Raw genomic sequence first — 71,546 nt, 5'->3', positions numbered from 1 at the left:
GGTGGGGGTCTTACTTGCAAGACTGAGCATCGAGATGATTCGTGTAAAGTGTGAGCACGAGCTCCGTGGGCACCGTGAGACCCACGCGCCAGCTCCTCGTCACTAAGGGAACCTGTTCTTCAGCCATAGCTGTTTTTACCCAAAGGTCTGAGCCCTGAGTCAACTCGTGAATGTTGTAGACCCGTGGGCCCCGCAGGCGGCCACTGGCCTGCTTGGCGGGGGAGCTCTCCACAGGAGCTTTGTCCACATGGCTCAGCTAGAGGTTTAGAAACACAACAAAGTAGGCGGGTGAGGAGGCAGCGGCCTGTGAGCCCCGTACTCAGGAGGCTGAGACAGGAGGATCGCTCGTTCAAGGCCAACCTCGGCAACTTAGTAAAATGCTGCTTCGAAATGAAAAATAAGGCCCGGCGTGGTGGCGCACGTTTGTAATCCCTGCACTTGGGAGGTGGAGACAGGAGGATCGCGGGTTCAAGACTGGTGTCAGCAACTTAGAGAGAACCTGTTTCAAATAAAATAAAAAGGGCTGGGGGTGTATCTCGGAGGTAGAATGCCCCTGGACTCGATCCCCATTACCAAAATAATAACAATAATATGATCCGTTTATAAGTGACGGGTTCCCCCGTGAAAGCCCAGTAACCTGTGGTCCTCGGTCGGAGGGCTGGGGCCCAGGGGTGGTCGGCAAGAGAACCCTGGGTGTCTCTGGAGTCCAGGTTGGCTGCTGGGTGGGCAGGCGGGTGCAGGGGTGCCCCTTCTCTGACCTCCAGTATGTTCCAGGTGCCCCATCTGAGAAGCTTCATCTTCCATGTTTTAATCCTGGTTACCTGTTTCCAGCCTGGGCCGGGAGCGTCCTGAGGCGGACAGCCTGCCTAGTCTGCCCCAGGCCCCGTGCTGCCCACGGAACCAGCTCCCGAGCCCATGACCGTCCCCGGAACGGATGAAGGTAGGTATCTGCACACCCACCACACGGACCACTTTCTTTCTGCAGAGCTGGGGTGGTTAGGTGTGGAAGGGCAGTCGGGTTACTCCGTGACCAAGAGATGGGTGAATGGACACCAGGGTGGTTAAGTGCGTGGATGGTCAGGTGTGTGGATGGTAGGTGCGTGGATAGCTAAGCACGTGGATGGTAGGTGTGTGGGTGGTCAGGGGCGTGGATGGTCAGGTGCGTGGATGGTCAGGGGCGTGGATGGTCAGGGGCGTGGATGGTCAGATGTGTGGATGGTTAAGCGTGTGGATAGTTAAGTGCGTGGATGGTCAGGTGCGTGGATGGTAGGTACGTGGATAGCTAAGCGCGTGGATGGTAGCTGTGTGGATGGTAGGTGTGTGGATTGTCAGGGGCGTGGATGGTCAGGTGCGTGGATGGTCAGGCGCGTGGATGGTTAGGTGCGTGGATGCCAAGGGGGTATAGGGAAGAGAAAGCTCCTGTCATGGGCTCTCTGGAGCTCGCTGAAGTATACTCTGACACACTCTGGCATGCGGGTGCAGTCCACCCCATCACCATCCTTGCTTTTGGTGACCGCACTGTACAATCCGCACTGTTTTCCGGGCTCTCGGACCCGCAGGGACCTCTCTGGGCCTCACGAGCACCTTCGTGCTCACAGCTTTGTGCCCCCAGGCCTCCCAGGCCCTGGGGGTCCTGGGCCTCTGTCAGAACGCCTCAAGGGCGCTGCGACCCGGGCCGAGGGGCTCCAGGGGAGAGCCCTGGGGCCGAGTGGGGTGTGGGTTTAGGCCAGGTGGCATTGGTTTGGTCTGGTTTCCAGCCTCGCAGGTGCGCAGGGCCAGGTGGGGCCTGGGGAGTGCGCAGGGGCGTGCAGGCACCGCCCAGCCCGCGGGAGGCGGGGCCGAGGCAGCAGATGTGCTCAGGTTCTGTTTTCAGTTCCCCAAAGGTCGCTCCTCGGCCCAGCCGGTGTGACTGTTGCCATGGCAACGGCTATCTTGGTCCCTGGGACTCTCCCTCCCAAGGTAGCATTCCTTTTTTTTTTTAGATCTTCTCAGTTCAGTCACCATGAAACTCAGTCATAATCAGCCTGGGTGGGGATGGTTGGGTCCTGGGCACTGCAGAGGCCCGTATACCAAGAAGAACTTTCGGCCAACGAATTACTGTTCCAAACTAGATCAGCACTCTTCCTTGCTGTCTCGGGTTCAGCTGACTCTCCAGGTTTGGAGAGGCTCATGGATTGCTCCCACAAGATGCCTATAATTATCCCTTTATTGCAATTAGTCAAAACATAACAGATAGAAAGCCTACTGGCTTCGAGTCTCATCTGTCTCTTGGTGACCAGGACATATCATTCAGCTTCTGATTTTGAGTTGTGTGTGTGTGTGTGTGTGTGTGTGCGTGTGTGTGTGTGTGTGTGTGTGTGTGTGTGTGTTGTAACATGTAACAGATGAGTGTATATATATATTTATATATTTACTAGGGATGGAACCCAGGGGCATTCCACCTCCAAGCTACACCCCCAGCCCTACTTTTTATTCTTTATTTTGAAACCAGGTCTCATTAAGTTGCAGATGGCCTCAACTAAGTAGCTGAGGCTGGCCGAAAACCTGCAACTCTCCTGTCTCAGCTTCCTAAGTACTGGGATTATAAGCGTGCGCCACCGCACCCGGCTCAAGGGCATCCTACCTCTGAGCTACATCTCCAGCCCTTGGTTATTTTATTTTTTATTTTGAAGCAGGGTCTTGCTAAGTTGCCGAGGGACTCCTCAAGGTGCTGAGGCTGGCCTTGAACCTGCGACCCTCTAGTCTCAGCCGCCCACGTACTGGGACCATAGACTGCACAACTACCCCCCGGCCTTCCCTGACACGTGGCCTTGGACTTGGCCTCGATGAACAGGAGTCACCAAGGGCTTTGTGCTGTGTTTTAGAGCCAGGGCTCCTGACCGGGCTGAGTCTGAACCCTGGCTTGGAGACTGACTGTGTGACCTTGGGCATGCTATTTATTTTAAATCTTAGCTTTTTTCTGTGAAAAGAGGGTGATAGGACCTTCTCAAAGGGCTTCTGAAGGTTCTGTGTATCCATTACCGTTACTGTAGCGTAAGAACCCGTGACGGGCTGGCCTGTGCGGAGACGCCAGCTGCATCGCAGGAGGGCTCCTCTCTGCGGCTTCTGTCTCCTACTTTATCAGTGTTTAATTACCATGCCGTAGTTTGGGGAGCTTTCTTATCTGCTATTCAACCCACGGTGAAATAAAAGCTTGTGTATTTTCTCTAGATGGACTCACAGAGAACAAAACCCCACACTCGCCATCCAGCCAGATCTTATTAGTGTTTTTTGTTTTGGATACGACCTCTGAGCGACACCTCCAGCCTTGGTTTCTCTGTCTGTCTCTTTCTTTATTTCACACTGGGGATTAAACCCAGACGCATTCTACCTCTGAGCTATACACCCAGCCCCGTTTTACTATTATTTGGAAACAGAGTATTGCTAGGTTGGTGAGAGTCTCACTATGTGCTGAGGCTGGCCTTGAACCTGCGATCCTCCTGTCTCAGCCTCCCAGGTACTGGGATTGCAGGTGTGCGCCACCTCGCCCGGCTTCCTGATATAATATAATGTGAGCCACAAATAAAATTAGAACTTTTCTAGTAGCCACATGATAAAAACCAAAATAAACCTGCGAAATTAGGGCCCAAAATAGATTTAATACAATGTAACCAAAGTATCACCATCCCAACCTGTGATCAAAATGTAATATTGATGAGAATATATATATACATATACATATATATATACATATACATATTTTGTTGTACCATCTTCAAAGGTGTGTGTGTGTGTGTGTGTGTGTGTATGTATTGCTACTAGGGATTGAACCCAGGGACATTCTACCTTGGAGCTACACAGTTAGCTCTTTTTTTTGTCCTCCTCCTCCTCCTCCTCCTCCTCCTCCTCCTCCTCCTCCTCCTCCTCCTCCTCCTCTCCTTTTCTCACCCCAGGAACATACTGTCTCTGAGTAGCATGCTACTCTGGCCCAATTTTCTCTTTCTTTCTTTCTTTCTTTCTTTCTTTCTTTCTTTCTTTATTTTTCTTTTTTTGTGGTACTGGGGTTCCTGGAAACCCTTCTACCTCTGGGCTACACTCCCAGACCTATTTTATATTTTTATTTGGAAACAGGGTCTCTTAAGCCAGAGCGGCTGGCTGCCAACCCGCATGATCCTCCTGTCTCCGCCTCCCAAGCGAGGGGATTACAAGCTTGGCCACCACGGCCGACCAGAAATTCAGATTTGGAGAAAAGATTTCTTCTTCTCGAGAAACAAACACAAAACAAAACAAAATCACGCATTTAAGGCAGACATTACCATGAACACCAGAGAAGAATTCCTACGTTGAACAAGGGTGACTCTGTCACCCAGGGATTCATATATTACCCAATCCACGTCATTATTTAGTGTAGAAATTTCCAGAACGTTTGACCTATGTCACTTGTTAAAAATGAAGCTCTAATAAAAAGAACGTTCTTACGCCGGGCGTGGGGTGCACGCTTGTCATCCAGCATTCGGGAGGCTGAGACAGGAGGATCGCGGTTCGCGGCCAGCCTCAGCTACTCAGCGAGGCCTCTGCAGCTCAGTGAGGCTCTGTTTCAAGATAAAGAGTAAAAAAATGGGGCTGGGCTGTATCTTGGAGGTGGAATGCGCCTGGGTTCCACCCCAGTACTGCACACAGAAAGGAATGTTCTCGAAGCTCACTCATAAATCTATTGCCCTAACACACTTATTATCTTAATTCCTCACATTGTGCGTGTGTGTGTGTGTGTGTGTGTGTGTGTGTGTATGTGTGTGCTAGAGATAGGACCCAGGTTCCAAAAGCATGCTAGGTGTGCACACTCCACCACTGGGCTCATGCCTAAACCCAGCCGTTTGTTTGTTTGTACTGGGATTGAAAGCAAGGGTCTCCTACCTCTGATTCACCCCTCCCCAACCTTTTATTTTGTGTGTGTGTGTGTGTGTGTGTGTGTGTGTGTGTGTGTGTGTGTGTGGTACCAGGGATGGTACCCAGGAGCGTTCTACCTCCAAGCTATACCCCCAGCCCTATTTTTTACTCTTTATTTGGAAACAGGGTCTCAGTTGCAAAGGGCCTCACTAAGTAGCTGAGGCTGTCTGCCAGCCACGATCCTCCTGTCTCAGCCTCCCGAATGTGGGGATTACAGTCGTGTGCACCACCACGCTTGGCTTTTTTTTTTTTTTTCCATTTTGAAACAGGGTCTCACTACGTTGCTAAGCCTGCAATCCTCCTGCCTCTGCCTCTCACATACAGAATCTTTTATTCTTAAGCCAAAAAAAAAAAAAGAATAGTTGTCAAGGAAATAGCCCTCCAGGATAGCAAAAGCATCCATCCGTCTGCGTTTCTCTGGGCTCTTACGCACACAGGGCAGGACTCAGGAAGACGGGGTGCTTTAACATCAAGAGTAGTTTAGTCGTTGGCCCCAGATACCCGGGCCAGGATAACATTGTCGGGATATGGAAACAAGACTAAGGTGAATTCCAAAACCTGAGCCCTGATCAGAAACACAGGCCCAGGCTATCGAAGCCAGGAGGGCCCTGGAGGCCACCAAGAGCAGCCCTGCGGTTACAGCTGGAGCGGGGCAGTGCCGAGCAAGATGCCAGGGAAGTCAGGACAGTGCCACCCCGAGAGGACACAGCCGCATCACCCATCACCCCACCGGAGGTCAAGGACGGGGGCTTTCCGCAGCGCCGGGTCGCACGGAACACAGGGGCTATTTTGAGAGCCCAGCCCTGCACCTGCTCAGCCCAGATGTGCTCCGCAAAAGAAGAAATGAAAACGGGCTTTTCTCACCACGGGGCCAGCAGGAGGGTCCGGGCCACGAGTTACCTCGGTGACGAGGAGGGAGCAAGTGTTGCTGGATGTTCGTCTTCCTAAGACCCCCACCCAAAGGGAGGCTGGAAGGACACACTCAAGTGGCTGTTGTCTACAGATACAAAGTTATCAGTGCCCATCCCAGTACTAAATTCCCACTGCCATGTCTTGTTCTTGTATGGAGAGAGGAGGGCGGGGGAGGGGTGCGGGGAAGCTGACCAAGTGCCGTGTGTGATGGCCATGCCCCAATAAAGTTAGGTTAAAGGGAAAAATGGATTCCTGGGCCCGGCGTGCTGGCGCACGCTTGTCATCCAGCATTCGGGAGGCTGAGACAGGAGGATCGCGGTTCGCAGACAGCCTCAGCTACTTAGCGAGGCCCTCTGCAACTCAGTGAGACCCTGTTTCAAAATAAAGAATAAAAAATAGGGTTGGGGGTATAGCTTGGAGGTAGAATGCCCCTGGGTACCATCACCAGTACCACCAAAAAAAAAAAAGGAAAAAGAGAAGAAAAATGAATTTCCTACTCAAGTATTCCAGAACCTGTCCCTACAACACCAAGAGGTAAACAAAGGCGATGTCAGCCGGGTGTGGTGGCGCAGGCCTGTGTTCCCAGTATGGAGAGGCTGAGACAGCAGGGTCACAGGTTTGAGGCCAGTCTCAGCCAGTAGCCAGATTCTCAGAAACCTAGTGAAACCCTCTTTCAAAATAAAATAATAATAATAATAATAATAATAATAATAATAATAATCTGAGTGTGATGGCACACACTTGTAATCCTAGTACTTGGGAGGCTGAGACAGAAAGACCACAGGTTCAAGGCCAGCCTCCATAACTTAGTGAGACCCTGTTTCATAATAAAAAATAAAATAGGGCTGGGGGTTTAGCTTGGAGGTAGAAGGCCCCTGGGTTCAATCCCCAGTGTTGAGAAAAAAAAAAAAAACAGAAAGAAAAGAAAGGTGACATCAGAGGAAGGGGCTGTGTACTACCCTGGCCCGTGTGTGGCCCCACTGTGCGCTGCTTAGGCAGGCAGAATGGGAAGCAGGAGAAGGCACAGGCAGCACAGGTTAAAGGCATGGGGAGGGAGGAGTCCTTGCTCAGGGCCCAGTAGGTCCAGAAAAAGAAAATAGGCTAGATCTTAGAAGAAACTGTCAAGGAAGGCAGGAAAATATTTTAACCTTTTTTTTTTTTTTTTTTTTTTTTTAGTGTTATAACACGAGCACAGGGGCACGATTATTAACCAGCTGCAGAGCCAGGAGGGTCAGGCTCAAACCCAACTCGGCCACAACTGCTGCCACACCTTAAGCAGGTCTCTGCACCGTGTAAACCTGTTTCCTTGTTGATAAATGTGGTGGGAGGGAGTACGCGGGGTTAAACCCAGGGGCGCTCTATCTCCGAGATATACTCCCAGCCCCTTTTGTTTTTGGCGTTTTTTGTTGTTGGTGGTGGTGGTGGTGGTGGTGGGTTTTTTGTGTGTGTATGATACTGGGGGTAGAACCCAGGGACTTTTCTACCTCTGGGTTATACTCCCAGACCTATTTTATATTTTATTTGGAAACAGGGTCTCACTAAGTTGCTGAGAGCCTCACTAAGTAGCTGAGGCTGGCTTCGAACCTGTGCGATCCTCCTGTCTCAGCCTCCCAAGCGCTGGGATTACAAGCATGCGCCACCATGCCCGGCTCTGTTTTTTGGTTTTTGTTTCCGTACAGGAGATTAAACTCAGGGGCATTCTACTTCTGAGCCACACACCCCTCAGCCCTATTTTTTGTTCTTTATTTTGAAACAGGGTCTTACTAAGTTGAAAGGGCCTCCCTAAGTAGCTGAGGCTGGCTATAAATCTGCGATCCTCCTGTCTCAGCCTCCCAAGTACTGGGATTACAAGTGTGCACCACCACACCTGAATTATTTATTATTTTGAAACAGGGTTTTGCTAAGTTGCTGAGGCTGGACTCGGACCTGCAGATCCTCCTGTCTCAGCCACCCCCAGGACTGGGACTGGGACTACAGCCGTGTGCCACCATGCCTAGCTTCAACTGTAGTTTTTTTGGTTTTGTTTTTGTTTTGGTGGTTTTGTTTAGGGTTGGGGGTATAGCTTGGAGGTAGAATGCCCCTGGGTACCATCACCAGTACCACCAAAAAAAAAAAAAAGAACAAAATAAAGAACAAAAATAAAGAACAAAATAAAGAACAAAAAATAGGGCTGGAGGGTGTGTGGCTCAGAAGTAGAATGCCTCCGGGCTACACTCCCAGACCTATGTTTTTATACTTTTTTATTTGGAAACAGGGTCTCTTAAGCCAGTGCAGCTGGCTTCGAACCTGCACCATCCTCCTGTCTCCGCCTCCCAAGCGTGGGGATTACAAGTGTGCACCACCACGCCTGGCCTCAATTGTAAGACAACACACCCTTGAAGGTGGTTTTAAGGACAGTGGCAACAGGACCACTGCCCTGGAGCAGGACCTACGTTAAGACACCTGTTCTATTTTTTGTTTTTGTGTTTTGATGCTTGGGGTTGAACCCAGGGGCATTCTACCTCCAAGCTACACCTCTAGCCCTATTTTTACTTTTTATTTTGAAACAGGGTCGCACTAAGTTGCAGAGGACCTCACTAAGCAGCTGAGGCTGGCTGCAAACCTGTGATCCTCTGGTCTCAGATTACAAGGGTGCGCCCGCACGCCCGGCTAAGGCACATGTTCTGGTTACTGTCATCAACCTGCGTGAGAATACTGCTCAAAAATTTCCAAAGCTCAGATGAGAGGCTTCCCATTCAGGGCCCCTCTCCTCCTGCCGAGACCCTCCACTCAGAGTCAAAGGAGTTTGTAAACTTTAAGTCCTGTCACTGGATCTTCTTGCCCTATCAAAACTTGATGGTTTATATAGCCAGGCATGGTGGCGCAGGCTTGTCATCCCAGCATTTGGGAGATGGGACAGGAGGATCACGGTTTGCGGCCAGCCTCAGCTACTTGGTGAGGCCCACCACAACTCAGTGAGATCCTGTTTCAAGATAAAGAATTTAAAAAATAGGGCTGGGGGTACAGCTGGGAGGTAAAGTTCCCTGGGTTCAATCCCCAGTACCGCAAAAAAATAAAAATAAAAAAAAAATAAATAAAAAATAAAAGATAAAAAATGTGTGTGTGTGTGTGTGTGTGTGTGTGTGTGTGTGTGTGTGTGTGTTGCATGTAGCCGGTCATGGTGGTGCACACTTGTAATCCCAGTACCTGGGAGGGTGAGACAGGAGGATCACAGGTTCAAGGACAGCCTCAGCGAGTCGTGAGATTCTCATCAACCTAGTGAGACCCTGTTTCTAAATAAAAATAAAGTAGGGCTGGGGGTGTATCTCAGATGTAGAATGCCCCTGAACTGAATCCCCAATGCCCCCCAAAACATCTGCTGTGTGCTGTTACCAGAATCCATAAACCCATTTCTTCAGCAAAAGATTAAACTTCACGAATGCATGCAGAGTTAAGAAAATTGCCAAATTTTCTTTTCTTTTTTTTTTTTTGTGATATTGAGGATTGAACCCAGGGACATTCTATCCCCAAACTACACCCCTAGCCCTATTTTATTTTTAACACGGAAACAGGGTCTTGCTAAATTGCAGAGAGCCTTGCTAAGTTGCCGAGGCTGGTCTTGAACCTGTGATCCTCCTTTCTCAGCTTCCCAGGTACTGGGATTACAGGCATGTCCCACCATACCCGGCTGAAATTGACAAATTTTGCTAAGTAACCTCAGAAAAAATCAGAGGAATTGCTAAGTAAGTACTCCAAAATTAGATGCCTTTCTTAAGGAATAAATATATTAAAATAAACTGAATAAAGCCAGGTATGATGATACATACCTGTAATCCCCATATTTGGGAGGCTGAGACAGGAGGATCACAGGTCCAAGGCCAGCACCAGTGACTAATGAGACCCTCTGCAACTTAGCAAGACCCTGCTTCAAAGTAAAAAGTAAGCTGGGTGTGGTGGTACACACTTGTAATCCCAGTATGTGGGAGGCTGAGACAGGAGGATTGCAGCCTCAGCAACTTAGTGAGGCCCTGTTTCAAAATGAAGAATAAAAATAGGGCTGGGGATGTAGCTCAGAGGTAGACTGCCCCTGGGCTCAACCTCTAGTGCCAACAGAGAAGGAAATTAGCTGCTTCACTTAAGGAATGGATTGTTTTTGTTAAAATAAATTGAATAGGTTAACAATCTATCAGCTCAGATCATAACTAAACTAAAAATAAAACCTGTAGATGTGGCTTCCTTTCTGTAATTATTTTCTTCCTTAGATAATTCAGTTATCTCTTCAGAAGATACTGTAGTACTATGAAGGGGAAAGATGTTGATGAATTACGACTCTAGTTCGGCGAGGCATGGTAGCCACGTTTGTAATCCCCGCGCTTGGGAGGCTGAGACCGGAGGATCACACAGGTTCGAAGCCAGCCTCAGCTACTGAGAGAGGCTCTCAGCAACTTAGTGAGACCCTGTTTCCAAATAAAGTATAAAATAGGACTGGGAGTAAAGCCTGGAGGTAGAAAAGCCATTGGGTTCCACCCCCAGTACCACCAAAAAAAAAGACTCTAGTTCATAAAATGTCAAATACACCTTGTACATATCCATACTTTATGTGTGTTAAAAATTTATGAACTACTGAGCCAGGCCTGGTGGCGCACACCTGTAATCTCAGTACTTGGGAGGCTGAGACAGAAGGATCACAGGTTCAAGGACAGCCTCATCAAGTAGTGAGACTCTCATCAACCTAGCGAGACCCTATTTCCAAAAAAATTTTAAAATAGGGCAGGGAGTATAGCTTGGAGGTAGAATGTCCCTGGGTTCAATCCCCAGCACCTAAAAAAAAAAAAAAAAAAAAAAAAAAAAAAACAGAAAGAATTTATGAACGATGCAAGGCTCCCCTGGGCCAGGACTCCTGTGGTGTGATTACACGTTCCTCTGTTTCTGAACTAGAGTGATTTTTCTTTTGTTCCCCATTTGTAGAATAAGAGCAAACCTCAGCCTCTCACGCTGTGGCCATAGAGCGCCCTGGACTTGGCCTCACCACCGCCTCGTCATCCGTCTTGAGCCGCTCACTGGGCCTCAGTTTCCCTGTCTGTAACACGAGCGGGGTGTTAAAATGCCATGACTCAGCCAGCTGTGGTGACACACATCTGTAATCCCAGAGCTTAAAAGGGTAAGTCAGGAGGGTCTCAGGTTTGAGGCCAGCCTCAGCAACTTAGCGAGACTGTTTCTAAATTAAAAAAAAAAAAAAAGCCAGGTGTGGTGGTGCACGCTTGTAATCCCGGTACCTGGGAGGCTGAGACAGGAGGATTGCAGGTTCACGGCCAGCCTCGGCTACTTAGTGAGGCCCTCTGAAACATAATGAGACCCTGTCTCAAAATAAAGAATAAAATAGGGCTGAGAATGAAGCTCGGAGGTAGAGGACCCCTGGGTTCAATCCCCAGTACCGAAGAAACAAATTATTGTTCCTCAGGTGGCGTGTTTTCAGCTAATTAATGGCCTAAAATGGAAATAGAATTTCCAACAGTCACACTGGATTTGAAAACAAACTTGCACCTCATTATGATTCTTCCCTGAGCGATGCCGGCCGAGTGATCTACCTCATCTAAAATAGGTCTCAGGACAAGACTGAGACAAACACACCTGCCTACATTTCACACCACACTGAGTCCGGCTCACAAAAACAACACTCAAAACAACTCTTTGCAAGGGGGCCTTTGCTCACTAGTAATCCTCTACTGGAGAGGCTGAGGCGGGAGGCTCACGGGTTTGAGGCCAGTGTCAGTAACCTAGCAAGACCCTACTTCAAAATAATAAAAAAAAATTAAAGGCAGAGGAGTGGAGCTTGAAAGTAGACTGACCCTAGGCTTCCATCCCCAGTACCCATCCAACAAGAAAAAATTTTAGTTTTTGCATTCTAATTGTGCACAGCCTGCTAATGGAAGCTCCGGGATGGAAGTGGAGTTCACCTTCTGAGTCAACATGGCAGACTCCCTCCCTGCCCGGCCAACAAGGCGGAGTGAAGCGGCTTTCTCTATAACAGGCCCCACGCCCACTGTCCTTACGGACTCCATGTTGGACGCGTGTTCAGCTGGACCTACCTGGTTAGACCAGCCGGAACAAGATCAGCGCCTCTTCTGGGTAAACACCTGCGGTCATAGGAACAAGAAGCCCAAGTTTCCGCTTTACTACTCAAGTTTCGTAACAGCAACCCTGCAGAATCGGGCTTTCAGACAGGAAGCGACTCCACACCTGAGGCCTGGCACTGCCGGCTTATTTTTGTGTTTCTGGGTGCGAACATCTGTAGGGTTCAGTACCTGCAGCTCAGGCGTTCACAGTAAACATGTTCGACCTCACGGATGGAGACGTGTGAGAATAAACCGCACAATAACCCTCGCGTAGTTGAAAACAACCCGCCGGAGATATTGACTGGGTATTGTAAATGGCTGCGATTATTTAAAAAGGAATTCAGCCCCCCCCCCCCGCATAAGAGCAACTAAAATCCCATTCCCTCTAACGCCCTAATGTCAAGGAATCTAAAACATTAAAAGGCTGAGGGCGCAGTTCAGCGGTAGAGCACTTGCCCCGCATGTTCCAGGCCCTGGGTTCCAGCCCCAGTACCACACACACACAATCAAACATTAGAAAAATATCCTAAGTTACTAATAATAGGAGAAATGGCCGAGGAAATGATAGTGAACCGACTCGGTCCAAGCGAGAGGCGACTTGAGGTGTAGGCGACGCAGACAGCGTCAAAGAGCGAAGCGTCTGTGAATTGTGGAATTCTATTTGCTTTGCAATCAGCTCTATGGAACAATAGATATGTTTATAAGTGAAGATTAGAAGCAGGCGTGATGGCACCGCCTGTCATCCCAGTACCGGGGAGGCTGAGACGGGAGGATCACAGGTTCGAGGACCGCCTCAGCAACTTATGAGGCCCTTAGCAACTTAGTGAGACCCTGTTTCAAAATAAAAATAAAATAGGGCTGGGAACATAGCTCAGAGGTAGAAGGCCCTTGATTTCAATTCCCAGTACCTCGCACACACAAAAAAAGTGGAAGCCTGTGAATTTTCTGCCTTCAAAATGCTTGTTGTTAGACTATCATTCTTACCAAAACAATATTCAGGAACTGGTAAGGAGGGACAACTTGCCAACAGTTAGAAGTCAGCCATCTACCTCTGTCTCGTTTTGAGATGGAGAGGGAGGCCATCAGGTCCCAGGCAGGCCTGCCCCACATCCGGAGTGGAATTCTATTATTCAACAGACCAAAAGAGAGCTCATGGCTTCCTGACATCTTGAATTCAATGATCCAAAAGGTAAATTTCATTACTTACAGAAAATACTTCTCAAAAATCACAAATCACCCTTTTTTCTCTCTCTCCCTCCCTCCCTCCCTCCCTTTCTTTCTTTCTTTCTTTCTTTCTTTCTTTCTTTCTTTCTTTCTGTTGTTGTTTTTTGTGACTGGGAATGAGCCAGGAGGATTCTACCTCCAAGCGACATCCCCAGACCTTTTTCTTTTTATTTTGAAACAGGGTCTCACTAAGATGCTGAGGGTTTCAACAAGTTGCTGCGGCTCGCCTAGAACCTGTGATCCTCCTGTCTCAGCCTCCCTAGTACTGGGATTACAGGGATATACCACCACTTACAACCTAATCTCTCATTGCGAAGTGAAATGTAAATCATAAAAATAAGTTTGGCCATTCTGTTGGGAGTGGTGGCTGTTTGTTGTAACACAATGGATCGCTGAGAGGTAGCAGGAGTCCTTCATACATCCAGGGTTTGTTATTTAAGGACAATGAATGGAGCCAGGCGTGGTGGCGCACACCTGTAATCCCAGTACTTGGGAGGCTGAGACAGGAGGATTGCAGGTTCGTGGCCAGCCTCAGCTACTTAGTGAGGCCATCGGCAACTTAGTGAGACCCTGCTTCAGAATAAAAAATTAAAAATAGGGCTGGAGCTATAGCTCAGAGGTAGAATGCCCCTGGGTTCAATTACCAGTACCACAAAAATAAAAATAAAATAAAGACAATGGCTGTCTCAGAAAGACCATTCTGAATGAGAACTGAAAATATGTTACATTTAGACAACTATCTAAAATAAATTCACAAGGGTATGATGGGGGACGCATGTAGCTATAATTACTTACATCTAATTACTTAAATTGCTTCTCTTTAATTCCTCATATACACTTGTCTCCTTTGATTCTTGAGAGTATTCAAAAAGGAAGAAATATGTTAAAGGAAAAAACTAAAAAGAATCAAAGGTTTGCAAGGTGTGGTGGCGCATGCCCGCAACCCCAGGACGGAGGCTGAGACAGGATTGTAGGTTGAAGGCCAGCAGGTGGTCACTCAGCAAGACCTGGTTTCAAAATAAAAAATAAAAGGTCCTGAAAGTGTAGCTCAGAGGTAGAAATCCCCGAGGCTTGATCCCCAGTCACACACACACACACACACACACACACACACACACACACACACCAATAAAATAAAATAGGGTTGAGTGTGTAGCTCAGCGATTGAATGATCCTGGGTTCTGTCCCCAGTACCACCACACACACAAAAAAAAAAAAAAAGAAAGAGAGAAAGAAAGAAAGAAAGAAAGAAAGAAAGAAAGAAAGAAAGAAAGAAATTAATTTGACTAACTTGCTTTATTTGGAAAAATAATATGTGCATTTGGTAAAACATTCCAAGAATATAAAAGAGTAACAATGGTGAGTCTCTCTACCAGGCTAAGAAATTTTTAATAAAATATTTTCGCTCTAAAGTAGGGTTTTAAAAATAGCAGATTGAAAACAAACACTTGAAAGTTATTAAAGATGTAACAAGAATTGAGTTCTAGAGGTACAAGTTTCATTGTTCTCCTTATAGAGCAAATAATTCTTGAGCTACTTCTCAAGAGTTCTGGAATTCATTTAGAATTATCTTTTTTTTGTGGGTCTGGGGATGGAACCCAGGGTCACGCGACCTCCAAGCTACACCCCCAGCCCTAGTTTTTATTCTTTATTTTAAAACAGGGTTTCACTGAGTTGCAGAGGCCTCACTAAGTAGCTGAGGCTGTCCGCGAACCACGATCCTCCTGTCTCAGCCTCCCAGATGTTGGGATGACAAGCGTGCGCCACCACACCTGGCTAGAATTATCTTTACCTATGTAATTATAAAAGTATTACTTTTAATTTCAGGAAAATATTCAGAGTTCTAGAATGTAATCTGATATTTAAATATTTGGGGTCATTATTCATCGCTCTTATTTATGCTCAGACAAAAATTCAGGATTAGAAATGATCTTATGGCCCGGCGTGGTGGCACACGCTTGTAATCCCCGCGCTTGGGAGGCGGAGCCAGGAGGATTGTGAAGACTCAAAGCCAGCTGCACACGCTGGCTTAGGAGACCCTGTTTCCAAATAAAAAAGCATAAAATAGGTCTGGGAGTGTAGCCTGGAAGTAGAAGGGCTTCCAGGGACCCCAGTACCACCAAAAAAAAAAAAAAAAAGATCTTATGGAGTGGGGAGTGGTGTGCACACCTGCAATCCCAGGACTGGGAGGCTGAAAAGGAGGCTCGCAGGTGCAAGGCCAGTATCGGCAAGTAGTGAGACTCTCATCAACCTTGCAGGACCCCGTTTCAAAATAAAAATAAAATTAGAGTGGGAGCTGGGTGTGGTGGCCCATGCTTGTAATCCCAGCATTCGGGAGGCTGAGACCGGAGGATCGTGGTTTGCAGACAGCCTCAGCTACTTAGTGAGGCCCTCTGCAACTCAGTGAGATCCGGTTTCAAAATAAAGAATAAAAAATAGGGCACAGAGTGTAGCTCGGAGGTCAAATGCCTCTGGGTTCCATCCCCAGACCCGCAAAAAAAAATATAAAAAATTAGGGTGGGGTATAGCCCAAAGGTAGACTGCCCCTGGGTTCAATCCCCAGTGACACACACACACATACACACACACACACACATCTTATGGGGTTCCTATAAAAAAGGGAACAGAAAATATATTTGCAACATAAATGGTATTTATAATTAATTAGTATTATAAATGGTATTTATAATTAATAGCATGCACCTATTAAAAACAAAATCTAAGCCAGGTGTGGTGGCACATGTTTGTAATCCCAGTACTTGGGAGGTTGAGACAGGAAGATTGCAAGTTCATGGCCAGCCTCAGCTACTTAGGCCCTCCACAACTTGTTTCAAAATAAAGAATAAAAAAATAGGGCTGGGGCCAGGTGTGGTGGCGCACGCTTGTAATCCCAGCATTTGGGAGGCTGAGACAGGAGGATCGTGGTTCTTGGACAGCCTCAGCTACTACTTAGTGAGGCCCTCTGCAACTCAGTAAGACCCTATTTTAAAATACAAAATAAAAAATAGGGTTGGGGGTAGCTTGGAAGTAGAATGCCCCTGGGTTCCAATTCCAGTATAAATAAATAAATAAATAAATAAATAAATAAATAAATAGGGCTGGGGATGTAGCTCAGAGGTAGAATGCCCCTGAGTTCAATCCCCAATATCACACGCGCGCGCGCACACACACACACACACACACACACACACACACGCACACACACACAATTACAAGGTTACTTAAAGAGGGATTTGTCTTTTCTTCTCAAAACTTTTAAACAGAAACATACAATTCCATATGCACACAAATAATTCAGCAATCTATTTTAGAAATAACATATTATCGTGAATTTTATTATATTAAATTATATCTTGCTGGGAATGGTGACACACACCTGTAATCTCAGTACTTAGGACGCTGATATTGCAGGTTCAGGGCCAGTCTGAGTATCTTAACAGGGCCCCAGTACCACAAAAATATTAGTTAATATAAATATACATAAATAAATAAAAGGCTGGGGGGTAGCATAAAGGTAGAACGCCCCTGGGTTCAATCCTCAGCAGCACCCCCAAAGAGAAAAGAACCCAGAGAATCCAACTCTCAGCGCCTCAAAGTACAAGAACTCCCAAGCCCAACGTTTGTAAGCGTTATCAGCCAGGATAAAGCTTATTCAGATGAATTTTCACACCTGAAATACTTTGATGAAACAGTGCTTATCACAATTAAAACTGCATTCGTGGTCCTCTTTACCTTAAAACTCATATTTTGTTGGTACCAACTGAACATTGTAAAAATCATATTTTTGCTTACAAAATATATTTATTTATATTTCACCAAAGCAATCTTTCCCTTTGTGTGGTTTTTTGTTGTTGTTTTGGTTTGGTTTTGGTTTTGTGTGTGTGTGTGGTGCTGAGGATTAAACCCAGAGGTAGTCTACCTCTGAGCTACACCTCCAGCCCTATTTATTTCTTATTTTGAAACAGGGTCTCACTAAGTTGCTGAGGCTGGCTCAAGCCTGTGACATCCTCCTGTCTGGGTCTCCCAAGTACTGGGATTAGAGGCTGGCACCACCACACCCCGCTCTTGGCGTGGTTTTCATTTATTTTCCAAAACAGGAAAGCATAAAGTTGCGCAGTACTCTATATTCTGTGTATATGTGCATCTGAGGGTTGAACCTAGGGACATTCTACCACCAAACTACATCCCTAACCCTTTTTATTTATTTCAAAACAGAGTCTCACTAAGTTGCTGAGGGACTAAGTTTTTATTTTTATTTATTTATTTATCTGAACTACTGGGGATGAACCCCAGGGGCATTCTGCCTCCAAGCTATACCCCCAGCCCTATTTTTTTTATTTTTATTATTTTGAAAGTGAGTCTCACTGAGTTGCACAGGGCCTCACTAAGTAGCTGAGGCTGGCTGCAAACCTGCGATCTTCCTGTCCCAAGTACTAAGATTACAGGTGTGCACCACCATGCCTCACTTAAGTATTTTGCTTTTGAAAGAGGGTCTTGCTAGGTTAAGAGTCTCACTAAGTTGCTGAGGCTGTGCTCAAACCTGCGATCCTCCTTTCCCAGCCTCCCAAATACCGGGATTACAGGTGTGCATCATGCCTGGCACACTCTACTTATCAAGGCAGGAAAAGCCATGGAAATAAAAGTAGACTCTGAGCTGAGAAAGACAGGCAGGGAAGGAGGCTTGGAAAACTCAAACTGTGAAGGACTGCATGAAAGGATTCTAGCATCTCTGGACCGCCCTCGGATTTTCCCACAATGCCCCACTGTGCATGCACACTGCCCCACAGTGAGGGGCAGGCTGCCTGGGTGGCCACCGGGACGCAGTGCTTACCCAGTTTCTGCACAAGCAGCCAGTTGGCAGTGCTCACTGTGGAGGCTAGTGGCAACCCGGGTGGCTCCCCACAGGGCGGCAGCTGCCTTCAAGATCTGAGCCTGGCTGCTTTTGTGGCACGCACATGCTCTGGACTCGGACCCATCCTCCCCAGGAGCGCCTCCTCGCTCCCCAGAACAACCTTCTCTGACCCCCACCCCCAGGACCTGCGCGTAGGCGTCCAGGGGAAATGTCTGCCTGAAAGGGCCGCCAAGGAGCTTCAGGTCCCCTGACCGCAGCCTAGCCAGCATCTTCAGTCAGGGGAGGCTTTCCCATCCCAAGACAGCTGAGACACCAGACGCTCGAGATACCACACTTCACTGCAAAGAAATGTCCTCTGGCCACGTCCTTCCGTCCATCATTCATTCACTGGTACGAGATTGAACCCAGGGGCATTCTGCCTCCGAGCTACACCCCCAGCTCTATTTTTATTTGGAAACAGAGTCTCACTAAGTTGCAGAAGGCCTCACTAAGTAGCTGAGGCTGGCCATGAACCTGCGATCCTCCTGTCTCAGCCTCCCAAGTCCTGGGATTACAAGCGTGTGTCATTTCATAATGCAGGTCTCACTGAGCCTGCTGCGTGCTGGTTAAGCAGCCCAAGCTGGTCTCCCAGAGCCGGTCATTTGGGATGAGCTGGCTCTAAGAAACAGCTGCCAGACACAGTGGCACACACCTGTAATCGCAGTGGAGACTGGGACAAGAGGATCACAAATTCAAGGCCAACCTCAGCTATTTAGCAAGATCCTGTCTCAAAATAAAAACTAACGCCAGGCATGTTGGCACACGCTTGTAATCCCAGTACTTGGGAGGCTGAGACAGGAGGGCCGCATGTTCAAAGCCAGCCTTGATAACTTAGTGAGGCTGTCAGCAACTTAGCAAGACCCTGTTTCTAAAAAAAAAAAAAAAAAAAAAAAAAAAAAAAAAAAAAAGAGCTGGGGATTTAGCTCGGAGGTAGAAGGCCCCTGGGTTCAATCCTCAACACCGCAAAAAAGAAAAAATAAAATGAAGGTGTAGCTCAGTGGTAGAGGGTCCCTGGATTCCATTCCCAGTATCACCAAAAAAAATAAATAACAGACCCTTATCCACAGCAATCTGGAGTAATTGGGGAAGCCATGGAGTTCATAGGCCACTTGCTGTTACATGTCAGCTGGGCTGAGAGCTCTAAGCACGTCGCCCACCGGCGTCCCCAAGTCCCTTTGGGGCACGTGCAATCAGGACCAACGGACCCCACTGCACATGCGCGCCAAACACCCCACACAGGAAAGCCGCTGCAGTTCCCGTAGTGTTGAGCTTGGCTTTCTCGTTAATCCTGCCCAAAATGGAAGGAAGGCACAGCTCCGAGGTGCAGGCGCAGAGACCAGCCTCAAGCAGCCCGTGGCGAGGCCTTGATGCGCGGGGCTGGAGCGCCCCCTGCTGGCCGCCTCCGGCACAGCACAGCCCGAGCCTGGTCCACGCTTGGTCCTCCACCCACATCACCGCATAATTATGATTTTTTAATTTATTTTGGGGGAGGGACCTGAGGATTGAACCCAAGGGGGTTCTACTTCTAAACTACACCTTCATCCCTTTTTTATATTTTATTTTATTTTTTTATCTTTGAGATTTCGCTAAATTGACAAAGCTAGTCTTGAACCTGCCATCCTTCCGTCTCAGCCTCCCAAGTTCTGGGATTGCAGGCATGGTCCACTACAACTGGCATGTATGATTATGTTCTATTTTTTATTTTTGAGGAACTGGGGATGGCGCCCAGGGGCATTCTACCTCCAAGTGACACCCCCAGCCTTGTTTTTTATTATTCTTTATTTTGAAACAAGGTCTGATTTGCCGAGGGCTGAGTAGCTGAGACTGTCCTCGAACCTCCTGTCTCAGCCTCCAAATGCTGGGATTTCAAGGGTGCGCCGCCACGCCGGGCTCGACTGTTCTTTACAATGCCATTTGGCTCTTACACACACACACACACACACACACACACACACACACACACACACTTGCCATTTTTCATTTTAATAATACTGCTCAGGTTCCTTAGAGAAGACAGGAAAACATGAAAATAAGAGCCACCTATGACCCAGCCGCAGACAGCTCTGTTGACGCCATCGACTAGGCCACACTGTGTGTGACCGGGCTGCGCTGCCAGGCCTCCTCCACCCACTCAGGCTCCCTTTCCTGTGCCGGCCCCACTGGCAACTGGCTGGGACTAGATCTGGCCAGCAGTGGCCAGCAAGAGACTGGAGCGTGGATAGGCCCGGGTATTGACTCCTCTCTACGTCTACTCCAGCGGCGGCAACGGCTGCCCCATCATTCTAGCTCCCACCAAGCGCCCAGGCTCAGGGCTGTTACCAGGGCGGCTTCCTGCTCTCGCTCAGCTCTGGGTCACTACAACCTCATGACGGGGTCTCTGCCCTTCACACCTGCAAAGTGGGTCCCATAATAAATTCCTCTTGTTTGAAGCGCCAAAAGTGGTCTATTTTCCTAACTGAATCACGACTGATCTATGGCATATGTATAATTTTTGAGTTAACTTGTGACTCAATAATTTATCATCATTATTATTCTGGACAGGATGTCCTATATCTTTAGTTCTTTACAGACTTTTCTTAATATCTTATAACATCACATCTTAATTAACTCATATCATTTGAGTTTCCAGTTTTTGCTAAAATATAACATTAGAGCCAAATGTGATGGCACACGGCTATGATCCCAGTACTTGGGAGGCAGAGACAGGAGGATCGTGCAGGTTCAAAGCCAGCCACGCTGGCTTAAGAGACCCTGTTTCCAAATTAAAAAAAAAAAAAAAAAAAAAAAATATATATATATATATATATATATATATATATATATATATATACACACACCTGGGAGTGTAGCCCCGAGGTAGAAGGGTTTCCAGGAACCCAGTACCACCAAAAAAAAAGACATCATGCAAGTCCAAAATGAATGACCTTAGCTCCAGAAAAAACACCGTTTCTCATTCAGCTTCTGAGTTAAATGACTATTTTAGTTGAGAGACTTTATTTCTGGCAGCGGTAGTATGCGTGATGAAGACCTTGGGTTAAGAGAGAGCGTGGAAATGTGCAGAATGTTTTGCTGGAAGTATGGTGGGGGCTGGGGAGGGAGTTGAAGGGAGGCTGTGAGCCGCGTCTCGGCAGGTGGACGTGGCGCCCACCACACTCTACTTCTGTATGATAGCTTTATTAAAATGCCTTGCCAGCCGGGCGCAGTGGCACACACTTGTAATCCCAGCACTCGGGAGGCTGAGGCAGGAGGATCGCAGTTCTGGCCAGCCTCAGCTAAGTAGTGAAGCCTTCTGCAACTCAGTGAGACCTTGTTTCAAAATAAAGAGTTAAAAAATAGGGCTGGGGACTGGGCATGGTGGCACAGGCTTCTAATCCCAGCATTTGGGAGGCTGAAACCAGAGGCCCTTTGCAATTCAGTGAGACCCTGATTAAAAAAAAAAAAAAAAAAAGATTAAAAAGTAGGGCTGGCGGTATAGCTTGGAGGTAGAATACCCCTGGGTTCCATCCCCAGTACCACAAAAAATAAATAAATAATAATAAAAAATAAAAAATAGAGCGCCGGGCGTGGTGGCGCACGCTTGTAATCCCCGCACTTGGGAGGCGGAGACAGGAGGATCGCGCTGGTTCGGAGTCAGCCACACAGGCTTAAGAGACCCTGTTTCCAAATAAAAAAGTTAAAAAATAGATCTGGGAGTGTAGCCCGTGGGAGTGTAGTCCGGAGGTAAAAGGGCTTCCAGGAACCCCAGTACCACCAAAAAAAAATAAATAAATAAAAAATAAATAAATAAAAAAAAATAAAAAATAGGACTAGGGGTATGGCTCAGAGGTAGAATGCCCTTGGGTTCTATCCCCAGTACTGCAAAAATAATTAATTAATTAATTAATTAAAAAATTGGGCTGGGGGTGTGGCTTAGAGGTAGAATGCCCCCTGGGTTCTATCCCCAGTACCACAAATAATAATAATAATAATAATAATTATTATTTTTTTTTTAAATAGGGCTGGGGTTGTGGCTCAGAGGTAGAATGCCCCTGGGTTCCATCCCCAGCACCATTAAAAAAAAAAAAAGCCTTGCCAACTTTGTTCTAGAATTTTCCAAAAGAAAAGCTACACAGTTTCGCATCACTGAGCTAGGCTGCAGGGTGCCAGCCCCCTGTGGCTCTGCCCATGGACTGGCCTCCAGCCGGCGGGATCCAGTGCAGGATCACAGGCACACTCTCTTACTTGAAGCTCAGGCTGGGCACACTGGGCTCACAAGTCAACCTCAGTCAGGCTTCTAGGAGGCAGAGAAAGACTGCGCTTTCTGGGGAGGTCAGAGATGACCGTGGAGTGTGCAAGTTGTCAATGTCTCCTCAGAACGTAGCTATCACTGAGTGGACATTCACAGAGAGGGGTGTGTGGGGAGCCATTAAGGTTTTCACCTTATCTTTACTAAAAGTAAAGTACTTCTTTACTCTTAGTACTTTTAGTACTTCTGACTGTCCTTTGCCCAGAGTCAACAAGGTTTGGGGTCACGGAGGGTTCAAAGTAATTAAGGTCTGAGAGATTAGGTTCGTGTTGTTTGTGATGGCCCGAGGGTACTGACTGACCTGCCCGTGATGTGTGTACTTCGGATTTGTCATTACTGTATTCCGGGGTAAGAAACTGTATAAATACCACAAGAGAAATAAACCCAGGATCGGCCAGTAGAGATATCGACCCAGGAGTAGACTGGCGATCCCCCATGCTTGAACTGAATTCTGTGAATTGAATTCTTTAATCCTCAGTCCTCTCTTCGGAACCCGTCCTTTCGCCGGCTGGCTCTGGCAGGGGTGTGTATGGTGTGTGTGTGTGTGTGTGTGTGTGTGTGTGTGTGTGTGTGTGTGTGTGCGCGCGCGCGCGTGCGCACTACGGATAGAACTCAGGGTGTTCTACTGGTGAGCTACACCTCCAGCCCTATCTATCTATCATCTATTGTGGTGCTTCGGATTGAATCCAGAGGCCTTCCACCTCCAAGCTATACCCTACTTCTTTTCATTTCTTATTTTGAAACAGCATCCTACTAAGTTGCTGAGGCTGCCCTTGAACCTGCGATCCTCCTGTCACAGCCTCCCAAGTACTGGGATCACAGGCATGTGCCGCCACACCTGGCTCCTTTTCATTTTTTATTTTGAAACAGGATCTTCCTACGTTGCTGAGGGTGTTGCTAAGCTGTTGAGGCCGGCCTCAAACCACCCAAGTACTGGGATTACAAGTGTGTACCACCATGGCCGGCTCACTCATGGGTCTTACTGCCACCGAGTGGGCCCTGAGGAGGGATGCCATGGCCCCGTGCCCTGCAGCACCTGCTTCCTCTCCCGCCCTGCTGCCAAGCACAGCATTACAGGACTTCAACACTGAAATCACTTGACTCATCAGTCCAGAGTGCACTGTCTGCTGAACAGGCAGCCCCTACCCCACACCCACGCTCACCAGCACTATCCCTGCCCGCAGCACAGGACACACACCTGCCAGGGCCCACTTGAGCTATTCTGGACTGTTTTGCTCCTCTGCAAAACAACCCAGTTACTAAAGAAGCCACAGCACTGAGCCCATGTCAAAACATCGCCTGATGCCTGGGTTGGCAGAGGCTGATGCAATCCTAAATCAGCCCATCAGCTGGACCTGGGCCAAGTGGACAGGAAGAGCACCCAGGCACCCAGGCCTTAAAGAGATCACCAGACACTGTCCAGATACAAGGAAGAATGAGGGCCGGGCCACATCACAGGGTGTCCAGGGACAAACACGCCCACCGTGTCCAGTGTACAGGAAGCGCATGGTACCAGTTAAGGGCACAGAGAGCCGGGCACCATGGTGGTCCAGGCCTCTGACTGGGTACCTGGGAGGCTGAGGCAGGAGGCTCACAGGTTCCAGGCCGCCCTCAGCAACTTAGTGAGATCCTGCATCACAATAAAAAGGGCTGTGGTGGTGGCACACGCTTGTAATCCCCGCGCTTGGGAGGCTGAAACAGGAGAATCACAGTTCACAGACAGCCTCAGCTACTTAATGAGGCCCTCTGCAACTCAGTGAGACCCGGTTTAAAAATAAAGAATAAAAATTAGGGCTGGGGGTGTAGCTCAGAGGTAGAATGCCCCTGGGTTCTATCCCCAGTACCAAAATAATAATAATAATAATAATAATAATAATAATAATAATAATAATAATAATAATGGCTGGGGATGCAGCTCAGAGGTAGGATGCCCTGAGGTTCAATCCTTAGTGCCAAAATAAATAAATAAATAAATAAAAAGTATCAGTTACAACACAGCACCCCTGCTTCTTTTGGATCCCCATTTCTTCACATGGGCCAGAAGGAACCCCAACTTCCCACCCTTGGTCCATCACACAAGAGGCAGCCTCAACCCTGTTATAAAATAAATAACTTTGGGCATGGTGGAGCATACTTGTCATCCCAGTACTCAGAAAGCTGAGACATGAGGATCACAGGTTTGCAGTCAGACTCAGCTACTTAGTGAGGCACTTGGCAACTTAGAACATTTCAAAATAAAAAATAAAAAATAGGGCCGAGGGTAAAGCTTTTAAGTAGAATACTCCAGGGTTCAATCCCCAGTACCACAAAAAAACCTAATAATAATAAAAAATAAAACAGGGCTGGGGATGTAGGTTGGAGGTAGTTCAACCCCCAGTACCAAATAATAGTCTTATGGAAGAATCTTTAATCAAAATGTACCTCCGGGTTTAGGAAGATGGCGGCGGCCGCAGTCGCAGTGGCGATCGCAGCCGCCAAGCAGGACAAGCGTTCCTCGGGGAGCCCTGGACACCAGATTTTGTTTAATGTCGGATCAGGACAACCGAAGGAGACGCTTCCAGCCACGACTTCCCACTAGAATACAGGAGAGAGAGTGGGTAACGGCGGAATTAGAAGCAAGATGACAAGGAGGCGCACGTGGCACAAGAAAAGTGATTTTTGGAAGAGCATCCCAGAAGGGATTAGAGAAAAGACCACTTCGGCTGCGCATGCTGGGGACTCTCAACAACACACCTTGTAAGAAAAATGACCCGGGCGTGGTGGAGGGAGCCGTGCAGTGCCGGGCGGGGAGGTGAGCCATGCGTCCTGGGAACTCAGCACGCCTGACCATCACACTCCGCCATGGTATACCAGGGACCACATTGCATCCGAAACACCAGACCTGGCTCTAGGTGGTGAGGCTGTGGGGCTTCAGCTCTGGGAAGGGAGATAAAATTCATTGCTGCTGAGTGCTCGGCCTCACAACCCCTTCAGAACACACATACTGTCTTCTATTATTAAAAATAAAAAATATATTGGAGAAGGGCCAAGATGGCGACAGCAGCAGCTAGGACTCAGGAGATGCAGACAAACTCTATCTAATTCACTTGGAACTTTTGGGAAAAAAACCCACGAAGGGGAACTGCCCCTGCGGCACATGCTTAAGTACGCTGGACATCATATCATGTAAGGAAGGAGCTCAGCAGAGAACCAGGAGGAAGGCGGCGCCAGTGGAGCAGCGGGGGCAGAGGAGAGGGGCAGCGCCGAGGCGTGGGCGCTAGTGCCGGCGGCAGAGGTGGAGGCTATTATTTTGGAGAGGCAGAGACCTGATTCAACCCACCTTGATCTTCTGAAGAAATTGACCCAAAGGTAGAAATTGGAGGGGCAGACAGATCCCGTCCAGTCCACCTTGAGCTTTTGAAGAAATCTCCCCAAAAGTAGACTGACTGCCCCTGCCACACATGCTCGAGAAGTCTGGACAACATGCTAAGTGGCAAAAGGGTTTGGGGGGTTTCAGAGGGAGCCCACATAGCCAGGATGGGCCTACATGTTGCGTGTCCTGGGAGTCATCAGCCCCCATGGCCACCGCGCTCCTCTGCGCAGTGGGAGGCCAGGGTGCACGTGGAGCAGCAGAACCTGCTTTCTGAAGAGAAGCTGTGGACCTCTGCCTTTGGAGGGAAGACAAAACTTATTGCCACTAGGTATTTGGGGTCCCAGCTTTTGCAAAGGACATGTACTGCTTTCTCATATTAAAAAAATAATAATAAAAAAGGAAGAACACTGGGCATGGTAGCGCACGCTTGTAATCCCCGTGCTTGGGAGGCGAAGACAGGAGGATCGTGCTGGTTTGAGGCCAGACGCGCTGGCTTAAGAGACCCTTTTTCCAAATTTAAAAAAAAAAAATATATATATATATATATATATATATGAAAGAGAGAGATAGGTCTCCAGGAGTGTATCCTGGAGATAGAGGGGTTTCTAGGAACCTCAGTACCACCAAAAAAATAAAAAAAATAGTAATAGAAAGAAAAAAGGGAACATCTGTAGACAACCTGCATGACAGACCAGAGCCCGATGCATAGCAAGGCCGGTGCCGGGGACTCTTGAGGCCAGGACAGGAGCCTGCCAGGCGACTAGGCCAGCACCAGGGCCAGGGAGGCTAGGACTGGAGCCTGCCGTGAGGCAAGGCTGGTGCTGGGGCCTCCGTCCGAGGCTGGGATTGGAGCCTGCTGAGGGATGAGGCCAATGTCTGGGCCAGTGAGGCCAGGATTGGAGCCTGCTGTGAGCAAAGGCTAGAGCCGGGGCCAGCGTGGGTGGTACTGGAGCCTACCATGAAGCAAGGCCGGTGCTGGGGCCTTCGAGGCCGGGATCAGAGTCAGCCGGGTGGCCAGGCCGGCACCAGGGCCTTCAGGAGTGGGATCAGAACTTGTAACGCGGCATACACAGAGAAATATCACAGAAAAAAAAAAAATTAGATGCTTTCCCTAATATGCAAAAACTAGGAAGAAATGGGTAATAGGAGATCTAGTTGAAGAAACGGCCCTATGGAGGAGCAATTAAGATGACCAATCAGAGGGGATGGGATGGGGAAGATGGAATCTCTTTAAAACGCATGATGTACATAAACAAATATATCAAAGTTAATCATCAAATCAAGCATGGGATTGAGGGAGGGGGAGAGAATGGGATGGGGATCGGATAAAGGCTAATTGGATGATGTGTGCTTGTATATCCTCACACGTCTTGTATTCCATTGTGATGTTTGACTACAATGCACCAATAAAAATATGAGTATTGATTTACCATTGAAAAAAAAAGAGTATTTCCAAGATGGGCATGGTGGCACACACTTATAATCCCAGTACTTGGTAAGCTGAGACAGGAGGATCTGGGTTCCCAGCCAGCCTCATCTACTTAGTGACGCCCTCTGCAATTCAGTGGGACCCTGTTTCAAAATAAAGAATAAAAAATAGGGCTGGGGGTGTAGCTCAGAGGTAGAATGCCCTGGGTTCCATCCCCAGTACCGCAAAAAAAAAAAAAAAAAAAATGTATCCCCACAGCAAAGCAGTGTATGTGTAGTTTCCAAACTCATGATTTGGAGGCATGGCAGGTACTGCTTTCTTCAATACAAACCTCACATTAACATTCACAGACCTGCAGGTCACAGATGCCTGTGGGATCCACAGGAAACTTAGATGTGCTGTGAAGCATACAGGTGTTTTTCAGAACCCCAATTTAGCGTCGCGTCTCTCTACTCCACTAAATCTGAGCCACAAAAATCTTTGCATTGTTTCGAAATTCTTGTCTGTCCAGTTTTCTCAGCTAAAATCTACTGCCCACATTGTGTACAAAAGGTCGTCATCCAGGCCAAAACAGTCTTGCTGAGAACTAATGCACCCCTAAAAGCCTTTCCTAACAAGGTGTTTTTGTTTGTGTGGTGCTGGGGGTGGAAACCAGGAGCCCTCTACCTAAGAGGTACACCCCTAGTCCTAGTTTTTATTTATTTATTTATTTAGGTACTGAGGGTGGAACCCAGGGGCCTTTCTACCTACGGGCTATATTTCTAGACCTATTTTTTTTTTTTTTTGGTACTTTATTTGGAAACAGGGTCTCACTAAGTTGCTGAGAGCCTCACTCAGTAGCTGAGGCTGGCTTCGAACCTGTGCGATCCTCCAGTCTCAGCTTCCCAAGTGCTGGATTACAAGTGTGCGCCACCACATCCGGCTTCTATTTTATTTTTTATTTGGAAACATGGTCTTGCTAAGTTGCTAAGAGCCTCACTAACTTGCTGAGGCTGGCCTTGAACCTTCGATCCTCCTGTTTCAGCCTCTCAAGTACTGAGATTACAAGTGTGTACCACTACACCAAGCTTAATGTGTATTTTTAAAGAAAAGCTTGTGGAGAAAATAAATCAGTACAGATAAAAAAAAAAGACTTTCTTGCTGGATGTGGTAGCGCACGCTTGTAATCCCAGCACTGAGGTGGTTAAGAGAGAACTGCGGGTTCAGGGCAGGCTCAGCACCTCATGAGGCTGTCCGCAGCTCAGTGAAAGCCTGTGTCAAAATTCAAACAGGGCTCAGGGTGTAGCTTGGAGGTAGAAGGACCCGGGTTGTTTTTAGCACCACAAACAAAACACCGTGTTAGGAGCGTGTGTGTGTGGTGTGTGTGTGTGTGTGTGTGTGTGTGTGTGTGTGTGTGTGTGTGTGTGTGTGTTGCTGGGGCTGGAACTCAGGAGCATTCTACCTCCAAGCCACACCCCAGCCCTTTTTTAGTATGAAACAGGGTCTCGCTAGGTCGCCGAGGCTGGCCAAAAACCTGCGATCGTCCTCTCGGCCTCTGAGATTACGAGTGCGCTAGCACGCCAGCTGCAAAAGAGCCTCTTTAGCGTTCAGTCCCGATTAACTTTATGCTGCACCCTCACTTGGCAGGAATGTAAATACCAACGTTTGACAGCCAGCTGAAGCTTCAAAACAGAGGGCAAGTGAGGAAGCAACTGCTGGGCTGCCAGCAGTCGGCAGGGAATCACGCTGAGGCGCCGCGCCCTCCAGGCGCTCACCGCCCACCCGCGGCCCGTGAAGGCCACAGAGCAGGAAAACCAAAACTCACATCGCCTCATACTGCTCGCCGGCCTCCACCACTGAAGGTGCTAATAGAACTCTGTCCAGCTGCCCCTCACTGAAACAGAGGAGGAGCACCCGCCAACAGAAGCCTGTGGACAGGCATTCCCTTGGTAACCGATGCCAAGCCCTGCGGAAAGAAGTGCTCACCTGGTCGTAGGCTGCTACTTGGGCGAATCCCACGGACACCCACTTCTCTGCCGACGCCGTAGTAAACAGAGTCAAGGTGGCAACACACTTTTATTTCAATCTTCAAACACGAACAGGACGCCAACCCGTGCAAGTAATAATAAAAGAACAGAAAAAATGCCAACGAAAGAAAACGTTTAATAACACGAGCACTTCACAGTTCATAGCAGCGCGCTGGCGTGCTGCCGGGTCCTCTGGCCAACGAATCCCAACAACAGGGACCTGAACAAACCCCGATGGGCACCGCAGCGGCCCCGCTCACAGCTGTAAACCTGACCCTGAAACGTAGCCAGGTATTGTGCGTGATCACAACAGAAACTAACTAAGACAAGAAACAGCAACAGAAAAGTAAACGAGGCCCCCATAAGGCATCGGGGGCACTGCTGGCGGCCTTCATCCCAGCAGCCAGAGCGCGAGTCGTGTTTATGGCAAACCCACACCGTTCAGGCGCTCGGCCAGCAGGCCTGAGTCAGAGGCGTCAAGGACAGTCTCGTCCCCCACAGTCTTTTTTTTTTTTTTGGTAAATGTTTCATATAAAACATGAAATCAAGTTCTACTTTATTAAAAAAACAATATCTTAATAGTAAAAATATATATGTTTAAATTTCTCTTTTAAAAACATGTGACGCAATACTTGAAGAGGCCTGGCTCTGACTGCCCGCCGGCACGGTACTTAAGGCAAAGGCTCAGGAGAGGAACACTGGCCCCGCTGGAGGTCGAGTCGAGGGCGGCGGCGCCGCGGGCCGTCAGCGGAAGGGCTTCTCCCGCACGTTCACCGAGCCGTCCGCCATCCCGAAGTAGACCCTCTCCGCCATGTTGATGAAGAGGCCCGTGTCCACCACGCCTGCAGCACAGAGGAGGGAGATGGGTCAAGTGTCAGCTTCCTAAGGCAGAAAGAGTCAAGAGCCACGGGGGCTGGAGCAGACATCCCAAGCCTTCCATTCATCATTCTAAATGAGGACTCTAGCGCCTTCCTCGCCGCCACTGCGATGGGGTCGTTTCTCTATTTCTTCCCGTCACCACCCCCCCAGCTTTCTTATTTTCTGTGCCCCAATGTGCCCAGCCGGCCGCCCTGGAGCCTCTGCCGTGCCGCAAGGGACGCTCTCCTCCAGACTCCATACACCGCTGACGAGTCCCCCCTCCCAGCCAGACCCCCGGCCGGCGCCCACCCCAGGGCGGCCAGGCCTCCTCGGACTTTTCCAGGACGCACACGGACGAAGGAGCCGCAGCAAGGCACGCCCAGCTCCTCGGTCACCGAGAAGGCGCCCGGAGGGGCAGGAAGAGGCCACCTGGGCCTCCAGGTCTCCAGAAGGCGGCAGAGGCTCCACACAGGTGCCAAATACATTCGTCCAAGGGCACACCCGGCCACTCGCAGGATGCGGAGGCAGCGCCCCCGGCGTCACGGAGGAGAAACTGCAGGACCGCTCGGAAAACGTTTGTCACTGGTCCGCCAACGCGGAACAGTCCTGTCTAGACCCCCGGCGGGTCTACTCCCAGACACGCGACCTGAGGCCCACATGCGGGCGTCACAAGACACGGGTACGGCGTTCACAGAAGCACAAACTGAGGATACCCAGTGCATAAAGGCAGGACCAGCGTGGAGATTTCACAATGAAATCCACCATTTTATGTAATTAAGATGTAATAATTACAATCTTTTTTTTTTTTTTCAGTACTGGGGATGAAACCCAGGTGCATTCTATCTCTGAGCTACACATCTAGTCCTATTCTTTTATTCTTTATTTTGAAACAGGGTCTCACTGAGTTGCAAAGGGCCTAAGTAGCTGAGGCTGGCTGTGAACCACGATCCTCTAGTCTCAGCCTCCCAAATGCTGGGATTACAGGCGTGCGCCACCATGCCCAGCTAATAATTACAATTTTTAAAGAGCAGGATGGGTAAATATTTTTTCCACACACAATGAAAAACTACTGAGCCCTGAGAATTAACTACTACTACACGTAGGCATCCCCCAGACATATTTACATACATGCACAGGCCGCAATGAGATGGCGTTGAGCAAGCATCAAAGACTTGAGGAACCTGGTGCAGGGCAGGTAGTCAGTACAGTCTGCTCCGCAAAATCACAGACCTGCTCATCCCAGACCCTTCTAGCAGAGGCTGGAAACAAACGCCCATGAGGGGTGGAGGTAAGCGAATTATGTTATAGGCCATAAAATGAAATACCAGTTATTTTTAAAGTATGGGAAAGAAAAGCCCACAAAAAACAAGGGTGATGTTAATACGAACCAATATGAATACCCTCCAAGATGGGAGCCATCAGGAAACGAAACGCGTACACAGCACGCTCGCTGGGCTGGGCCTCCACCCCGGTGTTTGTGAAAGGCCATATAACCTAGAGCACACAATTCTGTGGCGCGCCGGCTGCCCAGGCAGGTGGGTGAGCGGCCGCGTGGGAAGGGGATCTGAACGTGCCCCGTCAGCTTTCCTCTAGCTGTGATCAAAATGCCTGGCAGCACAAGTCAGAGGAGGGTGTGTTTGGTTCACACTCCTAAGTTTACCCACAGCTGGGCAGCTCCACGAGAGACAGGGCTACAGCAGGAATGGGGGGCCCCGGCAGAGGGGAGCCTGGGGACATCTCCCTGCCCCAGAGCCACCCGGGGCCGCCACCTCTCCCAGCCATGCCGCCTCTGGGCTTCCTGGCGCTGGGACCATGCCTTAGACATTAGTTTTTTGGAGGACATCCTAAACCCAACCATAATAGAACTAGGTAATTTCAAAAGCACAAATGAAATTATAACTTCCAAAGATAGCCCTCAATAAACAAATAAGTGCACAGTGAGTCACTGAAGGACATAAAGGTCCCTGGTACCAAACTGCCTGTACAACTAGAGGTTCATGAAGGCAGGGAAGTGGCGCCAAGAGCTTCCTCTTCAAAGACTCCGCCACACAGGGGCCTTCACATGGAGCTGACTTCAGGACAGGCCTCGAGCGCGGAGCCACGGCAGCGGAGATCTGAGCACAACTGCTGAATTCCGCGATGTGAAGGCGACTGGCCCCTGACGCCAGACAAAACACCGGGAGGGCAGAGGATGTGAGAGCGGTGGCTTTGCCCTTCAACAGAGGCTCTGTGTGCCCGAGGGACGCCCGCCCGCGGGCACAGGGCAGGGGGACAGCAGAGTCACTGCTTCTCCTGCTCCCGCCCAGCAGTGCACCAATGGGGGAAACTGGGCGGATGGACGGGAGGCGCACTGGGTCCCTGACCACACCGCGTCTGCTGCAGAGCAGCCTCTTCACGCTCTGCACCGCGAGGTCTGATAAACCCGGAGCTTCTCTAGGATCCGGCTTCCACACATTCACCAGGAGAGCAGAGATGGGAACCTCTTCACAGAGGAAGCCAGGGACAGCCCGAGCGCAAGCCAGAGCGCCTCTAGTGGCCGCCGCAGGAAGCCCACCCAGAGGGACAGGTCCCTGGGTCTGTGCGGAACTACCAGGGGCAAGTCCTCAAGTCTTACTACGCCATCTCTGTGCCATCCCTCCTCCTGCCTCCATGGCACTTTAATTTTGCCATTACAGAGATAACACTAAGCAAGGGAATGAGTAAAACTTATCTTTTTTAAGTAAAAATTCCAGTCAAGCTGGGTGTGTTGGCACCCACCTAAAATCCCAGTACTTAGGATGGATACAGGAGAGTCACAGGTTCAAGGCCAGCCTCAGCAACTTAGCAAGGCCCTCAACAACTTAGCCTCCATTTCAAAATAAAATATAAAACAGGGCTGGAGGTGTAGCTCAGAGGGGGAATGTTCCTGGGTTCAATCCCCAGTGCCACACACACAAAAAGTCCACCCAACACACTGGGCACAGGGGAGCACGCCTGTAATCCCAGAGGCTGAAACAGGAGGATCACAGGTTTGAGGCCAATGTGTGGTAACTCAATGAGACACCATTTCAAAAAATGAAAATAAAAGCCGGGCGTGGTGGTGTACACTTGTAATCCCTGCACTTGGGAGGCTGAGACAGGAGGATCGCATGGGTTCGAAGCCAGCCTCAGCTACTTAGTGAGGCTCTCAGCAACTTAGTGAGACCCCGTTTCCAAATAAAATATTAAAAAAAAGGTCTGGGAGTATAGCCCGGAGGTAGAAAGTCTCTGGGTTCCACCCCCAGTACCACCAAAAAAAAAAAAAAAAAAAAGAAAAAGAAAAAAAGAAAATAAAAACTACAAAGGACTGGGAATGTAGCTCAGAGTTAGAATGCCTGTGGGTTAAATCCCCAATACCAAAAAAAAAAAAAAAAATCCAGTCAACAAAAGACTAAAATAAACTAAAGCAGAATTAGAAAAATTAGCAAATTCCCTTCTTTATTACACAAAATATCTTAACACCATTTTTGTCCCCAAGTAACACGGTAACTTAGCATCTGGTATGCTTAAGTCATGGTGAAGACAGATCCTTTCTCCGCAGTGATCTCTTCCTTTGACAAACACTTGTGGGCCGGGCACTGTTCTAACTCATTTACCCTCCCAACAACCCTTTGAGATAGCAACTAGTTAGCCTCTTACAGAGGGAGAAACTGAGGCACGATGCAGCTGGCGGCCCAAGTCCACGTTGCCGCAGCATGGCTGGCGCAGGACCTTGGCTCTGGACTCCACCCACACCGCGCCTCGTCTCTTCTCCACGGACCCGTCTGCCTCCTGGCCAGTTCTACCCAAAAATACTCCATGACACGGACGCTCCCCTTAGACTCGAGAGGCAGTCTCGATCTCCTGAGAGCCAGCAGCTCAACCCTGCGTCCTCCTAACCTCCCCAGAAGGCCCGCGGCGCTCCCTCTGCCTGGCCAGGAGCTCCGGCCTCTGCTCAGCCCTCCCGAGGGCCTGCCCGGCTCCTACGCCGTCACTCCCCGCGCACAGCCTCCCCTCAGCCCCGGGCTCAGGCGGGCGGATGAAGCTCAGGGTGGACAGGCAGAAGGGCCAGGGCTCTCACCGTGGTGGGTGTGAGCAACTTGGCGCTTCTAGTCCACTTCCCCCTCTGCGGCTACCTCTCCCAAGAGACCTTTTCCAACACTTAGCACCCCACGTACATTGCACCTGGACGATGATGCTGAACAGGGGCAGGTCAAAAGCCGCCCTCCCATGGACCTTGCCAACGAACGCGCACGTGCCGCCCAGCACGCCCGGCGGCCCTCCAGAGCCAGCCCTCGGCCCACCACGTGCGTCCACACAGCTTCCCGCGTGCACCCGCTCCCCCGGAGGGCAAATCCCTCAGGCACATGTGCCTCGGCCTCTGCCCGGGGAAGGCGCCCACGGAGCGTGTAAACCCAGCCACTCCTGCAGCAGAGGGACTGTCAGAGTCGAGGCTGCAGTCCCCAGAGGAAAGGAAAGCTTCTGCCAGGGACAGCAGCTGAATGTCGGCAGCCCCGACCCTGCAGCTCCCGGCACCCCAACTCAAACAGGCTGTGAAACACACAGCCCAAAGCTGCTGGGTACGCAAGTCACCCCTGGGGAAAGGCAAAGGAGGCCGAGCTGCGTCAAGGAAGCCCAGCCTCCCCGCCACGTCCACGTAGCCTGGCGCCGCACTTCTGTGGCCACGGGCCCCGTACCTGGGATCATTTTGATGGCTGTGTTTACTTCACTCCACTTGTGCACCCGGTCAAACTTCCAGTCCAGGATAAAGTTCCCGTTGTCCGTCACCACAGGACCCTGGAAGAAAACGCTCCACGTTGGCCAAGGATGGGGGCGCAGGCAGGCAGAGGGCAGGGAAGGGCGCGCTCTGGAAGGCGGTGCCCCGGAACAGCAGTGAGCTCGGAGTCCGAGCGCCCTGGGCTCCAGCCTGATGCCACGGAGGGGCAGAGGCCACTGACCCGCGAGCCACGGCCTCCTGGCTGCACTGCAGGACGATGAAGCACACGTCACAGGCAGGAGTGCACACCCCCCGGAAAAGGACGGACAAGCCGTAGCAAGGATCCCAGTGAGAACCACAGCGACGGCCAGCGCCTGCATGATTCTCAAAGCCTCGCACAAGTCCCAGCAACAACGAGACAAGACAGTGCTGTTCCGCCCATCACCACGCCCCCAGTCAGCAGGCCCCCACAAAAGCCAGGGAGCAGAGCCAGGGCCAGGGATCGAATGTGAGGGGTGGTTTAGTATCTAATTAATCCAGAAGCCTTCCAGTGTGGACACTAGAAAGCAGACTGAGTGTTTAAGAACTCAGACAGCGACGGCAACACCAGGGTCACGGGTAAGGAGACAAGGACTCCCCTGAGGCTGGGAGGGGGGGCGCCTCAGCTAAGAACCAGGCAGGTGGGCGCGGGGCTCCCGCCTGGACTAACCCAGCCAAGAGAAAGGGCCTCCACACCCCTGCGGGCGCCCCAGCTCCCAGTGAGCTGCGCGCGACATCACAGCCCTGCTCAACCAGGGACTAAGCCCGACTTTTACAAAGGCCAAAAACTCCCTCCAGGAGGAAAACACATCAAAATAAAAAAGTACCAATATGGTTGCAGATGGTTTCGTTTCTGTATTCCAAACTTATTACACAGTTATACATAAAACCATAGTTACGTTTTGGACTATCACTTGTGTTTATTAATAAGAGGAAACAGAAGCTGAAGAGGGCCCTGGTCGAGGGTCTGGAGTGCACACCTGAGCAGTGGTCACGCCCCCAAAGGTCTACAAGGGAACAGAGGAGGAGAAAACGACAGCCGGAACCTGACAGCTCTCTGCCTGGCGGTGGCCGCAGCCCTTCAGCAGGGTGGTCCAGACCTCAGGGACAAGGGTAAGACCACCCGAGGAACATCAGATCCGGGGAGAGAGAACCGCCCCCTTTACTGCAGAGCCACACCACCACCTGTGGTCTTAATCCACACAAGACCCATCACAGGCGTCAATGAGGCAGGGGAACCGATCTGACACAAGTGAGCCAGGCTGGCGGCCGGGCTGGAGCTGAGCTGGTGCGCCTGCGGGCCCGGCCACTCACCGCCTTGCTGACGGCCATCCGGAGCTCGGCCTCGCCCCCGAACCTCCTGGTCACGGCGCGGCTCACTGGGACGTAGGCCATCGGGATGACCTCGATAGGGATCCCCTTGTGCCACTGCTCCCCAAGGTTCTTCGAATCTTTCCTGGGAAGAAAGAGTCCAAAAGACACAAAGTAAATAACCTCAAAGTAACAAACACCAAGCTCAGTACTGGGGCTGTTTAGATGGTGGGAGGGAAAGGGAGCAGGAGCAACAGGCTGGGTGCCGGCCAAGCCTGTAATCCCAGGACTGGGAGGCTGGCACACTACTTAGCAAGACTTTCAAAATAAAAACAGTGCTGGGAGTGTAGCTCACAGGTAGAATGCATCTGCGTTCAATCCCCAGTACAAAAAGAAAAGGGGGGTTAGGGACAGGATACATGAGGCTTTAAAAGTATTAGCTATCTTATTTTGGGAAATATTTGAAGCTGGTGCAGTGGTACACACCTGTAATCCCAGGACTTGAGGGGCTAGAACAGGAGGACCAGAGGTTCAAGTCCAGCCTCAGCAACTTAGTGAGATCCTGTTTCAAAATAAGTGATAAAAAGGGATAGATCTGTAGCTCAGAGGTAGAACATCCCTGGGGTCAATTGCCAATAAAAAAGAGATTCGAAACAAATGTGACAAAACATTTAAAATTTGATATGGCTGGCCTTATTTATTACAAATTTATTATTTGTGCTCTTCCTACAGCTCTATTTCATAAGTAAACACACACATATTTAGTTGATGTGCTCAGCACAAGAACCTCCTCCCAGACTCCTTCAAGGCAAACTCAGGGCCTGGTCAGACTGTCCAGAAGGGTCAGGAGAGGGTCACGGGTCACATGCTTGGAGCCTGACAGGAGGCACAGCCTGCTGAGTCACTGCCTGGGGCAGGTCTTCCTGCTTCCTGAGGCTCCTGGAGGAGTTAATGAGTGATACAGGAGGAGGAGCTCACAGCACCGGCTTCCTCTCCCACCCCAGGAACACACGAAATGGCACTGGGTCCCAGGCAGGAGTCTCAGAAAGCCAGGGGCGCCCTCTGTCCCTGCAGACTCCCCCACTACCAACAGGGAGGAGTTGAGAACACAGGACTACCTGAAGTCTGCGATAACGATGAAGCGGCTGGCATACCCCGCCACGATCTTCTCCTGGGTCAGGCAGCCCCTGCGGGGGAAGAGGCCGGTGAACAGGCGGCACGCCCCAGCGGCAGCCTCAGCTCAGACCCAGCCCAGACCCGCCGGCCTGCACTATTTTGTCTGCAGTACCGGACGAAAGCTGGGAACGCTCTACCCTCAGCTGCACCCCTGGCCCTTCTTTGCATTTTGACCCAGGGTCTGGCTCAGTGGCCCCGGCTGGCCTAGAACTTCCAATTCTCCTGCCTTGGCCTCCAAAGCAGCTGGGGTGACAGGCGTGTGCCTCCACACCTAGCTCAACATTTCATTTTAGAAGAGCCACCCTCAATCCCCTCACTGCCACCAGGAAGTGAACTAGAGAAACACGAGCCTGTGTCAGGGAGAAACCAAAAAGTGGACATGCTCCCATTCGGCCCCACGCCCCACTGCGAGCATCTGAGAGGAAGAGGGCGTTGGGGAGCCGTCCTGGCGACGCGGCTGAGGAAGACAACTTAAACACCTGCCCTGTGGGCTTCTGACAGCCAGGGTAGTGGCGTGGAGACCCCAGCCTGCACCTGCAGACCCGGGCCAGCCTGTCTCTACTGCTCACCAGCTCAACCGCCTGCTGTCTGAACCAGGATCACAGACACAGGAAGATCGCAGACAAGATTGCAGACAAGAGCGCAGCTTCAGGCCCCGTGCCATTCACCCAGCTGCTTGTGGTTCAGGTCCAGGAGAACCTCACTTCCTCCACTCACGCTCCCCGTCCCAGGTTAACCTCAGGAAACACCCCTTAAGTTCACAATAACAGCCCTAGCTGCTCACAGACATAAGAGCGCCTGTAAAGCAAAGGCCACACACCGGTGCCCGCAGACCTAACACTCCAGATGAACAGTACGCTAGCTCAGCCTGCGCCGTTGTCAAGTTTTGAGTCAGCAGAACGAAGATACACAGAGAACCCATTAGGAGGCACAATCTCACTGAAGAGGCCCAGGTTCCTGGCCCAGCCCAACACTAATGACCAGAAACCAGGCCGGCTCCAAGGTCACGTGGTTATCAGTGTCCTGGGAGAAAGACCCACTCGCATATATCACAGGGACAATTTGTTTACTCTGCGCCCCATTTTGCTAAAGATTAACCGGCAGACAGTCCTTGGCAATGAAGCCCCACGGCACTCACCCGCCGCCCTTGATGAGGTTGAGATCCGCATCGACTTCATCAGCACCGTCGATGGCCAGGTCGATCTGTATTGGGGAAGGGAAGGTGCAAAACCATCAGAACTCTTTTTTGGTTTTGGTACTGGGGATGGAACCCAGGAGCATTTTAACTACAAGCAACACCTCCAGCCCTACTTTACTTTTATTTTGAATGAGAGCCATGCTAGCTAGGTTGATGAGAGTCTCACTACTTGCTGAGGCTGTTCTAGAACCTGTGATTCTCCCATCTCAGCCTCCCAATGCTGGGATTACGGAGGCTGGGCTAGGCTTGATCGTGCAATAACACCTCATTAGGTCCTCAGCAGCCCATCAGCTACTGCAGGATTCCCTCCTAACCATCAATCAACTGGGACTCCGAGAGGTCAAAGCCCTGCACAAGGCCCTCTGGGCTTAGTGAAATCTGTTTCAAAGTAAAGAATAAAAAATTAGGCTGGGGGCACAGCTCAGAGGTAGAATGTCCTGGGTTCAATCCCCAGCACCACAAACTGAGAGAGAGAGAGAGATCTACACAGATGTGAACAAACATTCAATTATGTTCCTGGACACTAAAATCCCACTGAGACCCCTCCCACACCCCGGCTGCCCACTCCCTTTCTCAGGAGGCCCCACCAGAGCCCACCTGCACACGGCTCCTCCCACCCGAGAAGGGCCTATCCCACCACGCCAGGGCATGGTCCCCGCTCTACTCACACTCCCTCTCCCAAGCCTGCCACTCGCAGCAGTGTACCCTCTCTGTGCCTTTCCACACCCATAAACTGGGAAGTTATGATATGCACGTTCAGTACGGCCAGAGGCCAACGCACTCAGAATCAGCACCAATGCCTCGTGCTTGGCAATGGCTCAGAAAATGCTGGCGGGCCAGGACGGTGCCACCGCGCACCGCGTCGGCTCCGGTCTCCTCTGGACGACCCACGTCTGGCAGTCCTCTCAGCTTGCACAAGTCCACAGCTGCCTCAGAGGAAGGCTGCCACTTCCGTGGAAGCGTCACAGGCCGGCCAAGGACTCCAGGGAGCCTGGACCCAGCCCGGAGCTCGGCCGGCTCTGCTCCCTCCAGGGCTATGTATCAAAGCGAGCACTATCAACTCTCCACTCGAGTCCTCGGCCAGGGCTGCTGTTCAGGGTCCCAGGAGAAAAGCTGGCATGACTAACCGGCCTTTTCCCTCAACCTGGCATGACAGCTGGCACCCGTGAACACGTGACAGCCACAAGACAGGAACATGGGAGTCTGTGCACTTACCTCTGGGTGTCGATCCAGGTCGCTGAGGGTCAGGCCATGCTGCAGGATGAGCTGCCGGGCCTGGGGAGGACGGGAGAGAGCGCCTTGGACTCCAACTCTTAGGGCTCCTTGTTAGGATTAAAGGTATGTGCCAACAATTCAAGCAGGATTCTCAGAATTCTTTTGGAGTTAAGTGTCGAACTCTGAGGCCTATCCGGGCATGGTGGCATACACCTGTGATCCCAGTACTTGGGAGGCTGAGACAGAAGGATCACAGGTTCAAGGCCAACCTTAACAACTCACCAAGACCTGTTCCAAAATAAAACAGGACTGGGGCTGGGCATGGTGGCACAAGCTTGTAATCCCAGTACCTGGAAGGCTGAGACAGGAGGATCTCGGTTTGCGGCCGGCCTCACCTACTTAATGAGGCCCTCTGCAACTTAGTGAGACCATTTCAAAATAAAGAATAAAAATAGTGCTGGGGTGTAGCTCGGAGGTAGAGTGCCCCTGGGTTCCATCCCCAGTACCACAAAAAATAAGTAAAAATAAAATATGACTGGGGTATAGCTCAGAAGTAGAATGCCCTTGGGTGGTTCAATCCCCAGTACTATACACACACAAAACCCCTGAGGCCTGACCCAGGCTCCCTCTCAAATCCTGACCTGGCTCGCCAAGCCAACACTGCCGATTAACCGTGGGAGCTGAGGAAGGCAAAGGGCGCACAGCGCAGGCCGGTCCCCACACTGAGCTGGGGTGCCTCGTCCTTGGCACCACGCCTTGGCCCCAACGCTCCTGCAACGCTGAGTACAGATTCCTACTGCAAGGACCCAAGAGGGCACCTTTCCCGGGGAGCCAGGCCCCGCAGGGTGGCGCTAAGGTGAAGGACAGCAGCTGGCGTCACCGCCCAGCAGCGACAGTGCCGAGGGGCCTCTATACCACTGCTCGCCTGGCAACACGCGGAGACAGCAACTGGGAACTCTCCTCGAAGGCATCAGTTCAATGTTCTCTAAGAGTGCAAAGCGCCCGACAGGCGCAGAGAAGGGGCTCACGGCACCGCTGGAGGAGTGTGAGCTAGTGCGGCCACTGGGGGACGGCTTCCCCCAAAGACCAGAAGAACTCACAGGTGACCCAGCCATCCACGACGGGTACCCACCACCAATGTCCATGGGCTGAACACACGCCGCACCCCCGCGCTTCCCGCAGCACTCGACAACAGCCAAGACAAAGAAGGAACCCAGGAGTCCCGATGGACGGGTGGAGCGGGCCGTGACACCTGCAATCCTGGTCCTTGGGAGGAAGACTTGAGCATCTGCTCCCTACTACACAAATAAATACGAGTAAATTCAGACTGCTGCCAAGGAGCTCAGAGGGGGCAGTGTAAAGCTGCTTCCTGCAGGGTGTGCGTAAAGCTTAGGGGCAGGAGGTCTGCTGGGAAAAGTGATTTCCGCCTGGTCTGCTGAAGCCTAGAGGAGGTCAGTCCAAACAGTGGCCTCCTGGAATTGTTCCTTAAGACGGCTGAAGCCTGGGCTCCAGGACACCACCTCAGGACCCCAGGGACTAGGACTTTAGGCCAGCCCTATCAGCAGGCCCCTTCGATGGATTCCTCCAGAAGCCCTCTGAATGACGCCGCAGCTGCACAAGATCTTAAGCCATGACCACAAATGGCCTGAGCCTCATCCTCCCTCCTACAGGCCAAACTGTCTCCTCCACACAAGTCTGTTCAAGTCCTTGCTGTGGTGGCGACCAAGGAGAGCCAGGGAGCCCCGAAAACGAGTGCTCTGCCCAGGCCCAACGAGCCCACCTGCCGTGTGGCCAGCTCGGACATGTCCCCATCCCAGCCCCAGCTGGTTACAATCCAAGTAAGAGTCCGGCCGATCCTTTCAGGCCCCATCAGGAGCCAGGAGACGACCAAACCCCCAACCACCTTGTGAGGCATGACTGGTGTCCTCAGCCCCCCTCCACCCCTCACCAAAGTCTGGGGAGCTCCAAACCTCCAAGGCACTCTCACCCCCAGGCCCACGTGCTCCCCTGAGAGCACTTCCTGATTCCAAACATACCCACTGCACCTTTGCTCTTTTCCTGGCAATTCTTTTCCAACTGCAGTGGCCCCCAGCACCTCGGAATGTGACAGGCGGGCTGCTGAGGTTATGGAGGAGATAAAATGAGGTCCCTAGAGTGAGTCCCAGACTGGCGTCCTTCTATAAAGGGAGGCTTTGGCGGAGACGAGCACTGGGAGGCGAGCACCCAAGCCCGAGGAGAGAGGAGGTGACGGGCCCAGGCCAACTAATGCAAGCTGGATGCAAGAGGCTCAGGACAGGAAAGGCCGCCACAGCCCCCCCAGGGAGCCGCCCCCCAACCTGGGCCTTGGACTTCAGCTCCAGAATGAGCAGACAGGTGCTTCTGACCTTTTGAGCGTGGGGAGAACCAAAGACTGAACCCAGGGCATTCTACATCCCAGTCACACACCCAACCTTTCTTATTTTGAAACAAGGTCTCAAAATTGCTGAGGCTGGCCTTGAACCTGCAATCTTCCTGTCTCTGCCTCCCAAGTACTAGAATTACAGGCATGTGCCACCACAGGAAAACTTTCTGATTTGTAAGCTACATCTACCAAATTCAACATGCCGGTCTTACTACAGGAGTATTAACCCATCATGGCTGGGTCAACACAAGCTGAGGCCTCCTCAAGGTGGAGCAGAGCCTGCCTCCTCATCCAGCAGGGGCCCTTGGGAATGGCCAGAAAGCCAGTGCTCAGCGTGTGCTTCTGAAGACCAGCAGGAAGCAATGCTTCTCTGCAACCTCTGTGCGCCCACAGCTCTGCTCAGGGGCGGAGGCGTGCGCAGGCCAGCGGTCCTTCTGCCTTTCACAAACTCTACACTACAACCTGAAAACTCCCCACTCCCCCACTACTTAATCCAAGTGCGGGGGGGGGGGGTCTTGCCTTACGTCAGACCTGGCTTGCAAATGGGTCACTTCCCTCTTCTAAAAGCCTGTAACTTTAAAGGGAAATCTACCGAAATCATTTACAGCCCTTTAGGTTTGTTTTAAACATAGGGCACAAAATAGCTTGATTTCCTTTCAATAATCTCAGGAGATTGCATTGGGCTAAATAAACTTAACACAGAGTGAGTCTGGACTTGGGCAGCGGGAGGGTAACTGAACAACAGAGTCTGCAGAGCCCTGTGAACTCTGAGTGACTCTTCTACTTATTTAACTGGGCTGGCCAGCAGATTCCAGATGGGACAGACCATTACCATTATCACAAAACACAGGTGGGTTAAGCTGATGCTATGCTAAAAACACAGGCATGACTTTCAAATATTGCATTTTTTTTCTTTCCTTTTTTTTTGGGGGGGTGGTACTGGGGATGGAACCCTTCTACTGCTGGGCTACACTCCCAGACCTATTTTATATTTTTATTTTTATTTGGAAATGGTCTCTTAAGCCAGCGCGGCTGGCTTCGAACCTGCGCAATCCTTCTGTCTCCACCTCCCAAGCACGGGGATGACAAGCGTGCGCCACCACGCCTGGCAGCTTTTTTTTTTTCCTTGATGGTACTAGAGGCCTCTACTTCTGAGCTACATCCCAGCCTCACTAAGTTGCTACATATGGCTTCGAACCTAAGATCCTCTAGACTCCTGACGTGTGTCCACCACGCCCGGCCCGAAGACAGCAATGTAAGCATCCGTATTAGCTTTAAAACTTGGCTTTAAATCCCAAAATCTTTAAAACTACAATAAAGAATTTTTTTTTTTCTTTTTGGTACAGGGGATAAATCCAGGGCCATTCTACCTCTTAGCTACACCCTCAGTGTGTCACCATGCCCAGCTAAGGAATTTTTCTTAAAGGCATAAACCTCACAGAAGAAGCAAACATACAAAAAAAATAAAAACTCAGCCGGGCACAGTGGCGCACGCTTGTAATCCCTGCGCTTGGGAGGCTGAGACAGGAGGATCGCACGGGTTCAAAGCCAGCCTCAGCTACTTAGGCTTTCAGCAACTTAGTGAAACCCTGTTTCCAAATAAAATATTTAAAAAAAAAAAAGGTCTGGGAGTATAGCCCGGAGGTAGAAAGCCTCTGGGTTCCACCCCCAGTGCCACAAAAAAATAAATAAAAACTCAGCAGGTCAGTCAAAGGATGGTTAAAATTGACTGTCAATGTGACTAGTTGAGGGATGAGAGGAAAAGTGTAAAACCCTTCTGGGTGTGTCTAGGAGTGTTTCCAGAGACAAATGTCATGTGTGGGTCAGCGCACAGCATACAAGACTCACCCTGCCCCGAATGCATGGGCACCACCCATGGCTTGTGCCAAGGCGCCAGCGCCTGTGGACACCTGTGGATACCTGACCCAGGCTCTCCGGCCTTTGAATGTGAACTTGCACCAGCGACTCCAGGGGCGTCCAGGCCCTCGGTCCACCCAACCCCAGTAGGGGCGGCATCACTGGCTGAGGCCGCCTGCCTGCTACGCTGGGCAGCCCGGCTTCCTGGCCTGCAGATGCCACGGCAAGATGAGCTGGCCTCAGGCTGTCCATCAATCACCTCAAGATGTCATATACTTAAGCTACTTATAAGCATACATCAATATGTATAACTTTATACATACTATAATTAATTCTACCAGCTCTGTTTCCCTATAGAAACCCACTAGCTTTGACTGATGGGGAATGGTGGGTGGTAGAAATAAGTACGGCGAGTACTGGAGAAGGCTGAGGAGCGCCAGAAGAACACCAAAGACTCCACCAGAGATCCCAGAAACAGCGCTACCCAGACTCCATACAACAGGTCCAATGGGAGAAGCTGAACAGGGAAGCCGGGCGTGGTGGTACACGCTTGCAATACCAGTACTTGGGAGGCTGAGACAGGAGGATCGCAGGTTCAAGGCCAGTCTCAGCAATTTTGCAAACCTCTCAGTAGCTTAGTGAGACTGTTTCAAAATAAAAAGTAAAACAGGGCTCAGAGGTAGAACACCCCTAGGTTCAATTCACAGTACTACCAAAAAATAAATTAAAAACCAGGGACATCTGGCTGAAAGGCTACTTAGAACCTGCTGTATCTATACACCCTCTTTTTCTATCCCAAAGCAGCATGCCGACTCTTGGGGAAAGAAAACACAGCTGGGCTTGGGCGAGCTGCAGGCCCAGTGAGATCAGGGCTCTGCACAGCAGCTCCGAGGCCCAGGGGCTTAAGGACGAGCATCTGGGATTCACCCTCTTCTCACTGAGGCTGGCGAGCGGGAGGTGACCCCACCCCACCCCAGGAGCTGCTCTCCCAGGCCTCTCACCCCCAGGAGTCCAGCCTGGCTGGCTCTCGGGCGGCAGAACAGCTCTGATAGCAAGAGCGGCCAAGCCCTGGCGCAGACGCACTTCTCAAGCCTCTGCTGGCATCTCCCGGCCACGTCCTATTAGCAAACTAGTCACAAGGTCACACTCAGAATCAAGGAGACCCTGCAAAATGTTAGACTTTCCCCCAGACCACAGGCACTAGACTAAAACAAGAGCAGGCTGCACCCAAGCACTGAAGATGCCCTCAGCTCAGTGCTCCTCACCACCCGGCGCCCAGGACACAGGCAGCTCCTCAGGGAAGCCGACCAACCGGGGGAAAGAGGAAGGCTCCAGGGACGGCTGGACGGGCAGGCCCAGCCCAGGCCCAGCGTCGCCAGCCCGGGCCGCCCTCTCCAAAACGGACAGGGTTCAGAAACCCCAGGAGAGCTTAAAAGGCCCAGCAGTCCAACAATATTCTGACTGTACTGGTTGTTAAAAAGATTGTTTGGTCAAACTCATTATACTTACACTATAAAGAGTAATTTTATATACTTTATAAACTTTATGCACCTTATAAACTCTATGTACTTTATAAACTTTATGTACCTTATAAACTTTATAAACTTACACTACAAAGGGTGATTTTTACTATATGTTTTACCTCCAGTAAACTGGAAAAAGCAACTAAGGAAACATATACAAGAAGAAATCTTTTTTTTTTTTTTTTTTACAGTACTGGGGATTTAACCTGGAGGAGTCCTACCTCCAAGCTACACTCCAGCCCTTTTTTTTTTTTTGCGGTACTGAGGATGGAACCCAGGAGCATTCTACCTCCGAGCTACACCCTCAGCCTTATTTTTTATCCTTTATTTTGAAACAGGGTCTCACTGAGTTGCAAAGGGCCTCACTAAATAGTAGCTGAGGCTGTCCTCGAACCACAATCCTCCTGTCTCAGTCTCCCAAGTGCTGAGATTTTAAGTGTGTGCCACTACGCCCAGCTCCTAGCCCTATTTTTTTATTCATCGTTTCGAAACAGGGTTTCACTAAGCTGTGAAGGGCCTCACTAAGTAGCTGATCTCCTATCTCAGCCTCCCAAGGACTGGGATTACAAATGTGTGCTACCACACCCAGCTAGAAAAAGCTTTAAGTCCATGCATGCGCGCGCGTGCGCGCGCACACACACACACACACACACACACACACACACGCACGCACGCACATGCACACACACATCCTCACAATACTGCAAAAACTTAATTCAAAAAACGTGAACAAGACTCTATTTAAAAAGTAACTTTTGGCCGGGCGTGGTGGCACACGCTTGTAATCCCCGCACTTGGGAGGCAGAGACAGGAGGATCGCGCAGGTTCGAAGCCAGCCGCCTGCGCTGGCTTAGGAGACCCTGTTTCCAAATAAAAATGTAAAAATAGGTCTGGGAGTGTAGCCCGGAGGTAGAAGGGCTTCCAGAACCCCAGTACCACCAAAAAAAAAAAAAAAAAGTAACTTTTGAAAACAAACAGGTCAGCCAGGCGTGGTGGCGCACGCTGGTAATCCCCGCGCTTGGGAGGCTGAGACAGGAGAATCGCGCAGGTTCAAAGCCAGCCTCAGCTACGTAGTGAGGCTCTCAGCAAACTAGTGAGACCCTGTTTCCAAATAAAATAGAAAATAGGTCTGGGAGGAAGAAAGCCCCTGGGTTCCACCCCCAGCACCACCAAAAAAAAAAAAAAAAAAAAAAAAACAAAAGGGTCCTTAGAAATTAAATCTGTGAGAATTAAGACCAATAAAAGGTTTAAAAAAAAGACAACTCTAAAAGTGAAGATTTAAAAGAATAAAATAAACTGGGTGAGATGATGCATGCTTATAATCCCAGTACTTCAGAGGCTGAAACAAAAGAATCATAGGTTCAAGAACAGCCTCAGCAAGTAATGACTCTCAGTAACCTAGCAAGACCCTGTTTCAGAACAAAAAATAAATAAAAAGGGCTTGGTAACCAGGGATGATGGCACATCTTGTAATCTCAGCACTTGAGAGGCTGAGACAGGAGGATCACAGGTTCACAGCTGGCCTCAGCAATTTGTGAGGTCCTCTGCAACTTGGTAAGACCCTGTTTCCAAATAAAGAATAAAATAAGGCTGGGGTGTAGCTTGAAGGTAGAATGCCCCTGGGTTTCCCAGTACAGGGGGGGGGGGGGCAAAAGAAGCCAGTCCTGAAATATGAACGTCATAATAAGGGTTCCACAAGTAAAGATCAGAAATAAATGGTTAAGCCGGGCATGGTGGCGCATGCTTGTAATCCCAGCACTTGGGAGGCTGAGACAGGAGGATCGCGGTTTATGACCAGCCACAGCTACTTAGTGAGGCCCTTCACAACTCAGTGAGACCCCGTTTCAAAATAAAGCATCAAAAATAGGGCTGGGCGTGTAGCTCGGAGGGAGAATGCCCCTGGGTTCAATCCCCAGTACCAGAAAAAAAATTGTCTCCTACACAGGATCATGCATAATAATGGTATCAATGGCCTCAAAATCAAATTAAAAATGAAAGAGAGCCGGGCATGGTGGTGCGCGCCGGCAATCCCAGTGGAGGCCGAGACGAGAGGCTCAGAGCTTCGCAGCCAGCCTCAGCAACTTGTGAGGCCCTCTGCAACTTAGCGAGACCATTTTAAAATAAAAAAAAAGTAGGGCTGGGGTGTAGTTGGGAAGTAGAATGCCCCTAGGTTCAGTCCCCAGCACGAAAATTAAAAAACCAAGGAGAAACGCTTTCGAAATGCCTAGCAAATTATTTAACACGTCCTGGGGAACAAAACTGACTGAGCTGTTATTTGCATGTACAAATATGTAGCAAGAAGGCCCGCTATCATGTATAATAACAATGCACCAATAAAAAATGCACACTAAAATGAAAAAATGACAAGGCAGGATTCTCCAGGGAGCTGAGCGACTGAGAGATGGGTGCTGGTGCCCACTCCCGCGGCTCCTCTCCTTCCCTCGCTCCCTGGACCACCTGGCTCCAGGGCCTCCTCAGACGCCCCTTCCACCTTCCAACGAGAGCATCAGCTGCGGAACCAAGGGCCGTCCTGGTGCCGCTGGCGCTCCCTCCACTCCTCCCTCCACTCCTCTGCCTCAGCTTTCTCACTCGTATATAGTATTACAGAGCGACAAGACGGCGGTCTCCGAAGAGCAGCGCCGGGTCACTGAGCGCCTCCCCGCCTGGCTCCCCAGAACCACGTACCTGGAAGGAGGTGGGAATGCACACCAGGTTCAGATTCTCCTGCTTCACTCTTTCAGCTGCAGAGACAAAAGGCAGGTTGGTGGTTTGCATTCGCCTCTGTCACGCCTGTGTGTTCAAAAGGCCTGGGCGCACCGGCCGCTGACTGTCATTCCTGCTGACTGTCATTCCATGGGGGCTGTCAAATCCCTGGTCAGAAACCAGGGCACCTGAAGCCCAGAGGGCCTCACTGAGCACAGGACGAGCAAGGTGGGTGCTGCTGCCCCAGGCCCTCCAGCCCTTACACCCCAGGAGCTAAGGCCACTCAGTGGCGGGCCAGCCCAATCCCAGGCAGTCTAGCTCGTCCGCCTCACCTTTTCAAGGAAGTCAGAACTTTGTGCGTCTAGCAAAAAATAAATCTACCCTATGCCCCAGAGAGTGCTTAAAAGAAGCTTGTTTTAAGCAGTTTGGGTTTGTTCATTTATTCATTTTAAACTTCCAGACAGCTTTATTTTTAAGTTATAAGAAAAAAAATCATCTTCCTAAAATTTCAAGTCTTTTGACCACGGGGCCTGACTGTCTCAGCAGGTTCAGAAGCCACTGTCATGAAGCCCGCAGTAGTTCTGTGTCCTACCACTGTCCACACGTGGCTAGGGAGGATGGCCTCAAGAAGCCTCCGGAGGCTGGCAGCCCAGTACCCCGTGCTGTGAGGGGGGGCCTGCCCCAGCCCAGAGGAGAGGAAAGAGCACTCAGGCAGGCCTCTCCTGGGCTTTGTGCTTCCAAACAATGAGCAGGGTGCAGAACCTGCTGAGCAGCAGAGGCTGACAAAACTGCACCTCTCCTAAGCCCAACAAGGACCCAGTCAGAGCGAAGCCAGAGCCTGCAGGAAGCCACGGGAGCATCCATCCCCAGGGTCCCTAACAGGCGAGCCCACCTGCCCGCAGGATTCAGAAGGCCCCCATGGGAACGCACCATCAGGGTGCCGACACCCTGCTGGGGCCACAGTTCCACTCCCTCCATCTGGGCAGAGCATGCCCAGCAGGGGTCCCCCACCCGCCTGAAGAGGCCCCAGAAAAACCCCTCGCTCCACAGAGGGGCAGAAACACTAGAGCCTCAGGCCCGAGCCGGCTCCCTCCCCCCCCTTCCCCGCCATCCGGCCATCAGAACCAAAGCACACACCTATCCGCTGCACGGCATGGACGATGGTGGAGCCGCTCCCGATCCCCAGCACTTGGTTATTCTGTCAAAACAGAAAAAACCAAAATATGTTAATGCTGTATTTTACGTCCGCTTCAGGCTGCTTCCTAGAGCAATGTAATCCTATGACCAGGTGCAGGGTAGAGACTGCACCTGTTTCCCACACACACACCCCACCCGAGTGCCCTAGGCCATGAACCCAGAGCCTCCTCTCATATCTGACTCTGCCGGCAGGACCACTCCTCCCCGCAGCCCACCAGACTCGCCACACAGCAACTGCACAGCCTCCCAGAAACCACCTGCAGGTAAGCACTATAGGATTCTCCACCAACCCCAGGGAGGCCAGCAAAAAGTAAAGGCCCAAGAAGCCAGGCGTGGTGGCAGACGCCTATAAAACCCTAGCGCTTGGGAGGCTGAGGCAGGAGGATGGCAGGCTCCTGGCCAGCCTCAGCAACTTAGCAAGGCTAAGTTTTTGATACTGAAGGTTGAATGCTAAGGCATTCTACCTCCAAGCTGCACCACAGCCCTATGATTTTCTATTTCAAAACAGAGTCTCACTACCTTGCTGAGACCTTGCTAATGCACTGAGGCTGGCCTCACACATGAGATGTCCTGACTCAACCTTCCAAGTAACAGGATTACAGGCCTGCGCCACCTCACCCAGCCTAAAGAATTTTCCTTTTGTTGTTGTTTTGCTCTGTTTGTGGTCCTGGGGATTGAATCCAGGGGCACTGTATCTCAGGGCTACACAACCCCAGCCCTTTTTACTTAGTGTTTTCAAACAAGATCTCACTGTGGTGCTTTAGGCTGGCCTTGAGCCTGCCATCTTCCAGTCTCATCCTCCCAAGTACTGGGATTACAGGTTTATACCACCAGGACTCAAATAAAACCTTAACACCATGCCAGGCACAATGGCACATGCCTGTGACCCCAGTACTTGGGACGATGGTCTTGAACCTGAGATCCTCCTGTCTTAGCCTCCTTAGTATTTCAAAATAAAATGTAAACTGGGCGTGGTGGCACATGCTTGTAACCCCAGCATTTGGGAGGCTGAGACAGGATGACTGCTGTTCAAGGACAGCCTCAGCTACTTAAGCCCTTTGCAACTCAGTGAGATCCTGTTTCAAAATAAAGAATTAAATAAATAAATAAATAAATAAATAAAATGTAAAAGATAGGAGTGGTGGCACACTCTTGTAATCCCAGTACTTGGGAGGCTGAGAAAGAAGGATCACACAGGTTCAAAGCCAGCCTCAGCTACTTAGTGAGGCACTCAGAAACTTAGTGAGACCCTGTTTCCAAATAAAATATGAAACAGATCTGGAGGTGCAGCTCAGAGGTAGAAGGTCCCTGGGCTCCATTCTCAGCACCACAAAAAAATAAATAAAATAAAATAAGACTGGAGGTATAGCTGGGAGTAGAAAAACCCTGGGTTCAACCCATGGTACAAATAAAAAAAACTTAACACATATGTTCATTTTATACATGGATCATGATTTTACATTTTCTCTCAAAAATTACCTTTTAACAGTTATCACCCCTGCCCACAAACACACCCCACACACACAGCAACCCTACTTTCAATAGAAATTTCAGGAAGTTCCGTTTGCTGAAACACTATTGCATTTAACATTGTTTGGAGTCTGAACAATTGGTCAACAATTTATTTGCAAGGGAAAGCCCATTGTGAAACTTTCTTTGTAGGAAAAAGAAAAGTCCTGGAAGCCCTAGAGACAAACAGAGGGCCAGCGCTAAACCCTCCACTCCCATGGGACAAACGCCACAATAATACCCAGGGCAAGCCCCTGAGCCCCGCGCTGATACGCTCGCTCCTCTCAAAATTAGACTAACCCGAGACTAGCAAAGTGCCGCACAGTGGCACACGCTGTATCTCAGTACTTAGGAGGCTGCGACGGCAGGATAACAGGTTCATGGCCAGCCTCAGAAGTTACTGAGGCCCTGTTTCAAAATAAAAAATAAAGCAGGGCTGAGGGTATAGCTCAGAGGAAGAATGCCCAGGGTCAATCCCCAGTACCACAAAATACATCCATGTATCATACATCTAGAAAAGATTAGGAAGTATGACCAACAGGTAAAGAGAATAGGGGTGGGCTCACAAGTCAAATACCACGCCCCTGGCGAGCACACACTTGTAACTAAAAATGCTTCTAGGTGGGCCCTTCCTATCTACACAAGACTTTCTCCATCAACATCTGTGTTCCTCACTTCTACCAGCTCACTTCCCAAAGTCACCAAGGGCACCTCGGGCGTGGGCCATCAGGGCAGAGCTGGAGACTCCACCCGTGAGGATGTCCCCGAGAAGACCTGCGCCCAGCACGGCCCTGTAGCCGCCTGGGCAAACCCCACAGGCGAGAACTTCAGGGCAAGGGCCAGCATGGTGTCATCACAACGTCACCGCACAAAACAGCAAGTATCTCAACATGTAATCATCTTCAAGTAAAGAGAAAATGTCTTGACTGCTCAATGCCTAGATAGACTTAACCTGACCCTCACACTGGACCTGAAGCTGCAAGCTCCAGCTACACAGTAATTCCACCGGCAGATTCCTCCTTACCAAGCTCAGCTGTATACGGCAGCCGTTTACGCACGTCCCTCGCAGACTCCCAGGCAGGGGGCTGGCGAGAGGATTGAACCTGGGTACAAGGCTTTAGGAAGAGGGGACGAGTTGCAGGGGCCTGCCAGATCCAAGGGTGTGTGGGGGTGTGTGTAAGGCCTCACTAAGTTGCGGAGGGCCTAAGTAACCGAGGCTGTCACAAACCTGGATCCTCCTGTCTCAGCCTCTCCAGTACTGGGCCCACAGGCGTGCACCACCATACCCAGCTCAGACCCACAGCTCTTAAACCATGTATTCCTGCTGTATGAGAATCCAATGACTGGCCCAGAATCAATGCCCCAGCCAAAGGCTGCCTGCAAGAGGGCCCAACAGCAGGCCCTTGCAATGGCAATTCTAAGCCACTCTTCACAGGTCCAACACCAGAACATCTCACCATGTTCAGTGGGGTAACCCTCAAATGCTCCTGCCGACCAACTGGAACCACTGCCCACCAGCTTCTTCTAGCTAAACCACTAAAAAAACAAAGCCCAGGCTCCAACGATAACAAAGGAGTGAGACCGCAGACCTTCAGGAGGGCGTAATCTTACTCGGCAATCCATCCTGGTAATCCATCCTGTAACTACACCGAGAGACAGGCAGATCTGAACACAGGAATACAAAGAATTCAGCTAAGAACTCTCTAAGCTCTCCATCCACCCGAAAGTGCCAAGTCTCCACACTGAACGCAACAGGACTAAAACCCTACGCCCAGAGCGGCTAAGCAAAAGGCCACAACCCAAGCCCACATCCTCCGTAATTGTCTCCATACTCCACACAAGTCAACAAATATTTCCTGGGCAAGTCTCAAGGTGGCTAACACTGGACACAGATAAGGTTTACACTCTTCTCGGAACTTCCCCTGTAGGAGCTGTGAAAAACAACGACACAGAACTAGAACAGAAGCCACCAACTCAGAGCACCTACGAGATACCAGGAATCACAAGGGAGCACTCTTCTTCTCAGAAAGCTAAGGAAAAACTCAAAGAAATGGCCTCTGCCGGGCTCAGCACCTTAGTGAGGGAGGCCCTCTGCAACTTAGTGAAACCCTGTTTCAATAAAAGTAAAATAAGGCTAGGAGTGTAGCTCAGAGATAGAATGCCCCCGGGTTCCATCCCCAATACCACAAAAAATAAAATAAAATAGCCTTTGCAGTAAACTCTACAAGACAAGCATCTTAACAGGTGCCCCCCAAAAGGCCAGCACAGATCACCCAGGACTGCCTGGCGACTTTACTGGATGAAGCGGCTAGAACACTCTGGGGCTCTCACCAAACATAATTGTAATCAAAGGTCAGGGAGACGTGTCACCAACTATCAATATATATACATTAACAGACATCTTAGATATAGAGCTTTTCTAGTTGTATAGATTTCATTTATACATCTATTAACAATTAACTTTATGCAAGTAGTCTGAAATCTCATTGGCCCAACTTTATGGCTATGGCTCTGAATCCCAAATGTAAGGGCAAACTACAAACGTTATCTCTCATAGCTCCTACAATAAATCCTATTGCTAAAGACTTGCAGCAAGTTACCCCGAACTGGGCAGCAGTGGACGCGGTGGAAGGGCATGGGGAAGGGAGTGACTTGGCTGTTCTTTCTGCAGGACAGGCTGAGCCATGGGTTAGGCACCGGCCTCCCACTGATCCCCAGGCTAGTTCAGAGAACTGGTTCTTGCAAAGTAACTTTGTAAAGCATTAATAGGAAGAAGGGAAATCTGACACCATCTTCCAAGAAGTGGGAAAGGAGAAAGCCAGGTGGGGTGGCACATGTCTTAAATCACTGTAACCTGGGAGGCTGAGACAGGAGGACTGACTGCAGGTTGGAGGCCAGCCTCAGCAACTTAGAAAGATCTTCAGTAACTAAGCCAGACTCTTGTTTCAAAATAAAAAAGGAAAAGAGCTGAAGGTGTAGCTCAGAGGTCCCTGAGTTCAATCCCCAGTACCAAGAGGGGTGGGGGGGGGGGAGCCAGACATGGTGGCAATCGATTGTAATCCCAGCACTAGAGGCTGAGACCAGATGATAGCCTCAGCTACTTAGTGAAGCTCTCCACAACTTAGTAAGACCCTGTTTCAAAATAAAGAATAAAAATTTGGGCAGGGGGTGTAGCTCAGAGGTAGAATGCTCCTGGGTTCCATCCCCAGTACAAAAAAAAAAAAGAAGCCAGGCATGGTGGCGCACGCTTGTAATCCCAGCATTTGAGAGGCTGAGACAGGAAGATCGGGGTTCAAAGACAGCAGCCTCAGCTCCTTAAGAGAGGCCCTTCACAACTCAGTGAGACCCAGTTTCAAAATCAAGAATAAAAAAAAAAATAGGGCTGGGGGAGCAGCTCGGAGGTAGAATGCCCCTGGGTTCCATCCCCAGTACCTCAAAAAAGAAAAGAAAAGAAAAGAAGAAAGAGAAAGAAAGGAAGGAAGGAAGGAAGGAAGGAAGGAAGGAAGAAAGAAAAAGAAACAAGGAGCAAAGCCAGGCAACTCCACCACAGGGCAAAAACACTCCACTAGACTTCCGCTGAAGTACTATAATTAAGAGAAGTAATTTGATTGGTGACGGCAAACCCACTTGGGTTAGGAAACTCCACAAAGAGCACCACACCTGCCACTTAAACTGTCCGGAGCACCTGCTGGCCATCTCCGCAGCCCCGCTTTAAAGCCCCCCGAGCCTGTCAAAGGAAAGGGGAAGCGTCCAGCCCTGCTCTCGCTGGCTCGGCCTCTCCTTCCCTGGCACTCGGAGACGCGCGCCACGCTGGGAGCTTCTTGGAGTGAAGTCTCAAAGCATCTGCAAACCCGCCCCCCACGGCCGCCCAGGCCCTGGAGGCAGCCCCGGGCCCGTCTTCCCCCCGGGCCCCGGCAGCCCCGGCGAGCGCCTCTCACCTGCGCCCCACACAGCGCAGGCTCCGCTCTGCAGAGCGCTCCGGCGGGGCTCGGCGAGGCTGCACGCTCGGGCGGCCGCCCGCACCGACCCCAGGCCTGGACGGCCCGTCGGGGCTGCGCAGGGCGAGCACCCCGCCCTCCAGGAACGCGCCCGCCGCCCGCTCACCCTCACGTGGTTCTCCACGGCCGCGCGGCCCGCCAGCCTCTTGGCCTCTTCGGCCTTGGACATCGTGGCGGGAACCGGGCAGGCGCCGTCGGGGTCTCGGCCGCCGGAGCCCGAGCTGCCCACGCCGCCGCGGGTCCCGGCCTGGGCGCGCCCGGGCGGCTGCACGTGGGAGCCGGGGCCCCAGCTGTGCCCGCCCCCGCCGGAGGCCGCGCCCCCGGCCCGCCCGGGCAGCGGGGCCAGGACCCGCCCGTAGAGAGTGCTGAAAGGCCCGGGGCGCTGCATCCCGACGCCGCCGCGCTCCAGCCTCTGCCCGCCCCGCCCCCAGCCACTCCGGAAATCCGGCCGCCCGCGCCTGCCGCGCGGGGCTGGCTGGGAAGTGTGGCTCTGCGGCCGGCCGGACACCGCCCACAATGCCCCGCGACGCGCTGCCCGTGCTCGACGCGGGCCACGGCCCACAATGCCCCGCGACTCGCTGCCCGTGCTCGACGCGGGCCACGGCCCACAATGCCCCGCGACTCTCTGCCCGTGCTCAGCGCGAGCCACGGCCCACAATACCCTGCGACTCGCTATTTAAATAGCCGGCCGGAGCCTTTGGGCCTGAGATGTCGAGAGATGGTAATTACGTCCACGTCGTGTTTAGAGGCGTCCCAGGGACTTTTCTGTTCGCCTACTATCGGAGAAAAGGGTGGCAGCCCTGACCCAAGGTCTTTTTTTCCTGCCAGGAGAACGTGGCCGTGGGCAGGGCCCGGGGCGGCGGGTCCTCCGCAGATGCCCAGCCTTCCTAAGATTCTCTCCCAGGGAGACGCACGCGCCATTTGACCCCCGCAGGCCCAGGGCCTCGCCTTAGACATTCCCGCCCTTGCCGCGTTGTCGCTAGTGGGAGTGTGCCCTGCAGAAGCCCTGCACGCCTCAGCAACTAATAAGGATTTTAAACTTTAAAGCGTTCTCCTACCTTTAGTTGCCTATAGTATGGAGTGGTAAGGAAAGGCATTCTTATTTCTGCCACCTCTCAAGCGACCATTGGCCTGGGGTGTGGCTCAGTGATGGAGAGCTTACCAGCGTGCACGAGGTCCTAAATTCAATCCCCCAGGACCACAAAGAACCCATTCTAAGGGCCAGGAAACTAATGCTGAGCCCAGCCTCGCCTACCACCTGCTGGTACTTACAAGTGTGTGGCCTTTGTTCTTGTCCCTGTTGGTGGAACCCCCTCTGCTGAGTCTTCATCTTTGCATGCAGTGCCCCAGTAAGGACCGCTATTTACTGCTCTTCGTCGCCTAGGTTTTATGTTTGTGTTTCTTTTTTTTTTTGGGGGGGGGATGAGTGAGAAGAGAATGAACTCACAGGTAACCCCAGGATACACCCCAGCCCTTTTTACTTATTTTAAAACAGGGTCTCACCTGAAGGTCTTGAGGTGACCTGAAGGGTTGAGGGTTGCTAACGGCCTTGCTAAATTGTTGAGGTGGCCTTGAACCACGGATCTTATCTTCCTGTCTCAACCTTACAAGTGCTACGGACATATGTGCTGGGCTGTCTGCTATCTGACGCCTCCACCTTAGTCTGTAGGAGAAGTTATTTGAGGTCACGTTTGAACCCTTGGTTTTCGGCCCAATTCAGAAATTAGCACAAGGTTCTGGCTAAGATGCAAGACAAAATAGTGACTCCTGCTGTTGGTCTGCAAAACTGAAGGGCACCATGGGTGAATTTGTGATTTTTTTTTTTTCTGTATCTTCTAGGGAGCAGTCTTTGTTCAGGCTTCTCCAACAGATTCCTGGAGCAAGTGTTGGCCGATCTCTGCTTTACCCCTCACACCCAAGAGCCTTTGAACCCTTCAGTGCTCTATCTGCCAGCCTTCCTCTCTGCACGGCCAGCGCAGCTTATCAGGTACTCCTCCAAGAAGTCTTTATGAGCATCCTATCGAAACCCAGTTTCCCACCCATCTTCTATCACTAGGCCTGTTTATTTCCATCACAGCTTCCCTAGTCATTTATTTACTTACTTTTGTACTTAATGTATCTTCTATAGAAAATAATTTCTAGCCAGGTGTGGTGGCGCATGCTTGTAATCCCCGCGCTTGGGAGGCTGAGACAGGAGGATCGCGCAGGTTCGAAGCCAGCCTCAGCTACTTAGTGAGGTTCTCAGCAACTTAGTGAGACCCTGTTTCCAAATAAAGTATAAATAGGTCTGGGAGTATAGCCCGGAGGTAGAAAGCCTCTGGGTTCCACCCCCAGTACCACCAAAAAAAAAAAGAAAAGAAAAGAATTTCTTAGAAGAAAGATTGAATTCCCCCTGTTCTCCCCCAACACACACATGGAATCCATCGTTCCTAAAACAGTACCTGACCTGTGGATGGTCTTGCACAATTATCTAAAATGTGACTGAATAACAAATACCTTTCGTGCCTCAGCCCCACAGTCCACCTGCAGTCCCGTCGCACACTCATGGTTCTGTGTTCTTGCTCACCCTTGGAACTCGCAGACATTCTTTAAGGCTCGGCTTTGTAGCTTGTCACGCTGCGGCCCTGAACCCCTCTCCTCGCTGGCCTGGCTGCTGCTCTGCGCTCCCAGTCACCTGCACCCTCTGTGTCTTGCTTCCTCCTGCTCTGTTCACCTCTTACTCGAAAGATGCAAGACTGTGCATCCCAGAACACCTGGCTCAATATTTGGGGCAGCATTATTCTATACAAGCCCACTGGCAGTGCCTCTCTGCCTTCTCTCCTCTCCATCTTGTGTTCATCTCCCCCCACCCCGTCTTTAGTCCTTTTCTTAGGTCTGCCAGTGATGCCAGTGACTCTTAGGACCTTCTGGGGCCCCACCAGGGGTCCTGAGGGCTGAAGACGATGCCGACCCTGGGTAGTCTGAGCACTGCATTCTGTTGACACTTTTCCTTTGCACAGGCGCCACCTAAGTGCCTTGCAGACTGTATCACATTTAATCACAACTGCGAGAAGTGGGGGTTGTCATCTCCATAGTGCAGATGAGGCCCAAAGACACTCCTCACCCAAGGTCACGCCGCTTGGGGTGCAGCTGGGGTGCAGGCTTTCAGTGACTAGAGCCAGTCACCTCGTGGGGACTTATTGTCCAGCCCCGCCCCAAATAGAGCCCTGGGCTTTTTATATATCCTGGGACTAAACCCAGAGGCATTCTGCCTCCAAGCTGCACCCTCACCCTGTTTTGTTTTGTTCTGTCCTGAAATAGGTCTCACTAGGTTGCTGAGGCTGTCCTCAAACCTAGGATCCTCCTGTCTCAACCTCCCAGATACTGGGATTACAGGTGTGCCCCACCACACCAGCATGCCCTGAGCTTTTGCATAAACCACTCAGGTAATGAATGTCTTTTTAAAGTCACAAGCAGTAGTGATGAATCTAAAGACAAGGGAAAGAAAGAAAAACTGTAAATGGGTAAGTATGCAGGGATGTGCCCAGGTTTGAGACACAGGCCCACTCTCGGGGTCTCACAAAGGTGATAATCTAGGTGATAATAATCCTATATTTACCATAAAGCCTTCCTCCCTGGACTAAGAAAGAAGCATGCAGGGCTCATTCTTCCTTCTCTCATGGAATTAAGGCTGCAAGAAGCTCTTGGAAAAGAATCTTAAGGGCTAGAGTGGAGTATTCCAGGAGCAGGACCCCCGCACCACACTCTTGCTGGTGACTGGGGGCTTGGCCTGCGAGGGCCTTGCGCTTTCCCCTGGGGGCCCCAGTGTGGCCCAGTGAGAGGGGAAACGAAGACAGCAGCAGCCTGGCTCCTCCCCTTCCTTCTTTCTTCCTTGCCCCCCCCCCGCCTGCCTTCTTTCTCTCTTTCTTTCTTTCTTTCTTTCTTTCTGCCTTTCTTTCTTTCTCTTTTTCTCTCTCGTATGTGTGTTTGGTGCTGGGGACTGAACCCAGAGACATTCTACCACTGAGCTATGTGTGTGTGCATGATGGAGAATGAAATCAGGGGCATTCAACCTCCAAGCTACACCCTGGCCCTACTTTCAGTTTTTATTTGGAAACAGGGGCTCGCTAAGTCACTGAGGTTGGCTTTGAACTCAATCCTCCACTCTCAACCTCCCAAGTCCTGGCACTATAAGCGCACACCACCACGCCCGGCGGAGGCCAAGCTTTGTAAGGAAGCAGGGGCTTCCCATGAGCCAGAACCCTCTTACCTTCTGCATCCTCTGTCCCCTCCAGCTCCCTCACCTCCTACACCAGGACCATAGCCTTCTTCCCAGGGCTCCCTACTGCGCCATGTTCCGTAGGGTTTCCTCAGTTCTGGGGGCTTTCTCAGCCCCAGCATCCTTCATCCTCACCTGGACAACCCTAATCCTGTTCTAAGACCCAGCTCAGGCCTCACTATGAATAAACTATCACAGGAATACTTTCCACAAGGAAAATATAAATAACATAGATATGTACATGCTACATAAATCTTTTAGGGAGTGCTGGGTATTGTGGTCCAGGGCTTCCTACCTCTGAGCTACACCCAGCGCTCTGTTTTATTAGTATAACTCTTAGGTATTATCTCCTATTTCATTTCTGTCTTTCTCCTACACATATTTCATAGATAGACCTATTCCCATTTTGCCCACGAGAGGGCAAGCTCCTTGCGTTCCCAGCCTAAAGCCGCATCTTTCAAATGTGCGTGAATCCTCGGGGCCTTAAATCACACAGGGCCAATGCTCGGTAGGTGGTGATTGAATGGGTGAAGGAGTGGATGATTAGTGATCAAGTCGGCATAGTGAAGTCCAGCACACTGGAGAGACTGAGCCAGGAGGATGGCCGGTTCATGGCCAGTCTCAGCAATGTATAGCCTGCTGCAACTTACTGAGACTTTGTTTCCAAATAAAAAATAAAATAGGGCTGGGATGTAGCTCAGAGGTAGAATGCCCTTGGGTTCAATCCCCAGTACCACAGAAAAGGGGAGAGACTGGTAGTGTAGCTCAGTGGTAGAGCACCCCTGGGTTCAATCCCCGACACACACACACACACACACACACACACACACACACACACGGAGTCAAATGCCAGCAGGATGTGGAAGAAGCCTATCTCTTGTACACTACTGGTAAGTGTGAAAGTATGAAATGGTACAGCTGCTCTGGAAAGTAGTTTGGCAGTTTCTTAGGAAAGCTAAGTATGCCCAGAATGGTGGCGCATGCTTGCAATTCCAGGACTTGGGAGGCTGAGATAGGAGGATCGCAGGTTTGCAGCCAGGCTCAACTACTTAATGAAGCCCTCCACAACTTAATGAGACCTTTTTCCAAATTAAAAAAAATTGGGCTGAGGGTGTAGCTCGTAGATAGAATGCCCCAGGTTCCACCCTCAGTACTGAAAAAGAAAAAAACTAAACATGCACTGGATGTGGTGGCGCACGCTTGTAATCCCAGTACTTGGGAGGCTGAGACAGGAGGATCATAGGTTCACGGCCAGCCTCAGCAACTTAGGCCCTCTGCAACTTAGTAAGACCCTGTTCCAAAATAAATAAGCCAGGCGTGGTGGCGCACGCTTGTCATCCCAGCATTCGGGAGGCTGAGACGGGAGGATCGTGGTTTGTGGACAGCCTCAGCTACTTAGTGAGGCCCTCTGCAGCTCAGTGAGACCCGGTTTCAAAATAAAGAATAAAAAATAGGGCAGGGGGTGTAGCTCGGAGGCCAAATGCCCCTGGGTTCCATCCCAAGACCCACAAATAATAATAATAGTAATAAAATAAAATAAAGAAATAAAATAGAGCTGGGAGTGTGTAGCTCAGAGGTAGAATGCCCCTGGGTTCCATCTTCAGTACCACAAAGGAGGGAAGGAAGGGAGGGAGGGAGGGAGGCAGGCAAGCTAAGCAACTACCACAGGACCGATCAGTCGTGCTCCTAGACATCGATCACAGAAAGATGGAAACTTAGATCCACACAAACACTCACGCATGAATGTTCACAGATGTTTTCATATTTGTAATAGCAAAACCTGGAAGTACTAAAACGTCCTTTAAAAGGTGAACGGTGGCTAGGCGTGGTGGGCGCGCTTGTCATCCCGGCGCTTGGGAGGCGGAGACAGGAGGATCGCAGGTTCGAAGCCAGCCGTGCTGGCTTAAGAGACCCTGTTTCCAAATTAAAAAAAAAAAAAAAATAGGTCTGGGAGTGTAGGCCGGAGGTAGAAGGGCTTCCAGGAACCCCAGGACCACCAAAAAAAAAAAACAGGTGAACGGTTAAACAAATTGCGCTCCATCCATCATGTAGCTCATCAGTTGGAATGAATGAACCACTGAAATAAACGCGATGGACCTCAAGGCATTATGCTGAGCGTAACAAAGTCCATCTCAGCCCGTGAGCTCATCAGAACAAGAAACAAAAAGGGCTGGGAGTGTAGCTCAGGGTAGAATGCCTAGGTTCAGGCCCCAGTAACACACACACACACACACACTTCTTTGTCAGGTACCTGTATTTTTGTTGTCATACATGCAGTGTCACATAAGGACTCTCCATACCTTAAACTGTTAGAAACAGAATATTAGCCGAGCGTGGTGGTGCACACTTGTAATTCCAGTATTTGGGTGGCTGAGACAGGATCCAGGTTCACCGCCAGCCTCAGCTACTTAGGCCCTTTGCAATTCAGTGAGACCTTGTTTCAAAATAAAGAATAAAAATAGGGCTGGGGGTGTAGGTTGGAGGTAGAATGCCCCTGTAATCCTGGTACTTGGGAGGCTGAGACAAGAGGATCGCAGGCTCAAGGCCAGCTTCAGCAGCTCAGCAAGGCCCTCAGCAGCTTACTAGGGCCCTGGTACAAAATTAAAAAGAGAAAGGGCTGGGGGTGTAGCTCAGAGGTACAACACCTCTGGATTACGTCCCCACAACACACACACACACACACACACACACATAACCATTTTTGCAAATTGCTGGGAATGTATCATTTCAGCGTAACAACTTAAAACATACAATTATACGGTATGTAAATTATACTGCAATAAAGTTACTTTTTTAAAATGATCTGTTAAATGTATGACAAATTCAGTATAATAACCTGAGCTCTGCTTCAAAGACAGGAAGCATGGAGCCTGACTCTGCTCTGTCATTTACTTTGTTTAATCTCAGAGAAATGTCCTAATGTTCCTGAAAATCCTATTTTGTCACCCATAACATAAACATAATAGTATCCATGTTATAAGGTTGTTGTGGGAGAAATAATCTAAGTAGAATGTCTAGTTCACAAAAGTACTCCTCAGGCAGGCCATGGTGGTGCACGCTTGTAATCCCAGTACTTGGGAGGCTGAGACAGGAGGATCTCAGATTGAAGGCCAGCCTCAGCTACTTAATGAGACCTTCCGCAACTTAGGGAGAGCCTGTTTCAAAATAAAGAATAAAAAATAGAGCTGGGGGTATAGCTCAGATGCAGAATATTCCTGAGTTCCATCCCCAGTACTGCCACAAGGGGAAAAAAAAACTCCACAGATTTTATATCTATTTTCCCTTTCCTTACCTATTGTGAAATTTTTCATGCAAAAATTCATAAATGCCAGGCATAGTGGTGCACACCTGTAACTCCAGTACTTTGGAGCCTGAGACAGGAGAATTCAAAGCCAGCCTCAGCAACTTAGCAAGACCCTTAAGAACCTTGGAAGACCCCATTTCAAAACAAAAAGTAAATCTATGGTCATACCACTAGATTTCATGCACTCAAGCTCACCAAACCAAGAAATAAAAAGAGCTGGGAGTCTAGCTCAGGGGTAGAATGCCCTGGGTTCAATCCCCAGTAACACACACGCGCGCGCGCACACACACACACACTATCTCTCTCTCTCTCTCTCTCTGTCTCTCTCCCTCCCTCTCTCTCTCTTTCTCTCCCTCCCTCCCTCCCTCCCTCCCTCCCTCCCTCCCTCCCTCTCTCTCTCTCTCTCTCTCTCTCTCTCTCTCTCTCTCTCTCTCTCTCTCTCTCGGCCACCAGGTGGCACCAGCCGTCTATTTCCTGACCGATTTCATCACCAGAGGACAAGGTAATGAGCTACACTTAGATTATGAAGTTTTTCTATTTCTTACTGTGAATAATTTTTGCAACAGCCAAATTTGTTCAGATTTTTTACGGTTTTGAAAATGATCCAATAACATAAACTTGGTTCCGTGGTTATGAAATATTTATCAGGTTCTTAAGATGGGTAAAGTACCAAGGACCTGGTCAAGACCTGCGCAGGCTTGCTCAGAAGGGCTGTGTGTCGCAGGGTTCCTATTGAATCCTCCCGTGTGGGTCACATAAAGTATTGCCAAGTATCTCCAACCTGAGCGAAGCTTAGAAGGCCAAGATCAAATAGGAAGAAGGGACTCAGCGGGACTTCAGAGAAGCTGCCGAGCACTCGGGAGAGCTCCGGCCGTAGGGTGGCCGCTTGTCCCCATTGCCCTGGGACTTTCTTAGGTGTGTTTTTTGTTGGTTGGGTTGGGTTTGGGTTTGGGTTTGGGTGGGCCCGGGGATAGAACCCAGGAGCATTCTACTTCTGAGCTATACCCCCAGCCCTATTCTTTATTTATTTGCTTATTTATTTACTTATTTATTTATCCCTGGAAGCCCTTCTACCTCTGAGCTACACTCCCAGACCTATTTTTATACTTTTTTTTTTTTTTTTGGAAACAGGGTCTCTTAAGCCAGCGCGCGTGGCTGGCTTCGAACCTGCGCGATCCTCCTGTCTCTGCCTCCCAAGCGTGGGGATGACAAGCGTGCGCCACCCAGCTTAAAAAATATTTTTAGAAAAATGGGTCTGGGAGTGTAGCCCGGAGGTAGAAGGGCTTCCAGGAATGTACCACTAAAAAAGAAAAAAAAAATACAGCTTGGGGTATAGCTCAGAGGTAGAACACACCTGGGCTTAATGCCCAGTACCAGTAAACAAACAAACACCAAATAAATAGTTGAAATAAGTTGGGGGAGCCGGGCGTGGTGGCACACACTTGTAATCCCAGTACTTGAGAGGCTGAGACAAGAGGATCGCAGGTTCAGGAACAGCCTCAGCTACTTAGGCCCTCCACAACTTAGACCCTATTTCAAAATAATAAAATAGGGCTGGGGTATAGCTCAGAGGTAGAATGTCCCTGGGTTCCATCTCCATTCCTCCTCCCCCCAAAAAAAGAATGAAGTAATTTAGGGGGATCCAGTGAAGCTAAATCGCATGGGCCAAGAAGGCCTGGGTGATTCCCCCGGCAAGGGCAGTCACGTGGAAACCCTGGGAGACAGACAGCAGGAAACGGCCTCAGCACGGAGCTGGGCATTGCACCCACACACCCTCGAGTCCACAGCGGCGGTGCTGCAGAGACTGCCGACTTTCCATGGTGGGCGGGGCTCGGGCCCCACTGCCAGCTGCCCTGCTGCCAGTGTTTGATCTGGCAGGGACGAGGGCAGAGCAGACACAGGCACCCCGTGATAATGAATCATAGCCCTGGGACCAACAGCACCTGAGAACCGGGCACCTGTGAAGGCCGCAGCCGGGAAGGCAGGTGGGGGCCACCCCACTCCCCTGCGAGAACCTCCATCTGGTCTGGGCTGATCACGAGGCTTATGGCACAGCTTGGTGCTCTCCCCAAGCCCAGAGAGAACAGATGTCGATGTCTAGAAAGAGAAGCCTCCGTGATGTCTCCCGTTAGTGCTAGGTATGGTGTGTATAAGAAGCAGGCCACACCTGCAATTCCAGTACTTGGGAGGCGGAGACAGGAGGATCACAGGTTCAAGGCCACTCTTGGCAACGTAGTGAGACCCTACTTGGGAGGCTGAGACAGGAATATTGCAGGTTTCAGGACAGCCTCAGCAAATTAGCAAGACCAGTTTCAAAATAAAAAGGGCCAGGGCCTTTAATAAAAAGTGACTCTGAGGTATAATGCTCTTGGGTTTGAACCCTAGGATAAAAAGAAAAAAGAGCCAGGCCTAGTGGTGCATGCCTGTAATTCTAATACTTAGTACTTGGAAGGCTGAGCCAGGAGGATTGCAGATTCAGGAACAGACTCAGCAATTTAATGAGGCCCTCTGCAATTTAGCAAGACCCTGTTTCAAAATAAAAAATAGGGCCAGGCGTGGTGGCACATGTTTGTAATCCCATTACTTGGAAGGCTGAAATAGGAGGATTGCAGATTTGAGCCAGCCTCAGCAACTTGTGAGGTCCTCTGCAACTTAGTGAGACTGCTTTAAAATAAAGAGTAAAAAAATAGGGCTGAGGGTGTAGCTCAGAGGTAGAATGCCCCTGGGTTCAGTCTCTGTTCCACAAAAAAATAAAATAGGGATGGGGAACAGCTCAGTGGTAGAATGGCTCTGGCTTCAATCCCTAGAACCACAGACAACAAAATAAAAGCCTCTGGTAACTCTGGGGGCCGCGGGATGGTGTACAACATGCTAGGAACAACAAGGTAGTTTACCATAAGAAATGCCTTGACTCCGGGCTCAGGACATTCCCATTTCTGCAGGACCCTAAGGAGATAATATGCCCAGGGGCTCCCTCTCTCCTCTTGAATCTTCCTCTTCAGCACCAGCCCTCGGTCTCTCCACCCATCCAGAAAACACTCCTGCAGGATCCCAAAGAAGCACTTAGTCGCTTCATTAGTTCTCAGGAGTTAGATGCCTGCTAATCCCACCCTTTTCTTATTTTCTACTCCCTATTCTAAGTTGCCAAAGCTGGCCTCGATTTGGCAACCCTCTGCCTTCAACTCCCAAGTACTGGGATTACAGGCGTGCGCCACCATGCCTGGTTTCAAATTTAGTTTTTTATTTGTGGTATTCAGTATTGAACCCAGGCAGGGGCTATACCTCCAGCCCTTTATGTTTTTTATTTTTTATTGTTTTGGTGGTACTAGGGGTGGAACCCAGAGGCTTTCTACCTCCGGGCTATACTCCCAGACCTATTTTATACTTTATTTGGAAACAGGGTCTCACTGAGTTGCTGAGAGCCTCACTAAGTAGCTGAGGCTGGCTTCGAACCTGCGCGATCCTCCTGTTTCAGCCTCCCAAGTGCGGGGATTACAAACATGCACCACCACGCCCGGCCCTCCAGCCCTTTATATGTTTTAATTTGAAATAGGGTTTTGCAAAATTGCTGAGGGTCCCACTAAGTTGCCGAGGCTGACCTCAAATCTGGTTTGGGCCTCCCAAGTACTGGGATTATAGGCATTTGCCACTGCTCCATCTTGGAGCCCCCATTCTTAAAATAACAGAGGATACCATCGAGTATGTATGTGAGAATTCTCTCCCTCTACAACTTGGCTGCAAGTTGCTTTGACCTCGGCTATGCTATATATCTCAGTTGTTATCTTTGGCCCATTAATGTTATTCTATCTCTTATGCCACCTAGTATATAGGTCAAAGTTTAGTTTAACAAACAGAATCGACTCTGGTTAACCTGCACAGAATGTCTTAAATGCAGAGCAGTTGAAAGTATACAACATGGCTGGCTTAAAGGCGTAGTCCAGACTTAGCACCCAGCACGGCTCCTGCGCCTCCACAAGGAGGCAGGCCAGGGTCATACCGCTGCGTCCCCCAATGCTCTATCGCTGACGGCGCCATCTGCAGGGCAAGATCAGTCCTCGTCCTGTCACCTTCCACTCGGAACTCAGCTCTGAATTCAGATGTCATCCTTGACAGAATGGGGACCAGAATCCGAGCCCAGGATGCAAGGCTGGGACGTCACCCTGGAAGCAGTTGGACATATGTGGCAGGAGCCGGTCCTCTGCACCCAAGGCACCTGGCCACTCTCACCTCGGTTCGCTCCCCATTGGAGGTCTTGGTGTCCTCCCCAGGTTTTCAAGGACCCTGCTAGTGAAGTGAGGTCTGTGGGTATCAGACAATCACAGTGATGCTGGAAGATTTGCTATTTCTTTGGGAAATCAGAAAGGTTAGCCATGTGTGGAGGCGCACGACTGTAATCCCAATACCTAGGATGCTGAGGCAGGAGGTCTGAGGCTGGCCTCAGGAACTTAGTGAAATTGTTTCAAGTAAAAAATAAAATAGGACTGGGGGTATAGCTTAGAGGTAGAACACTTGGGTTTGATCCCCAGTTACGTATACACAGACACACCACAGAAGCAAAGAAAATTAAAATTTCCAAATTACCATTAGAAAGAAATTACAAAGCAAAAACAGCACTAGAGTTACAAAATGGGCCGCTCCCTTTTTCTGAAGTCTTGCTTGGGTATTTAACAGGATGCCTACACATTATGTATGGCCATCATGATGCCACGAAGCTAACTGGATATTGATAGTGTACTGTGTTTTGAAATTGCTACAGATGCTTTCAGACTGGTGCATGCATAAAAATATGCCCTGCATAGTCAATTAAAACTTGGATGGGAACCAACTTTCATTAGGATGATGTTCCTGGGCTCCTGTCCTGGGGCTCAGTAAAGGTGTAAAGGTGTGGTCGGCTGCTGCTGCTGCTGCTGCTACTTTTCTTTCTGTCTTTCGTGTGTGTGTGTGTGTGTGTGTGTGTGTGTGTGTGTGTGAGAGAGAGAGAGAGAGAGAGAGAGAGAGAGAGAGAGAGAGAGAGAGAGAGAGAGAAGTACTGGGGATTGCACCCAGTAGCATTCTACCTCTAGGCTACAAGCCCAGCCCTTTTAAATTTTGAAACAGGGTTATGGAGACTAGCTTTATTTATGTGGGGGGTGGGGGTGGGGTGGGGATGGAACCCAGGGGCACTCTACCTCTGCGCTACACCCCCAGCCCTATTTTGTTCTTTATTTTGAAACAGGGTCTCCCTAAGTTGCAGAGGGCCTCACTAGCTGAGGCTGGAGGTGAACCTGATGATCCTGTCTCCCAAGTCCTGGGAGCATAGGAGTGTACCATGGAGCCTGGCTGAGACTGACTAAACCTGGCTTGTCCTTGGCCTTTTGACTTTCAGACAATTCTGAGGAATGTGGGGTTCAGGGCTGCTCAGACCCAACACTAAGGTTACATGGCAGGTCCCCGCCCCAACCTGGCAAGAAGGGTCCATCAGAGATCCAGAGGAGGGGGAAACGAAGGCGACTCCACCCCACCCCTCTCTCCAGCTTTCTTTTCCCTTTTCTGCCTGTTCTCTGTAGGATAAACTAGTAAACAGAGGCACAAAAGTCCCTGGGCCCCACCCTGCGCAGCCGGCCACCGCCATTCCTGCGTTAGGAAAACACATCTGCCTCTGAGTCAGAGTGGACGAGGGTCAGGTGACTGTCACCCTACTGCAGGCGCCGCCTCCGAGCCAATCCGGAAGCGCTGGTGACAGGCTCGCATTTCCTGTCTGGAAGCTGCTTTCCCGGTGAGAGGAGGATTTCAGGAGCGCGGAGCGGATAGGACAGCCCGAGCATCATCTTCCCTCCATCTTCGGCAGCGCCGCGCGTCCATAGGCCAGAGGGGTGGGCTGCTCACGTCCGCCTGGCTCCTCCCCGGCTGGCCGTGATTGGTACAAGAAGACATCAGAGCCCGGGACACCAGAGTCTGGCAGAAGAGAGAGTCCAGGGAAAGGAGTCGGATCACCAGACTCCTTTTCCTGGACTCTCTCTTCTGCTAGAGGAGGGTGGAGGCTCCCTGAGTCTCCATTCTAGAACAAGTGCGGGCACACGCCCTTCCGCTAGTCTGTATTGCTCATGTATATTGTCAAATATTTATTGAGAGTCTGCTGTGAGCCGTGTGGTGCACCGAAGCCCGGAACTTGCCTTGTGAGCGCCCTTAAGTTCCTGGACCAGACGCCGGCCCTACCCGGAGTCCAGCCCGGGTCCAGCCCGACCGGAGCCGGCGCTTTAGGAGAATCGGCCGTCTAATTGAGAAGCGGCAGCAGGGCGATCTAGTGCGGGCGTAGGAATGCAGACGGGGTAGGCTGGAGCAGGGCGACTTGTCAGTGGGAAGGGGCAGTGGCGCGGCTTCCTCTGGATCTCCAGAAGGACACTGCGGTCTCGGTCAGGGTCAGTGGCACATACACTTGGAATGATTTATCCATTGGCCGTTTCAACTCACGCCGTCACCACCTCTGTGACTGTACCGGGCCGCCTCCCTCCGACCCTGGCCCAAAGCTGACGTTTGGTTTTTGTTTTTGTTTGTTTGTTTTTTGTGGTACTGGGGATGGAACCCTTCTACCCCCGGGCTACGCTCCCAGACCTATTTTATATTTTATTTGGAAACGGGGTCTCTTAAACCGCGCGGCTGGCTTCGAACCTGCGCCATCCTCCCGGCTCCGCTTCCCAAGCGGGGATGACAAGCCTGCGCCACCATGCACAGCTAAGCTGGCGTTTTTTAACAGGTGGCGTGTCCCAAAGCTGACGTTTCCCTGCTCTCCTATCCCTTGGTCCCTCTCTTTCTCCCCTGTTAACAAGCAACAGGCTCTTAGCAGTGTACTAATCTAAAGGTCAAGGACCTGGCCATGTGAGTCTGAAAAAGAACCAACTCCAAGATGACCTAGACACGAATCGAGTCTCTTCTGACAAGCCCACGGGTCCTGAAGAGCGAACTCTTCAAAGGGACTTGATTCTTCATTCAGGGAGAATCCGGGGATTTATTTATTTATTTATTGTGGTACTGGGGGTTGAAACCAGGGGCATTTTACCTCTGAGCTGCACCCTCAACCCTATTTTTTATTCCTTATCTTGAAATAGGGTCTCACTAAGTTGCAAAGAGCCTCACTAAGTAACGGAGGCTGGCTGTGAACCTGCCATCCTCCTGTCTCCGCCTCCCAAGTACTGAGATTACAAGCCTGTGCCACCACACCTGGCTAGCCAGGGTTTGATTTTAAACTCTTAACTTCAATGGCTTTCTCTGGTTTGCTACCAAATAAATTTCTTTTTCCTTCTTCCCAAAAGCTTGTTCCAATTATTTGATTAGCAAATCAGGGCAGGTTAAATGACCAACTTTACATTACTTTTTAAGTCCACAAAATGAGAATGTTTTTTTAAAAGAAACCTAACTGAGCATGGTGGTACACACCTGTAATCCCATTACTTGGAGGCTGAGACAGGAGGGTCCTAGGTTTGAGGCTAGCCCCTGCAACTTAGCAAGACCTTCAGCAACTCAGCAAAATCCTGTTTCAAATAAAAAAGTTAGAGTGTCAGGCGTGGTGGTGCACGCTTGTAATCCCAGAACTTGGGAGGCTGAGATGGGGGATGGCAGGTTCGTGGCCAGCCTCAGCTTCTTAGTAAGACCTTCTGCAACTCAGTGAGACCTGGTCTCAAAATAAAGGGAAAAAATAGGGCTGGAGGTGCAGCTTTGGGGGTAGAATACTCCTGGATTCCACCCCAGTCCCAATAAATAAAAAAATAAATAAATAAATAAATCCATGGAGATGGAAGTATAGCTGAGAGGCAGAAAGCCCTTGAGTTCACTTCCTAGTACCAAAATATAAATAAAAAATAAATGCATAAATAAATAAATAATAAGTGATAGGAAGAAAAGAGGGAAGGAAGGAAAGAAGAAAGAAGTGGGGCTGAAGAAAGAAGCCAGGAGCTTGCCAAGGAGTGGCTCCACGTGACTGGTGGTGCCGCAGGACTGGAATTCAATAGCACTGCCTCCTGGGCTTCTCATACCCACTGTGCAGGAGCTTCTAAATGCTCCTGAAGCCGGGCGTGGTGGCGCACGCTTGTAATCCCAGCATTCGGGAGGCTGAGACCGGAGGATCACGGTTCGCGGACAGCCTCAGCTACTTAGTGAGGCCTCTGCAACTCAGTGAGACCTGGTTTCAAAATAAAGAATAAAAAATAGGGCAGGGGATGTAGCTCGGAGGTAGAATGCCCCTGGGTTCCATCCCCGGACCTGTAAAAAATAAATAAATAAATAAATAAAAATAAATAAATGCTTCTGAAGACCCACAGGTAATAACAGCCACCCACTTGCTCAATCTCAGCAACTAAGCTTCAGATCATGAAAGCCAGGAACAACATCTCCAGAGCAGCATCAAAATTACAAATGAGCTGGGCGCAGGGGTGATCCCAGTATTTGGGAGTCTGAGACTGAAGGATTGCAGGTTTGAGGCCAGCCTCAGCAACACAGAAAGACTGTCAGCAACCTAGTGAGACCGTATTTCAAAACAAAGGGCTAGGAGGATAACTTGGAGGTAGAACACCTCTGGGTTCAAACCCCAGTGCACCCCACACACACTATATATAGATAGATAGATTTTCCTGTCTCAGCCTCCCAAGTACTGGGATTACAAGATGCACCATCATGCCAGGATGAAAACTTGTATTATGTATTTGGTGGGTTTTGGTTTTGGTTTTGGTGGTACTGGGGGAGGAACCCAGGGGCCTTTCTACTCCGGGCTATACTATTTTATAGACCTATTTTATATTTTATTTGGAAACAGGGTCTCACTAAGTTGCTGAGAGCCTCACTAAGTAGCTGAGGCTGGCTTCAAACCCGTGTGATCCTCCTGTCTCAGCCTCCTAAGAGCTGGGATTACAAGCGTGCGCCACCGCGCCTGGCTTATTCTTTATTTTGAAACAGGGCCTCACTAAGTAGCTGAGGCTGGCTTCAAACTTGCAATCCTCCTGGCTCAGCCTCTCAAGCATGGGGATTACAACCGTGCACCACCATGCCCAGCTCTTGTATTTGTTTATTTTATTTGAGGTACTGGGGATTGAACCAGGGGCATTCTACCTCTGAGCTACACTCCCAGCCCTATTTTTATTCTTTATTTTGAAACAGGGTCTCACTAAGTTGCAGAGGGCCTCACTAAGTATAAGT

General features: G+C 50.3%; 1 protein-coding gene across 1 annotated transcript; it reads right to left on the bottom strand.

The window, feature by feature from the left end:
* Nucleotides 1-29,864: 29,864 nt before the first annotated feature.
* RPIA (ribose 5-phosphate isomerase A) lies at nucleotides 29,865-55,207 on the bottom strand (the record flags this gene model as incomplete). The annotated part of the gene is made up of 9 exons (XM_080711848.1): nucleotides 29,865-29,962; nucleotides 34,673-34,772; nucleotides 36,046-36,187; nucleotides 37,161-37,229; nucleotides 38,357-38,421; nucleotides 39,632-39,691; nucleotides 48,098-48,153; nucleotides 49,253-49,313; nucleotides 54,926-55,207. The coding sequence occupies 9 exons, from the start codon at nucleotides 55,205-55,207 to the stop codon at nucleotides 29,865-29,867; spliced, it is 933 nt and encodes a 310-aa protein (XP_080567974.1).
* Between the last annotated feature and the right edge of the window lie 16,339 nt (nucleotides 55,208-71,546).

This window comes from Muscardinus avellanarius (genome assembly GCF_963383645.1).
Source record: "Muscardinus avellanarius genome assembly, chromosome: 15".
Taxonomy (NCBI): domain Eukaryota; kingdom Metazoa; phylum Chordata; class Mammalia; order Rodentia; family Gliridae; genus Muscardinus; species Muscardinus avellanarius.
The sequence above is the reverse complement of the archived record's forward strand: the minus strand, read 5'-3'. Positions and strand labels throughout refer to the sequence as shown.